Source organism: Cavia porcellus, unplaced genomic scaffold (assembly GCF_034190915.1).
Source record: "Cavia porcellus strain 051 isolate PalLab524CR breed Dunkin Hartley unplaced genomic scaffold, mCavPor4.1 scaffold_9, whole genome shotgun sequence".
NCBI lineage: Eukaryota > Metazoa > Chordata > Mammalia > Rodentia > Caviidae > Cavia > Cavia porcellus.
Genome location: NW_026947492.1, coordinates 71,163,864 through 71,235,952, shown reverse-complemented (window position 1 = coordinate 71,235,952; position 72,089 = coordinate 71,163,864). Strand labels below are relative to the sequence as shown.

At 36.5% G+C, this 72,089-nt stretch overlaps 2 protein-coding genes and 2 pseudogenes across 3 annotated transcripts; 2 read left to right on the top strand and 2 right to left on the bottom strand.

The window, feature by feature from the left end:
* Positions 1-4,284, top strand: part of LOC100717529 (ATP-dependent RNA helicase DDX50-like) — an 8,138-nt pseudogene extending 3,854 nt beyond the window's left edge.
* Positions 4,285-12,709: 8,425 nt separating this feature from the next.
* Positions 12,710-55,024, bottom strand: LOC100729032 (interferon-induced very large GTPase 1-like). Of its 2 annotated transcripts, none has more exons than XM_063256640.1 (2): positions 54,771-55,024; positions 12,710-22,782 (listed from the first exon to the last, which is right to left on the bottom strand). In XM_063256640.1, exon 2 carries the CDS (start codon positions 22,778-22,780, stop codon positions 15,518-15,520), a length of 7,263 nt encoding a protein of 2,420 aa, XP_063112710.1. In that variant the 5' UTR covers positions 22,781-22,782; positions 54,771-55,024; the 3' UTR covers positions 12,710-15,517. The 2 variants fall into 2 exon arrangements, with proteins under 2 accessions (XP_063112710.1, XP_063112711.1); XM_063256641.1 differs by having other exon boundaries at positions 54,775-55,024.
* Positions 28,150-31,552, top strand: LOC100729309 (nucleolar RNA helicase 2-like; annotated as a pseudogene).
* Positions 55,025-57,939: 2,915 nt separating the features above from the next.
* LOC100731991 (small ribosomal subunit protein eS26-like) lies at positions 57,940-58,333 on the bottom strand. Its single transcript, XM_003465242.5, has one exon. It carries the CDS (start codon positions 58,328-58,330, stop codon positions 57,983-57,985), a length of 348 nt encoding a protein of 115 aa, XP_003465290.1. The 5' UTR covers positions 58,331-58,333; the 3' UTR covers positions 57,940-57,982.
* Positions 58,334-72,089: the final 13,756 nt, after the last annotated feature.

The window sequence follows — 72,089 nt, the reverse complement described above, 5'->3', positions numbered from 1 at the left end:
ACCTATTTCTGGGTAAAACCAGGAGGAGCTATTTCCCTAAGAAGTATCCTTATGGGACCAAAACACATCTAGACTAAGGGAGGCTTTCCAATATTTCATTTTATGAAAACATCTCAATGTTGAGTTGTGGACTTTAAAACCTTTAGTTTAAACTTATAAAGTTCTAGGCAATGATCTTGCTGAAACTTTTCACTATGCTTTGTATATTTTGATGAACTCTGCCAGCTAATTAAATGCTCCTGCAGCAGCTGCCCCTCTTAAAAGCAGATGACAAGTTTCCCCAGCATCTCTTTGGTGAATCCCCATTAAAGCCAAAGGCCAGTGGAATGTTGACCAGACAGAACGTTGAATTGCTTTCTGGATACTGACCTCTGGTTATCTGTGCTAACAGGAATGGAGAATAACTGAGGGTTCCAGGCCAGCATGGAAATTGGGTGGACACCCAGAGTTCTCAGTGGAAATTGGCTCATGACCACAGAAAGTCCCCGCCTATCTACCTATTTATATCTCTCAGCTAGTAAACTAAAAGTGTTTCCTAAACTTTTTAGGCAGTTAGACTACTTCTTTCAGAAATTAGGCTCAGGCAGTCTGCGACAATTGTTACATTTCAAAGAAACAGGTAAGGAACTCATGCCTTACATGTGCTGAGTAAGAGAAAGAAAAAACAGAGAGAGAGAGAAAGAGATTTTAGTTACTCTTTTCTGTGTGCATAACAAACTGATGCACCTTTACTGACAGGTGCAACGTAATTTATGGATGATATATATGTTTATCTTATGAGCTTCAAATAAAGCATAGCCACATCCCACTGCTAGGAATGATAGCCTAGGTAATTACACAAAAGACACAAATGCCATGGTGACCATCTGAGGGTTCAAGGCAGAGTTCTTCAAGTTTATTTGTTGACTTTCTCTGTTTCTGAAAGAATCTCCTTCACAGAACAGACAGGAAAGTGTTTTCCCTCACTTTCTACAATAAACAAAAAGCAATAGCTTATTATAAAGTTATGCTTCCTTGTTTAAGCATTTCTGTCAAAACTAGGCTTATAGAAACAAAGTCCACAAGCTACCTGGGAAAATAAGATAAGGTGACAACTAAAGGGTGGATACGCTGGCTTAATTTTGTCTTCTATTCTCTCCAGATTGCATCTATGCCCTGGAGTAGAATCAACCTGAGAGATGCATTGAGGAAATTATCAAACAGGAATCAGAAAGGGACATTTAATCATTTCCTTTTGGCATAAATAGACAGCTCAGTGTCAAAGTCTAATATAGTACAGGGCTAAAGACATAGCTCAGCAAAAGGTTGTGAGTTTGAATCTTGGTTCTGAAAAAAGTCTTATACCTTTACATGGTGATTTTTACATTACAGACATGAGCAACTTAATGCCAAAACTCCTTAATCTTTTGGAACACACTCTTAAGCACTGGAAGATATTTGACCCTTCGATGTAAAAAAAAGAGCTATTTTTTGTATGTATGGTCTACCTATTCCTTAGAGCCCAAGTGGAATACTGAGACTTAAAGCTGTATACCTACACAAGATAAAAATTCCTGATGTCTATTGAGAACTATCAGATAGAATGTCTGCAGAGTAGCCCTAACTGCTGATCAACAACTATGACCACCTTTAGCCTTTAGGAGCCAGATTGGTCATTGTCCATTACACCCTCACACCAGTTTGGGTTACTTCTTCAGAGAGGGGATTGTCACAGGCAACTGAGTTACACAGAAATATTACAGACAGTCAGACAGGGCTGGGCCCTTGAAGAAACCAGTGCAGAAGGCCAGGTATCTTGCAACTGTGGGGGAGAAAGACACTTCCCACTGTGGGCCTGGCCTCAAAACACAAGATCAAATACACACACTTTCTTAAGATTGATATTCTAAGACTCTATCACCGTGAGGAAACCAAGAGTCACAATTACAAGCCCCTCCAGGAAAAATCACTTTTTTATATGGTTGCTGTGTGACTAATTTCCCCATTTGTTCCCAATTTAATCGATTTTCCCAGTGAAATTAATCTTACTGGTTGACATTGTTTTTTCCCACCTTGTACATTCTCATGTTTTCCTCACCTCAGCCCTGCCTCACTTTATGGTTTTGCTCTAATAAGCTCTGAGAAAAGACACAGTCAGGATCCTTTCTGCCTGTCTGTTTATCTCTCTCTCTCAATCAGAAGCTTTCTTTCTCTCAATAAATATATTCTGCTCTTTTTTTTTTTTTTTTGTCTTTTTCCTTTTTATCGGTACTGGGGATCAAACCCACAACTGCCTGCTTGCAAGGCAGGCGCTTATGCCATTGAGCTAAATCCCCAGCCCCTAATATATTCTGCTCTTAAAAAAATAGCAATGAGGCCCAACCTCTCTCCTTGCCATTAAGGAACTTCTACTTGGGCAGCAAATGCTGTGAAACCCCAAAAGTCTCTAGAATGTGAGAGCTATTTTAATTTCCCCAAACTCTTAAGATAGGATTAGCGATGGGCTAGTCACTGAGTCTTTAGAATACAAGACATGGCATGACAGTTATAGTAGCAGAGTGATAGAAGGAAGTCAAGACACAGTCTTGACTCAATGAGGAAAGAGAAACAAGCAACAATGGTGTTATAGATATCCTGATGCTCCCAAACCCAAAAAATGTAAAATCAAAGAGGAACTAAAGGGAGATAATGAAGAAAGATTCAATAGAATTTTACATGAACTTTCCACATCCCATGAATCAAGAAGTAAAGATGCATCAAATGGAGATATTGATTAATATGAAAATACACCTTAATGAGGGTCATCCTTAGAAAATTATATTTATAAGTGGAGTGATAATAAACTAGAGGAGATTCTAACATGTGAACAGAAAGAGAGCCTTCTCCAATTTCTCTATTTCTGAAGAGGTTATAAAGCTTCTGAAAGCTCAAAGGGTAAAATACATCTTTTATATTCAAGTGAAGAACCTTGGTCCCTTACATGAAGGAAAAGTTTTGATTGCTCAAGCATGGACAGGAGCAAGAAAGACATTATCTTTTGCCATATCCTTGATTTGAAAGGCTCCAAAGAAATCAAGAAACAATTTTAAAGTATCACTCACCAAAGATATTTGTTTCAATCTAACAAGGGAACAGGCAATCCAAGTAGCCAAATACTTCAAATATATAGCTTGGAACCTCAGTGTAGCATGTTTTTATGGTGCAACATCATATTAAACCAAATAAATCATATTCAAGTGGCATTGACATTTTGAATGGGAGCCCTGGTCATCTCAAAGATTATCTGCAGAGCAGCCCCTGGATCTTTCTAAACTGTGCCATGTTGTACTTGATGAAGTGGATCAAACAGTGTATTTAGGGTTTTTTAATTTTAAAAAGAAAAACAGAAAAAAAGATAGAAATGATACAGAATTTCAAAAACTAGTAGGAAATTAACACTAGTTAATGTATTGCATATTGTTTTCTTCGAAGTAGTTGTTCAAGTTACAAGATGTAGGCATAAAATGATTCAAACAATGACTGAACGAAGTGTTCTTTTGAATTACTAAAAAAGATTAGTAGCATAGTTATGTATCTTACATATGTATACATTCTATATATATCCTATGTACTGCATTTTCATTTTCAAAATCAAGTTTAGAATATTTTCCATGAATCCTAAAAAACTCATGCTGAAAACTATCCTCAAACTTTACTTTTTCTGAAAGTTGCCCAGAGAAGGTGCACAAAGTCACAAAAATAATATATGAATTCCAGATATAAGCAGTTAGAACTTGTTGGAAAAAATGACTCAAAAGGCTACAACTATTGTGGAACGTTTGGTTTTCCAATGCTACTGCTCTCAAAAACCTACAGTTACCAAAGACATCCTCTAAGTCTACAGTGGGTCTCAGGGAGAGATACTTTTTGGTTTGTGAGACCAAAAAGAGTGTTAGTAAAATCACCATGAATCCACAAATAAAACAGAATGCCCAGTGGTTACATGAGGATTGCACAGTCACAAGCAGAAATTACACCGAAAGCCTTCAGAGAGAGTAGTTTTAAAGTTTCAGTGGCCACCAATGTGGCTGTCGATGGTTTGAACATTCCTAAGGTTCATATGCTGATTCAGAGTTCTGCTCCCTGTGATGCTGAGTCCTATGTTCATTGCTCAGGACACACAGGAAGAGCTGGCCAAACAAAGATTTGTATATGCTTTTATCAACCAAAAGAAACAGGTCACCTAAGATATGTGGAACAAAAAGCAGGAATTCTTCTAACTGTGTAGATATTCCTCCTACAGTAGATTTAATTAAATCTAAAAGCATGGATGCCATCAGGTTTCTGGCTTCTGTTCTTAAGTTGCTGTTGATTTTTTCTGACCATCAGCTTGGGGACTGATAGAAGAGAATGGGGCAGTGGATGCTTTGGCTGTAACATTAGCCCACATTTCTGGTGTACTGAGCTTTAAACCACATCGTTTGATTACCTCTGATAAGCTGGAATTTTCATTTTTCCAAGCTTACAGGAAAACTGAAAGCCATAAAAGGCTTATGAGCATGATTCTGGTGAGACCAGGAGAAATACAGGATGTCAGCTGTGCTTTGGAAGAAATCAACAGAAACCTAAGTAGTAATTCAATATCCACAATTACAGAAGTGTCTCCTAAAAGAAATTATGGGTGTTTGCTTTGATGTTCCCACAATTAAGTCAGAGATTTTATAGACAGAGTGGCATGATTCAGACTGAAAACCCTCAGTGGCAGACAAATTAGCTGAAATTGAGGAGTATAGTGGTAGAACCACATCTTCTAATTCCAGACAGAGGAATGGCTGGTGAAGTGGCAGGCCTGGTTAGTCAGGCAGATCAGCTGGTCAATGTGGTGGCCAGTCAGCTAGACACAGTTGACAGGGTAGGCCCTCAGGAAGTTAACAAAATGGTAGACGATGGAGTGGAGCAGAAATCAATCAAGAAGTAAGGGCAAGAAGTAAGGAATTTGAATTAATCTACGAGTGTGAGCTTTCATATTTCTTCCTAGTTATGTACACTATCCACCAAATATTAGGGCCATCATAGTTGAAGTATCTGTATGCTGTTTGCAAAGAAGATGGTTGTATTTTTAAAAGTATTTCACAAGAATGGTTGTAAGCAAATTTAGTTACGCAGTTATAAATTTGAATAAGAACATTGCCTTTAAAAAATAAGGAATCCAGGAAACAACAATCCAACACCTGAGAGATGATAAGAAGTAAAATGATACAAGAATGATAGGTGCCAACCAAAAAGAAGGAGTCAACATAAATGACGTAAAGAGACTATTTGCAGAACTAATAGCACAAAAATTTCCAATCATGGAAAATAATCTAATGTACAGATAAGTGAGAATCATCGAACTCCAAATAACCATCACCAGAGTGAATCTATACCCACACATATAATAACTAAGATCCCAGAAATTCAGCACAAGAAGAGAATATTCAAAACTTTCAAAGAAACAGATCATCTATAAAGAAAAGCCCATCATAATCACAGCAAACTTGCAAACACAAACACACAAGTCAAAGAGAACTTGGTGTGAAATATTTCAAATCCTGAAAGAAAACAAATTCCAACCCGGACTGAAGTTCTATTCTTGTATCTGGTAATGTGACCAGCTGCAAAACTGTGTTTCAAGATTGATGGAGAAGTAAGATACTTCTATGACAAAGAACAACTGAAGAAATCGATGACCACCAAACCAACCCTACAAGCATACTGAAAGGTACTCTAGGAAAATAAAAATGACCACAATTCTAAGAAAAACAACAGAAGGCAACCACCTGGCATGACAATCATTTAAACAGAAAGAAAATGTAGGAAACCAAAGGAAAATAACATGACATAGATAAGTGAATACATATTATAACCATTGATGTAAATGGCTTCAATTCACCAATCAAAAGAATCAGACTGGCAGAATGGATTAAGAAACAAAATTCAACAATATATTTCACACAAGAAATACATTTAACTCAAAGGGAAATTCATTGAGTAAAAGCCAGAGGATAGGAAACAATACTTCATGTGACAGGAACTCAGACAAAAGCAAAAGTAGCTATTTTCTTTAAAAATAACGTGAACTGGCTGGTCCGAAGGTAGTGAGTTATCTCAATTGATTGTTTACAGTCAGTACAGATTGAACTCCTTGTTCTACTCTTTCCCCCCTTCTCACTACTGCACTTGACTAGTCTTAAAAAAATAAAATAAAATAAAAATACCGTGAACTTCAAATCAAGAATAATCAAAAGTGATAAATAAGGTCACTACATACTTGCCATGAGAAAAAGTGAACCCTTGTCCACTCTTGCTGAGAGCGTAGACTGGTGCAACCACTGTGGAAATCACTATGGAGGTTCCTCAAAAAAATAGAATGGGATGTCTAATTTGACCCAGCAATTCTCCTGCTGGGTATATTTCCAGAAGAATTAAAAGCATTGTATGTGCACCCATACTTATAACAACACAAACTGTAATAGATATACCTTGGAAATAACACAAATGCCCATATACTGAAAAATGGGTAAAAAGATTTGTTCTTTTATACAGTGGAGTACTACTTATCCATAAAGAAGCACACGCTGGAGATTTCTATAGCTAAATGGATACAACTTGAGACCACACTCCTAAGTGAAATACAGTAGGCACACAAGTGCAAACATCATATTGTCTCCATATTGTGAGAAGTCTAAAGGGTAAATAAGATTCAAATTGTACAATAGATAAATAGGAAAAAACTGTTCAGAAACAAAGAAAAATGTTCCCATGAAACAGGGACAGACTCCATGGGCAATATAAAGAGAATCAAGAAACCACACCACACCCTCCTGTGAGCCAACTGGTGCACTGGCTTGGAGACAAGAAGAGGAACTGCCCCAATCCCCACCCCTCCACTCATCCACCTCCCCACACCCCAGTAAACAATGTACTAAATCAGAGAAAGTTAGGCTGAGGTGATAGCAATTGAAGGTAAAAATATAGCTTTACAATTGCACCATTTGAATGCCTTTGTAAGCCTAAAGCTAGTGGTCTGAACATGTATCTGGAGACTAACTATATGCAGTAAAGTAATTGTGGAAGATTTCCTCCTGTCTTGTTTTTGAAATGTAGTGCTTTGTTCCATTTTACTGTTTTGTTCTATTTTTGTATCTGGTAACCTGAGCAACAATTTTGAAGATAATAATATGTATTGTAATAAACATTGTTAATTTCCTATCATCTTAGTTTGAAAACATATATAGTGATTTTTGTTTTGTTGTTGTGATTTTAGTTTTTTTTTTTATTTCTTTGCTTCTTGAATTTTGCTTTTTCTTTTTTCTCTTTAAAATAAGAGAAAGGAAACTAGGATGAGGTAAAGATGTACACAAGGAAAAAGAACATAGAGTAGTTATGAATACTACTAATATAGTTGTAGTTACAACATATAGTAGTTATACTACTAATATAGTTATAGTAGTTATAACATAGTTATAGTAGTTATACTACTAATTTCTTTCAGTTAATTGAAAGGAAAGGTTTGTGCTAAGATAGTTTGGACAATCCAATTCCTATGTCTTATACTCTGAGTAGCTAATTTAAATATAACAATATGTTGCCTATCACCATACACTAAAGTCAAAATGTATCATGGATCTAAATATTAAAAAAGAAACACTAAATCTAGCAGAGGACAAGGTAGGTAGAAACCTTGGAAACATAGGGGTAAGCAGAAATTCATGAATAAAATGCAAACCTCATGGGAAGTAATTCAAAGAGTCAATAACTGGGATCTCATATTACTAGAAGGTTTTTGCCGTTCGAAAGAAATCAACAAAGTGAAAAGAAAATCCCCAGAACAGGAAAGAATTTTAGCCAGCAACCCTTCAGACAAAGGACTTATATCCAGAACATATAAAGAATCGAAAAACATCAAGCCCCCCAGATTCAAAGACCTTCTCCAAAAATGGGCATCTGATATCAACATATAGTTCTCAGATGAAGATATACGAATGGCAAATAATAAATACATGAAGAAATGTTCACCATCAGTGGTCGTTCAAGAAATGCAAATTAAAACAGCACTGGGATTTCATTTCACCCTGGAAAGAATGGCGGTCATCAAGAAATCAACTGACAACAAATGTTGGTGAGGATGCAGGGAAAAAGGAACACTTCTCCACTGTTGGTGGGAGGGCAGACTGGTGCAACAACTGTGGAAATCAGTATGGAGACTCCTCGAAATCTAGGATTGGAAGTTCCTTTCAATCCAGCTATTCCCCTCCTGGTTATTTTCCCAGAAAAACTGAAAAGGTCACGTCACAGTGATATATGTGCACCCATGTTCATAGCAGCACGATTTGTGATAGCTACGTCTTAGAAACACCTAAAATGCCCATAAACTGCAGAGTGGATGAAAAAGATATGACATTTTTATACAATGGAATACTACTCAGCCATAAAAAGGACGGCCTGTGGCCTTTATAGGTAAATAGAGGCAACTTGAGAAAAGGCTTATTAGTGAAAGAAATAATACTCACATTAGTAAATATCACATTGTCTCTCTAATGTGAAAAATAATAAAGCTGACAGAGTTAAGATTCAAAATGTATAATAGATATTTTAAAAGTGAAAGAGAAGGAAAGTGCTCTTAAGGATATAACAGTATGCATAGTGTGCAACATACATGACCATATTATTAAATTTCTGTTAGATTATTGAACAGATGAGTTTGTACTGTCAATGTTTGAGTGTCTAGCCATTTTTTATGCTTTGATTTTATAACTTTAACAACTATTTTAAGATAATAATATATAATATATCAACTAGTGATTTTATGATGTTAATTTTTTTGAGTTCTGTATTATTGAACCATTTTTTTCTTTTTTATATTTTATTTTTTCTTTCTTTATTTCTTTAAATAAATAAAACAGTATGCAATGTATTAACCTTTGTTGCCCTATTATTATCTTGTGTTGAAATTTTTATTTTTTTCCTCTTTTTAAAAAAAGGAAATTGGAAATATAGTCCTTGATCTTGGATAGGAAAATTCAACATTGGAAAAATGACCATACTCCTAAAACTGTTAGACGTATTTAATGCAATCCTGATCAAAATACCAATAGCATACCTCCCAGAAATAGAGAAAACAATTCTAAAATCATTTGGAACCCAAAAAGACCATGAATAGAAAAAACAATTTTGGGCACCGAAGGCAATGCAAAGAACATCACAATCCTTAACCTGAAATTTTACTATAAAGATATTGTGATTAAAAAATAGTACAGCTGTGGACAGAAAAAAAGGAGGAAAAAGCCAAAGCTGAACAGACTGGATAATGCAGAAACAACTTCAAAAACACACAGCAACATTATCTTTGACAATGGGGCCAAACACCTACACTGAAACAGAGAGCTTCTTAGTAAATGGTGTTGGAAAAACTGATTTTCCACATGTCAAAGACTAAAACTAGAACCATATCCCTAATCATATACTGAACTAGAAACAAAATGAATAAGAGATCTAAATATTAAAACAGAAATACTAAATTTTCTAGGAAATTTGAAGACATAGGTATAAGCAAAAACTCATGAATAGAATATTGGTCACACAGGAAATGTCACAAAATATCAACAACTGGGATTTCCTCTTATTGAAAAGCTTTTTCACAGTAAAAGACACCAACAACAGAGTGACAACACAATACACAGATTGGCAAAAACTTTTTTTAAAAATTTTATTTAAAGAGAAAAAAGATAAAAACAGGAAAAGGATACAAGTAATACAGAATTTCATAAAAATAAACAGTAAGAAATCACTAGTTAATAGATTACATATTGTCATCTTAGAAATAGTTGTTCAAGTTACAAAATTAAAGCATACAAAGTGGACATTCAAACAGTTCTGTTCAATGATCCAACAAAAACTCAAAATGTATAATTGTTATTGTAAAAAAGAGAGGAAAAGAAAGTGCTCTAAAGGATATTACTGCATGGATATTCAAGTGGCAAAAACTTTTGCCTGGTGTTCCTCAGATGAAGGACTAATATCTAGAATCTATGGAGAACTCAAAATTATCAGATTTCCCAAACTACTGACCCAACCCAAAAATAGCATCTAAAATGAATTGACACTTCTCGGGTGAAGAAGTAGAAATGACAAATAGATATATAAAAAATGTTCAACATCACTAGTTACTCTGGAGATGCAAATTAAGACAGCATTGAGATTCCATCTCACTCCAGAGAGAACGGTGAATACTAAGAAATCAGTTAATAACAAACACTGGTGGGGCTGTGGAGGAAAAGGCAACCTTCTCCACTATTGGAGAGAGTGTAAACTGGGGAAAATCAGTGTGGGGTTACTCAAAAAACTAAAACTGCAAGCCCAACTTGACCCAGATATTGTCCTTCTTTGTATCTTCCCAAAAGAGTTAAAAGCATGTTGTAATAGCCATGTGTAGTCGCCAATTCTAGGAAACAGCCCAAATACCCATCAATCAATAAATGGATAAAAAGGATGAGTTTTTTTATATAAATGAGTGCTACTGAGACATAATAACAAACTGGAGACTTTTCTAGGTAATTAGAAGCACCTTGAGAACATCTTCTTAAGTAAAGTAAATCAGACACACGTTTGCTCAGTCTGGTATGAGAATCCAAATATGTAAATAAAGACAAAATTGTATAACAGACACTGGGAAATGGAAGAGAATGTTCAAACGGGAAGGGGATCAAGGGAGGAGTGGAGGAGAAGAGGGAAAGGAAGAAAGGAAAAAGAGAAAACAGCTTCACTGTACCACTCTCCACTGCATAATTCTTCATGTTTCGAATTCATTTCACCAGCACTGTTGTTACAGTCCACATTTCTGAGAAGGAGACTTCTGAGTGCTCAGTAACCCAACATATGCCTTTAGATGCACATGTCTTCCAAACAGTTTGTGGAGGTTTTTCTTGCTTGTTTGTAATACACTCTAATTCCACAGCAAAGATATTTTCATTTTTTCTAAATATCATTTTGTTATCAGAGAAATTCCTTTCCTGTCTTTCTCCTGCCAACTTATTTCTTCCTCTCATTTCCTCTCTTCTTTGCTTCTCCTGGTTTTATACATCACTTTAATTTCTCTTATCATTTAGTTTAATTTCAGAACCAAAGAGACAGGAAAACATGTTGGTAGGGAGGAGGCTTGATGCTGGGACCAGAATCCACTCAGCATCGTGTGACATCACCTGCATGGAAGAGAAACCCTCACTCTGCTCAGGCTAAATGTAACATTTTAAGCAGGTTTGTAAAAAAAAGAAAAAATGTCATGAGCATAGGATTAGGGAGAGCTGATGTAACAATAGTCCATGATGATAGTTTAAAAGACTCTCAGCAAGTCACATGGTTCGGATGAGGAAACCTCACTTGATTTTTTGTCTTCAATCAAGAAAACAAATAATGAAGCAGTGCATTAGAACACATCTCAGGTGCGGTGCTTATCTTTGTTGTATTTGACTCAGTTGATTTCACAGGGGCCAATATTATAATTCAGTGGGTTAAGGATGGATACATGAAATCACCAAAGTAAGTTTCTTCCTCAGGAAGACAGGTAATTTTGCTAACATTGGACAGCAAAAAAGAGTCTAAATGTATTAATACTGGCAATGAGGAAATTAAGACAGGTTTTGGGAAGGAGGAAGAGAGCAGAGATTTTCAGAAGCGGATTGGCATTGCACTGAGAGAAAAGTGTTGGATTGTGGCAAGGAAACACTTTAATAGTTCTTAGACAAAATAAAATAATTAATGAAGAGTCAAGTATTGGAAAAATGTCTAAAATTCAATAATTTCCATCGAGTTTTGTTACTGTTGCTTTCTTACCATTGATCTTCCAGAAATGTGAACAATTTTTTCCACTTATTGCTGTATAAATTTAATCAATTCTTTCAGTAAAATTGGGAAGAGTATTGATAATGAACAAATCAAATAGCTCTATCTATAGATAAACTGTCTCTCTTTTTGGGATATTCAGGTGGTTAAAACAAAACATTGGGGAGATCATGAGCTAGAGTGAAGAGGAAAAGGACAGCCCTTGGTAGAATTAGGTGAGACTGTGATACCAGATTTGGCACGTGGAAATCCTTGAAATCCCTTTGTGACCCACATCTCCCCTTTCCCTTTTCATCTTCTCGGACTCTCATAACCACAGTGGTAGTCAGACTGCCATATGATTTGGTGTTACAGAATTCTTCATTCCCTTGGTCACGTCGCTATAGGCCTCTGGCTCTTTTCTCTCTCTGTGTAACTGACTAGACTCTCTGTGATATGATTTCCAATATCCAATTCTCTGTTCCCCACTTCAGGGACTCTGAGAGACCCAATCTGCTGACCAGATGAAGCCTAACTGTGAAAACCTTGTAACTCTGACCCCTGATTTCTTATCTGTTCCTAGGGTCTCCTCATCATTTTTTATCTGTTCCAGGTCTCCTCATCTTGATGATCTCATACTGCCTTACTCCATTTGCCCTACTCCACTCTTTCTCAGGCTTCCTTCCCCAGTGGAACCCACCTACAGCACTGTGTTTCCCTCTAAGTCTGATCCTGACTGATGGCAGCAGTACTTGCAGTACAATTATCTCAGAAATCTCCTTTCCTACTTATTCATCTTCTATCACAATTACCTTTTCTATTTTTGCACGTATGAACCCATGAAAATAGCCCCTGAATTTCATTTAATAATCACACTTCGTACCAACTTGAGGAATTTGTCAAACAATTTTAATTTTTAAAAATAAAACAAAATTCCATTACAAGACAGAAAAGAAATAGAATTTAAAAAGTTCTTTTGATTTCATTGTGGCTTGAAAATCAAAAATAATAGGATCTATGATATTTCTTAGTTTAGAGATTTTAAGAATTCATTTAAAATGTAAAAAGCATTCAGCAAATATTAACTGAACATTTGGACTTTCTAAAGGGTGCATTGATGTGGGAGATGAGAATTGTGCTGTGCACAGATTCTATTTCCATCACCATTTCAATTACATCATGTTAGGAAATGTTCTCATGACTCTTACCAGGGTCATTTTTCACGAACAAAGGGAAGCAATACTGCACAATAACACTCTCTGTGATTTTTCTGTCTCAGGTTTCTGAATATAGGGGTCATCTGACCTGAAGCAGACCATGCTTGAAAACCTTGGAGGGGACAAAGGGGACACAACCAGCACTCCCATATTCTATTTCCGAGGATTCAAAATGTTTGGCAGTCCTTTCCTGGGATGTCTGTCCTCACTGCCTGTAGAGACATAGACTTTGCAGCTGTAAGTGGAATCCAGTGAACACCTTTACATCCAACATGTAGACATTTCTTCACCTTTATATCCAACATGTGAACATTTTCTTCTTCCCATCGTGTTTCCTTCAGATCAACAGCTTTGAAAACTGAGCATTAGGGATGGATTTACAGAGCAAAGATTTCCTTTCCTCTCAAGTCCTTTGTTGGTTTCAAAGTTTACAACATTTTTATTCTGACCATGACAGTAAAGTCCAAGTGATTAAAGAGCTACAAAAGTGTCTAAGTTTGAAATAAGCATTTCATTACTTTTATATGTAAAAAAAATTGCTTATGAAAGTACAACCCAATAAATTTTCAATATTATGGGGTTTTTAAGAACAGTATATTTAATTTTTAAAGGAATTTTTATATATTTGTTAATGCCTTAAAGAAACTTGGTGTTGTTCACAGACTTGATTAAAATTGTGCTTTTGCCCTGCATCATAAATTGTATTCAGAAGAAAATCCTTTTCAGAGTTGTACATAGCACCAGGCTTTGAATTTCAAGATTTGTGAATGTGAGTATGTGTGTCTGTATGTGCATAGTGTGAATAGGGAAATACTCAGATACCAGGGAAGGAGATAATGTTGGTTAAATGAAAAAAAAATAGTTATTTATTTCTATATGTCTCCTTTGCTTACTAATGTTTCCTGAGTTGATAAAGTCCTTTTTTTATTTTAAAAAGAACAAAACCAAACCAAACAGATCACAACAAAACAACATAAGCAACACAGGATTTCAGAAGAAGACAACAGGAAATCAACAGTGGCCACCATAATTTCTCTTGTTTTCTTCAAAATAGTTGTCCGTATCTTCACACACAGTGAATTCAAACAAAAAAATAGTATAAAACTTATCAAATCAAAAGAATGAAAGCATCATAGGCCTTCAAAACCAGACAATAGGAAAATAAACAATGGCCAACATAATATCTCTTGTTCTCTTCAAAACAGCTGTTCATACTATTGCACATATTGAAATCAAATAATAGAAAATTGACTAAAAGCAAACTAAACAAAGAATAAAAGCATTATTAAACTTTAAAACAAGATAATAGGAAATCAGTAATGGCTACCACAATGTCTTGTTTTCTTCAAAGTAGCTGTTCATTGCATTACAAATGATAAAATCAATTCTTGAAACTCTTTACGACAAGTTCTAGGCATGTGTAAGCCTACAAATGCTCATCTATACCTTCTGGATAAGAGAGAGAAAGCAAAACAAAACACCAGAAAAATAAGAAACAAAATAGCAACAGTAACAATAACACACAGCCCAAAACAATAACAATATGGGCTTTCAAACAAAGTGGTAGGAATATAATTAAAGTTGTTATTTTGCATAGTTACCTTCAAAAGAGTTACTCAGACTATCAGATGTATACATGCAAAATGAATATTAACTGTTTTGTTTTAGATAAAGTCTTTAATTTGGTAAATTCTGTGATTTATTCTTGCATAAATAACAATACACTTAAATATTGCTATGCTTAAGTATCATAAAATTTCCAGGAATGGTTTTATAATTAAGGTTTGATAATGTTTTCTCAAACTTGAAATAGTGAAATTCCCTTAAAAACCTGAGAGTCAATTTTTAGCTTCCATCAAGAATATGTATATTTGTTCACTTATCTTTATAGTTACTTTACAAAAACATTTGTGACAGCCTTAAATGAATTTAGATTTCCTGTTAATCCAGACGTGTGGTGCAGGCCCATAATTCCAGCACTCAGCAGGCTGAGGCAGGAAGATGGTCAGAAGTTCGAAACCATCCTGGGCTATGAAGTGAGCTTAATGCCAGCCTGTACTGCATAGCAATGCCCTGTCTCAAAAAGACAAAAATAGAAATAAAAATAAAAAATAATTTTCTATTAAAGTGAATTTCCTAGAATATCATATATTTTACAAAATATTTAGGGCAGTATTTTTAAGAATGAAACCAGTGATTAAACTAATTTTATCAAAAGGTCATATATTTTAGTAATTTGATTTTAAACCAGAGTTGCTGATACAGAGAGAAAAAGACTTTCTTCTATAGGAGAACAGATTCAACTTCTAGAAGGTTAAATGACTCACTCTCATATATTTCATCTTAAAAAGGGCAGTTGAAAGTTCCAGCTGTGAGGAAGATATGTTTTAGTGTGGTATCAGAATATGGTCGTTTTGTTCAGATACCAGACACATCTTCTGTGTTGAGTCTTATTTATTTACTTTTTATTTTTGCTACCTGAGTTATTGTCTCAAGTCACTAAGTACATCTTCCTTTGTGATTTTGGCCCATGAATCAGGGATTTCACCTAGATTTTTAAATTTTAGTTGGTATTTTTCTTCTAAATTATATCTGAAATGACAGATAAACCATTTCCAATATGGTTGCAAGGATGAATCCGGGGTGATGCTCCAAGTGGCATAGTCCCCTCCTGCCTGCCGATAGGTCTTGTATGGGATTCTCCGGTTGTCATCTAAAATAAACACAACATCACTTGCCACTGCAGTAGAACAGAAGTCAATGGAAAACTCATCTGTTTTATACCATCTCGTTCCTGTGACAGCCTTAGAACGGTGGAATGGAACACTGTGGTCTCCTTCGTGTGTAGCAATGGTGTTGGTACAGATGGATTTACAGAAGGGACATTGTTTCCAGCACCCACAAAGTTGATCAGAGAGGACTTTTTCAATTACAGGAAACATTTCATCTATAGGTATACTTAAAAACTTTTCTTCTGCCTTTTTTATTGCACCGTCTAATGCTTCTCTCATGACTTCTTTGAGAAAATCAATATCTTTTAGCTCCTGGTGTTCAATGCCTCTCAAGTCTGCTCGTGGAAAGATCAACTTGTTCCCCAGATGATCACAGAAGAAATCCAACCACTCAGATACAGAGCTGCTTTTATCTTTGGCCTGTGTTGTGGAGTCTTGAATAGCACAGAGGATGGCACTTTTGATGTTGTCTAAACTTATTTTTAAAAAAGTCTTTAATTTTTCATAGCCCTTTTCAGAAAAATATCTTTCAATCTGCTTTACAATGTAAATCCTGAAAAAGGACTTTGGATCATGAATGTATTGCCAGTAATTATCAAAATTTTCTTCCTCTGCCAGAGACATGAGAATATGTTTTTCCAGCTTAGCCCTGTTTCCATTGAATGCAGGGCAGGTAGCTTGCATGTCCCCAGCAATTGTAGTAGCCATGTTTTCCCATATGGTGGTAGATACAGCAGGAATGAGCTTGTTCCACAGAAAGTCTACAAATGACTTGACAGAGGTTGCTCCTTGGCAGGAGATCTTGAAACTTGTGAAGAAATCATCTTTTTTACTTTCCAGATAGATTACAGGATCATTTGCTCTCTTGAAAGCCCTATGCATTTCGTTAAAACTTTTTGATGCTCTTTTGAATAAATGCAAAGATAAATCTATGCTGTATCTGCTTGTAAATGAGAACCTTTCATTTGTAGGTGCAGATTTCACTTCCTCTTCTATTATTGTCAGAATTTCATGAAAATCATTTACATTGTAATCACGACTTTGCTTCCAAATATTGTCAATAGTTTCATCAACTCTTGTAGAAATGCGTTTAGTAGTCACACTAATTAACTCTCTGTCTGCTACCTCTAAATCATGTTTAAAAACGAAATACCACCTACCTCTTTTGATATGTTTCTCATAATTTATTTCAAATTTCTTTCCAGAATTTGTTTGTATCATGTCCACTATGTTTTTCTCCTTTTTGAAATGTTCCAAAAGAACATTCTCAGAATCTACCTCAATCTGAGGCTCTACCGCTGGAGGAAGATTTGAGGATATATCATGGACCCATTTACTCCAAAGTTCATTAAATTTCATCCTTAACTCCTCCTCACTCAATTCTTTACCTTTTACAGTTAAAGCCAACTCTCGACTCCTTTGCAATATTTCATTTTCATAATCCATCTTTTTCTTATCCAGCCTTTCCTGACATCTTTTAAGATCAATACGTCTATTGGCTTCTTTTCTGGCTTCCGAAATAAGTGTTTCTTTAAGAATTTGTAACTTATTTTCAAAATTTCCTTTCCATTGAATCAGAATTTCACTCTCTGGGTCTTCCTTAAAATACTTCTCAAGGTCTTCCTTAATGGTGGCATATTTTTCTGTAACTGGACCTTCAAGTGAGCTTCTCTCCAATGTCTGGATTTTTCCATTCTGAATCTGATTGTTCAGCTGATTCTGCAAGTGCAGCACGTGACTCCTCAGCTTCCAGGACCACTGGTTGTACATGGTTTCCAGTTTGCTCATGGCCATGACCTCTTGGGTATTTCTGAAACTGAAAATGAAGTTCTCACTGACCAGGGCTCTCCACAAATCTTCAATTCGGGATTTCATACCTGATATTCTTATGATATTTTTCCTTGATTCCTGTTTAGCCATCAAAAGAATTGTGCTTTTCAGTTCTTGGATGTTGTGACTATAGAGAGGATTAGGAGGGGCCATTGGGGGGTTGCCATCCCAAAGGTGAGCAAAGTAGCGGACATGAGTATTGACATCAAACTTAATGACATCATTGAAGCAGGACACATTGGAGCACTGCTCTTGCTCAGCAGCAATCGCTGCCATTTCATCTAGTTTCTGCTGTAGCCGCCTCCTTCCTTCCATGGTTTGCTCTTTTGCTGTAACTTCCCCTACATTCTGATGGACAAAGAGGCAACTTGGTGAGATTTTCACTTGTTTCATCCTCAGAAAGGCTTGGACAGCTATTTGTAGGATATCTTGCATCTCTGAAGGGTTCTCTCCAAATATATTGATCAGAGTCAAGTTTCCAAGTCCAATGACAAAGGTTGCCAACTCATTGTCCCTATTCTGGGATTTGTTGTTGAGTTCTGGGGCCTTGAGTCCTTCTGTGTCTACAACCAACAGAAAATCAAATCCAAGTTCTTGTGCAAAGATCTCTTCCACCTTCAGGAGCTGCATGTAGGCCCCCCTGGTACATCTGCCTGCACTGACCCTGAACTGTAGCCCAAAAAGTGAATTCAGCAGGGTGGACTTCCCTGAACTCTGCAGGCCCAGAACAGAAAGAACAAACAGTCTCTTGCCTGGAAGTTTCTCAGAGACCTTGTCAAACACAGCTGACACCCATTTTAGAGGCACATAGGATGCATCTCCATCCATCAGCTCAATGGGCAAGCCAGATAGCATCAGGTCTGCAGCAATTTGGGGAAGGGAGAGAAAAACAGCATCTCTTTGGGAAGAAATTTCTTCCAGAGCTTCATAAAGCTGCGCAACTTCTCTGAGAAGCTGTTCAATTCCTAAGGTACAGTCACTGATCTCTGTGGAGATGGCTTCCACTTCATTTTGCCACTGATCTAAAGAATTACACTTCACTGCTTTTTGCTTTTCTGTTTGAAGCTTTGACCACAAATGTCTTTGTTTGTCATGCAGATTTTCCAAGTGTCCTGCAGTAAAACTCTCCAAAAAGTCACTGAGCCACTGCAAAATGTAGAGTATGACATGAGTTTCTGCATGTTTTTGCAAAATTTGCAGAAAAGTTCGCATAAGGTCATTGAGAGATTTTTCCAACTGTTGTCGCCTTATTGTTTGTTTTTCTTTCTCAAGCTCACTCTTGTGTTGTTCAATGCTCTTGTTCCCTTTCTCTCTTAGATGATAGAGTTCTTTGTCCTTTTTACACCAAAGATGCCACAGTTGTCCCTGAAGGGGTAGTAAATTTCTCTTTATGTCAGATAAGTTCACTTCTCTCAGGAGGGCCATTATAATCTCTGCCTTTTCTTTGCCTTCTTTGCAGTCCCCATGGTCTTCATCAATCAGGAATCCTTGTTTGCGAGCAATGGGAGAACAGTCTTCCAGGCTGCGAGCAGTGTCAGAGAGCTCTAGTAAACGTCTGATTGCAATAGTGATCTCTTCTGTTAAGTCTGCCTCGTTTGTATTCCTGATACCAATTCTTACTCTTCTGCCAGAATTATCGACCATGTTTTTTTCTTTGTCATCCAGCAAGCAGATCAAAAATTGTGATGACTGCCACAGGTCACGGACAATTTTCTTGTTTTCTTCATTGTTATCTGAGGCTGACATGAGGATCACAATGAGAGAAGAGACCTCCTTCAGGAAAGCAAGCTGCCGTGGGTGGTTTTTTGCATCTCCATGAAGATTGGTGAAGGTCACACAGTTGTCAAATCTGTCCTCATCTTCTTCCCCAGGACAGTACCAGCAAACTTCCACCACACCCTCCATCAAAAGACAGTCTTTGCTGCTGCCTTTGGAGTGTCGGTGAAAAAACACATCATGTTTTCGTTTACTGAGAAGACAGTTCATGATTTGAGATTTGGAAGCAGAGAGGCCATTTCCAACTCTAATGAAGGATACAATAGAAGCACTTACATGACACATTTGCTGATTGTTAAAACTCTGCTTCTTTCCTTTAAGTGATTTGCTGTTATGCTGCCAAGTCCTCCTAATTTGTTTGAGACACCAAAGAGAGAATTCAATTTGTGAAGTACAAGGGTTAGGCACCAAAAGGGGGAGGGCAAATTGACAAATAGAAAGTTTCCCCAGAATATATTGTCTGGCAAAGTCATCTGCACAGTGAAAAATTGCCATCTGGATATCCATTGGATGAATGTGAGGCCTGTGCTTAGTGATGACAGGACTGTTGCCATCATTAAAAAAATCTTCATATGGATCGGAAGTTTCATGTTTCTGTTCAAATGTGCTTGGATAAATCTGATGTTCTAAGTTTTCTTTTTCTCTGCAGGCCAGATATCTCAATCCATAATCAAGCATCAGTAGCTTCTGTAGGAAATAGAAAGGAAGCTCCTGTTCAGAGCTGAGATAGGTTTTGTAGACAGAAGTCTTATAGATCTGATGAAAGTTAGCTCTGACCATCCTTTTGGGGAAGTCATGTTCTAGGCCTAGTCGCTGGAGTAAATTTTGGAAGGCTCCATTTTGTATCACCTCCTGTTTAGTATCGTCCTTATCATGTGATTTATATGTCTTTTTATTGCCATCAAGCAGACTTTGCAATTGTTTTTTGATCTTGTCTATTTGTAAAGATGAACTAATGTCTTTATCATTCCCATGAAGGATCAATCTCAATTCTTCTTCCAGGTCGTCCCAGTTGTGACTTGCTTCATGTTTCTTGAGGACATGTGCAACTTCTTTGGACAGGGATTGGCCCATATGTTCTCTGATCAATGCCATGCGCTGTGTTTTTTCTTCTGGAGAAACAGCTGTGATTTCAACTGATGCTGTCAGACAAGTAAGCACTAGGAATGCCTGAGACCTGGAGATGCTAATATTTTTAAGCTCTTGGTATTTACTATGAGCAGTCTGCATTTTCTCCAGTAGAAAGTTTAACTCATCACAACCCAGAAGATACTGAAAAATATTGTGAACCATGTGATAGCCTGAACCAGCTGCAATACAAAGTAACAAGAGCTGTGTGTCTGTGTGCTTTACCTTCCTAAGGTGGTTCACAAAGCATGTAAGAGCAAGGGTGACTTTGGTAGTGACTTTTCTTTGAGCGTTTTGCATTGTTTCTGGGGAATCAAATGTGACCTTCACTTCCATGAGGTCATTGAGATTTGTTTGTAAGATTTTAATTAATTCTGAAAATTGGGAGATGTTGACTTCCTCTTGCTTTGACTCTGACTGGTAGATCCACTGCATGATGGAGCGAGCCTGAGGAAAGCTTGTCACTTTGTACACATGAGGATCCAGAAGTGTGCGGAGCTGAGATTTAATACATTGAGTTTCACAAATGGAAGATGTCTTGCAAAAATTGACAGTATCTTCCAAGAAATTCTGCAGATCTGAATTTGTGAGGCATACATTAATCCAAATGTCATAACTTGTTATTTTTTCACACAACCTTTGCATGAGATTCATCAGGTTTTTAAGCTGTTCTTCAGGATCTGATACTTCCCAGTATTTTACATCCTGCAGGAAAACTCTAGCTTCCTCCTCAGCACTCAGTAATTCCTCTCCATATTGGATCTGGGCACTGAGGCCAGTCAGAGCAGTGTAATTATCTTTTACACATTTGGCCACTTTTAGAGCATCCTTAAAATCACTTCTGTGGTTGGACAGAATGATGTCCCAAACTGGCACCAGCTGAAGGCCCCTGTCAATGACACACCAGGTTTGATTGTTGGACACAAGACCAGCTTTCCACTGGGCAAGGCCATCTGCCTCTGGTGGGCCACCAATCTGGGCCACAGACAATTTGACATTGGTTTGATGGTTGTGAAGAGTTTTGCTCTGAGAGGCTTTCACTGAATGTGATTCTGATAGAGTCATGCTTGCAGCAACTTGCACTCCAAAGCCAGAGTAGCTGCCCCTTATGAAAGTATCCAGGGCCTCTGATGCCCGCTGCTTGACCTCTTCTAGTTGCTCCTTTTGGAAACCCTCTGAAATTGCCTTCCAACAGTAGATTCCTCCAAGGTGCACAGGCCCTTTGTTAGCATGAGAACCAAACCTGTGGAAGAAGTTTTCAGTCATTTGCTTCAGCAGTGGTGGTGCACTATTATCCAATAGGTCTTCAATGCATTTCAGTTCCTGGAGAGCAGCCTTAGAGAGCTGCAGTTGATCAGTGGGGAAGTGACAGCAGGCCAGGGGGATGTAGGTGAACTTGGTTGAACAAAAATATGAGTGCTCAGAATGTAATTGATGTGTTTCCTTGGATTCTGAATGTTGGTTTTTATCTGTGCCACCTTCTAAACTAAAACCCCATCCTCTAACTTTGGATGAGGCAGTTACACTGAATCCCAGCTTGTCCATTGTCTGAGTGAACAAGGATTCTGCTTCAGAGGATGTAAATTCTTTTGTTTCTATCTTTGTGCCTTGCTGAGGTCCCAAGAGTGAGAATTCCTTGGGGACACTAATTAGATCTTCTCTATTGTATACCAGGTCACTTTGTTGCCTGGTTTGGTACATTCCCTGCAGGGCAAGGCCTCCAGATGCCCATCTCACCAAATCTCTATCTGAGAGAGTTTTCCTATGAGACAAAGACTGTTCTATGAGACTGAGGTGTCTCTGAATGTTTTCTATGACTTCCTTGAAGGGCTTTTCAGGCAATGGCCAGTACTCTTCAGGGATCTCCACTGTTTGCCTCAGCTCTGCTTCTTTCCTCTTTACTGGCTCTTCCTGTCTCTGCCTTCCTTCAAAAAACATGTTCTTTAGCTCCTGAAGTGCTTGTTCTGCTTGCTTTTGCCTTTTTTTTATCGTCTCCATTGGTGACTCCTGTAGCTCTTGGTGAATATTTGAGTGTGACAGCTCAAACAGCTTCTCCAGGGCTTTCTTTTCCCATGGATGCTTCACCAGGGATTTCAAGACCTTGAGATCTTTTCCTTCTAAATATTGTAAGGCCAGTGCACAGGTCACACCCAGGTGTTCCTGAAATTTGGGCAACCAAAACTTAGTGTCCAGTCCAACATTTTTTAGTAGCTCTTGGAGATCTTGTTTCCTTTTTTCTCTGTTCAGCAATTCATCAGTGTCATAGTCTGCAATAGCCATGGCTGTGTGAAGAAAACATCAGTTACTAGAAGTTACTAGACTGCTTTCTGATATTATAAGTCTCATCCAGACCTTTATATCTTCTCCCTTAGATTTTCCAAATTACTTGTTTTGTTGTTTCTCTTGTGTATGTGTATGTGGTGTATGTACAAAACATCATTTTTTGTGTTTTATAGATTGCTTTTTGGCACATGATGAGTATCAAATTAGTATCTTGACTTTTGAACTAGCTCTTAGAATCTATTTTATGAAAAGCTTTAAATTATGGAATGAAATCTGAAAATGTACATGTGTGTCACAGCTTTTAAAACAAGGTGACACCACTCTTCCTTTGTCTTTCCTCTACTCTTTTCTCTGAGACCTACATCAAGTGGTTCCATTTTCACCTCTCTGCCACTCTTGTTAGTAGTACATGTTTGCTGTACATATGATTACATTCAACATAGGGAATTGCTACCTGTAAACAACACATATTAATTATTTCTTCTTCACTTTCAATTCTATTTCTTACCTCTCAAACTTTTCATAGGTCATTTAGTATTTGTCATCCCCTATCAGTTTTCCTTTAATTTTTGCTTTCACATATTTATTATATTGCTATGATAGGCATCTCATCTGCAATGGTTTGAATGTTTCTTATAGCATTCACATTGCACTTCAGTTGCCATAAAACATTATTAGGTATTGTAATATTTCAGAGATAATTAAGCTACAGGGGCTGCTCTCATCATTGGCATTAACACTATTATAAAAGTGTTAATTCAGATCCTTTCTGCCTCTTCACATGCCTGGTTTCTGTATGTGGTGATGTAGCAATAAGTCTGTCATTGAATGCCTGTCCTTTGATCTTTGACTTCCCATTCTCCAGAAGTGGAAAGCAATAAAATATGGTCACTGTAAGTTATACATTTTCAGTATTCTGCTATAGCAACCCAATATGAATTGTCATGAAATGTGGTACAGAGAAACAAGGTATTAGACTAGCAAAAAGCCAAAACAATGGAAGCATGAATGTAACTGTGTAATGGATTGATACTGGAAGAATCTGGAGGAAAACAATGTAGTAAGAACATACAGTACCAGAAAGAGAGCATGAATGGCAAGTCTGTTGAAAGCAAACATAGAAAGTGAGGAACTATAGGGCAAGTTCGAAACTATTTAGAGTTAATAATATGGTCATGATAAGAATATTGGTTAAAATAAAGATGGTTAGGGAATTCTGTGAATTCTCTGAAATAAATGAAGTGTTGGAAACCAAGGCTATCTTTGTTATAAAGAGGCAAAGTATTTAAATCAGTAGTATCTTGCCTGAGGAGTATGCAAAAGGCAAAATCTCGGGGTGATAAACTAATATATTTAACTGATGAAATCTCAATGTAGAAAAGCACTCAAGGAGCTGCATTCTTTCTCTCTACTGCGTAACCTAATACAATGACAGAAAGAAATAATTTAAAAGTGAAATTTATAATTAAAAACAGGGCATAATTTAATGATTCCAAAACATACTACCCTGGTTACAGAGTATATGAATAAAAATGCAGTATTAAACAATAAACAAACATGTGATCAAAAGAGAATTTGATAGACATTAGTATGATAAAAGGAAGACAAATGCTATTCATTAAGACAGGGGGGGGGGAATAATCCCAATGTTTTTCAGAAGAGTTTCAGGCTGCCACTTACATTATGACCCAGAATACTGGGCTCTTGAAGGCACAGCAGTTTCAAGAAAGCAGTTCAAAAGACTTAGAGAACTCCAGAACTTGCTACTTCCTGCTGCCTCAGCTGCCTCATTTTGGCATAACGCTTCCATATTGTCCTAGCTATGCCTCCAGTTAGTTATTCGTGTGTTTGGTGCTGATCACCACTGCGGAAGACACAAGTCAAACCTTGTTCTCATCCACAGGATGCTCATTCTCCAGACATGCACCAAGTGAGATTTTGAGTTATGGCTGCTTCCTCCTGGATTTCTCAGGATGCTGTAGAGAAGTACCACAGGGACACAGCTACCATACAAGAGGCTCTTCATCCATTTTAATTAATCTTTATGTGAGACCACCCTCCAAGTCCCTCACTGTACAATGCCAGCAGAGGGAGCTTTAGACAGGAGACTACAGCTGGTAGGATAAGCCATGTGGCCCGAACCCAGCAAATCCATAGGGACAGGGTTGCTTGAAGTCTTGGGGACACTAACCTTATCCCAGTATGTCAAAGATTTGGGGCATGAATTTGGAAGAGATCATTTCACAAACTGGATTTAGTGTTGATTAATAACACTATCCAATAGGACTTACTTTGCACCCTTTGAAATGGAAAATCATCACCTATCTCACTATTGCATTTTTTTAAAGGAAATTAAGACATTGGATTTCACAGACTCACAGCTGAAGAATTTGCCACAGAATACACTGTAACTTACGTTTCTCTCATTTCTGATTTGGACTACAGTCTGGACTTTTGTATTTTGAGTTGATTCTGGAATACATTAAGCATTTTTGCATTCTTCTGAGATAAAGAAATACAAATGGAAAATAAATATATGAAGCAAGGTTCAATACCATTGGTCATCCAAGAAATGAAATACTGAATCTACTGGGAGACAAGTAGACAAAAATCTTGAAGACACAGATACAGACAGAGACTTCATGAATGAAACAAAAATTGAAGGGACAGTACGCCAAAGATTCAATAACTGAGATCTTATCTTACTAGAAAACTTTTTCACATTGAAAGAAATCACCAATCAAGTGAAAATACAACCCACAAAGTGGAAAAATTTTTACACAATAGTCCCACAGACAAAGGACTTCTGTGTAGGACATATAAAGAATTGAAAAAAAAAATGTGAACCCCCCAAATTTAAAAATCTAATCTTTAATGGTCATCTGAGATGAATATGCACTTCTCAGATAAAGAAATACAGATAGCAAACAATTATATGAAAAAAAGTTCAACATGATGCAAATTAAAAAACACTGAGATTCCATCTCACCCCAGGAATGATGGTCAATTTCAAGAAATCAAGCAATAACAAATGGTTGAGAGAGTGAGGAAAAAGGTACTCTTCTTCATTATTTATGGGCATGCAGGCTGATGCAACAATTGTGGAAATCAGTCCAGAGCTAAACATGTCCATCCTTATTTATAGCAGCACAATTTGTAATAACTAAATCTTTGAAAAAACCCAAATGTCCATCAAATGAGAAATAGATAAAAAAAGATGTGATATTTTTGTGTAATAAAGTATTACTGAGCTATAAAGAAGGACAAATACAAGGCTTTTGTTGGTAAATGAATTTATTTCACCATATGTAAAATAAATGAAACATGCATGTGTAAGCATCATTTTGTCTCCTTTGTGTAAAAAGCTAAATAAGATACAAAATCTGCAATAGATATTGGAAAAGGGAAACCTCTCACAAAGAAAGAATAACTGGGATGAAAGAAAGGAGAAATCAAGGGAAGGAAGAGAAAAAATATACACACATATATACAAAAGATAGCTCACATAATTATACTACTAAATAATTTTAGTTCATGAAAGGGTTCAACTGATTCTTACATTGATTGATTAATTTTTCATGCCTATGTCTTGTAGTCTGAGCAAATACTTAGAAGACAGTATGCAATACATTAACCAATGCTAATTTCTTATTATCCTGTTTTGAAACTCTGAATTATTGTTTTTGTTTTGGTTTGTTTGCTGTCTTCAAAATAAGAGTTTTGGAGCAATTGGGATAGAATGAGCACATTTGTTTACGTATTAGAATGGGAACTTTTAGCATCCTGGGGTACGTTTTACTTTAAATGTTTATCTCCTCCAGAGCTCATGTTGGAATTCAAATGCCATTGTGGTAGCTTTAAAAGATACGATCCTTAAAAAATTAAGAAAATAAAAAGGTAAGACCTTTGAGAAATGATTAATTCATGAAGACTATGCCTTCACTGTGTAATAAATGCCATCATCAAAGAGTGAAATTAATCCATTTTGCATTTCTCTCCTTTCCTCTCAGCTATGTGATAACTTAGTAATATGGTCATTGTCAGGTATCAGAGTCTTTATTTTGGTCTTCCCCACTTCTAATTCTGTGAGTTAAAAGTTTCTTTTTCTTATAAATGATCAACTATTGATTATTCTGTTGTAGCTATCCAAATAAGATCTGAAACACCATTTTATATTAATTTTGTATTGTCCTTTGTATCCTCATGGTGCCATTAATATTTGAATCTAAAACTTAAAGTGAATAAAATCAAGGATTCATGCTGCAAATCTTAATGTAACCTCTGAGTACAGCAATAAGAAAATCAAGAGTTCTACCAACAGAGGTAAATGAAAGGTTAAAATCTGACTGTGTCACTATCAAACTATTACAGTCTGTGTTACTTTAACAGAATACCCATGGATAAGCAATATGCAAACAATAGAAATCTATTTCTGGAAGCAGGGATCCAAGCCTAAGACCTAAACAAGTTCAGTGTTCTGTGAGTGCTTTACTCAGTCTCTGTTTGTTGCATTCTCACATGGTGGAAGGCACAAGCCTTCCATTCTCCCAAAGGCAAAAAAGGATCTAACTTTTTCCGTGTAAGCTTTCTATAAAGCACTGATCCATTTCATTAAGGATGAACCCACATTACTTAATAACTTTCCAGAAAGCTTGAGCTATTCCTACCACAGCAAATGAATATTGGAAGATATTTGTACCATAGAAGAAATGCATCAAAATTTGTAAGTTACAGTGAAAGCAATGGTCAGTGGGAAAATTAAAGCATTAAACACATGAATTAGAGAAGAAGAATGATCAGAAAACACTTGTTTAAGGTGCCATTTTAAAAATTGAAGAGAAGTCTAAAGAAGAAACAGGAAAGAGATAATAAAAATTAAACTAGAAACCAAAAATATGGAAGACAGAAAATGAGCAGAAAAATAGTCAGTGAAACAAAAATTGTTTCCTTTGAAAATATTTTCTAAAAACGTGGAGAATATAACACAGGTTAGAGGGGGAAAAAAGTGAAGATACAAATTCTAATATTAGACTAGTGATGAGACCATAGCTGCTGAATCCAGACATTAAAATGATAGGAAAGAACATTAGAAACAAGTCAAGGCCTGCAAGTTTGATAACTACATGAAATGGACCAATTCCTTGGAAGACACAATCTATTGAAGCTTAGAGAAGAAATGAGGCTGTTTGCATATTTCATTTATGGAGCACACAGTATGTAAGAAACCCTAAATTCAACCCCCAATGAGCACGTTTATATGTACACACACACACACACACACACACACAAAAAGAAAATAGGAATGAATTAGAGCCTTTCCAGCTCTTCCTTCACATATGGTTGCCCTAGGCAGCATGTGCTGAGTGATGCCTGGCAAACTCCATAGTAACACTGATTTGGAATCAAACATGTCCATGGAAAAGAAATGGAATGAGAAAAAAAGATACAAAAGAGAAGCCAAAATCTAACAGGACTGAGGAGTTGCCAGAAGGAACAGAAGAAACTCTTTCTTTCAAAGCTAAAAGTGTCAAGAAGAAAGCAAGGTCTTCTGAAGTTGATGTGAATCTTTCTGAATCTAAAAAGGTCAAAAATCAAGAGAAAGACAAGAAGATGAAGTTATTTCCACTAAAACTTAAAGTGCACAAAAAGCAAAAGGAGCCCACTGAAGAGAAAGTTGTCTCTCCTAAAGTTAAAAAAGCAATAAAATTTGAGGATCTTTCTGAAGAAAATACAGATGCTTCTAGTCCAAAATGATGAAGATGGAAAAGAAGTGAATGAAGAAAGTGGAAAGAAAAGCCCCAAGCTTAAAAATGGGTTCTCTCATCCTGAAGCTCATTCTAATGTTGTTGCCAGTGAAGAAAGTAACAGTGAGCCAGAGCTGGAAATACCTGTGAAACAAAAAGAAGGCATTTTCTCTAGTTTTTTTCATATCTGAGGAGACTCAACTTTTCAGAGCATGTAGCGTGATCTTCCTGTTTCCTATACATGTAGAGACCTTTCACCATGTCTATATTGGAAAAGATTTAATTGCACAGGCACACACAGACACAGGGAAAACATTCTCCTTTGCCATTCCTTTGATAGAGAAATTTCAGGGGCAGCTGCAAGACAGGAAGAGGGACCTCTCCCCCACCCCAGGAATTTGTTCTTGTACCTAACAAGGGAGTTGACAAATGAAGTAAGAAGAGACTTTGGTGACTTCTCAAAAATTGGTGGTGGCTTTTTTTATGATGAAATGCCATAGGGAGGTCATATTGAACAAATGCAGAATGGGGTTGGTATCTTGGTTGGGACTCCTGGTTGTATCAAAGACCACTTACAGAATGGCAAGTTAGCTCTCTCCAAATCTAAGCATATAATTCTAGGTGAAATGGACCAGATTTAGATATGGGTTTTGTTGATCAAATGGAAGCGTTTAAGTGTGACATACAAGGAAGATTCTGAAGACAATCCTCAGACATTGTTTTTTTCTGCAACTTGCCCAAGTTCCGTATCTAATGTTGCCAAGAAATATCTGAAATCAGCATATGAACAGGTATACCTAATTGGTAAATGTTGTACTCTAAGAAAATAGCTTCGTTATATGTGTATTATAGCAAACCTGTATAGGAGCTTACTAAATGTGTTTGTTTTTTCCTTTTTCCCTAACTGATATGTTAAGTGACCTAATTGATATGTTGAGCAACACTCTCCCCTGTAAAGAATTGCAAGAATCTCAACTAATTGATATGTTAACCATTGTTGCCCTCTACAAACTACGGAAGCTGTGCTAAAACAAGCTAACAAGGGTTGTTAATCACTGCTAGGCGCCTCTATTCTCCGCTAAAGAGCTAAGGAAAACTAGAATGGCAATTAATTTACATTTGTTTAAAGTAATCTGCTTGTGTGCAGAGAGATTTGCATGTGAGTTTAACCCTTTACCCTGACCCTGACACATTACTGCCGTTTTCTGTTCTGTATGGCACCTTATTGCCTCCCTCTCCCCTCACCTATCTATCTAGGCCATAAAGAATTTGGGTTTCTGGTGACCTCCCCCCGACCCGGTGATGATCTGTCCTAAAATGAGCCTGCCCCAATTTTAAGAACTGCTTAGCTTAAAGAAATTACCGGGTAATACTATGGCCCAAACCCCAATCGGTGCTTTCCTTTTGTTCTGTATGTATCAAATGAGTTAGATATCAGGTCTTTGTAAAACTTAAGTTCCAGCGTCTCATAACTCGTGACCCCTTCACACTCACTAGCGGAGACAAGCTGTCCTGAGATAATTAACTCTCCACTTTCTTCTCCAAATATTGCTGCAGACGTGCCACTCTGAGATAATGTCAGTCTGAAGGATGGGAGTAATTTAAAAAACACCAGGAACTCCCTAGATTGTCAGAGCTAAGTGGACAGCAATACAGTTTCCAGACTCGGGTCAACAAGTTTGATGGCTCTACAGGTTTCTTTGTTTCTCTCCCCCCGCCCTTTCCTTGAGCCCCTTTTTAAAGTCCTCCCTTCAGCTTCTGGGGGACAGTCTCCAAATTGGCTCCCGGAGACTGGTCGCCAGGCCTGAAAATAAAGCCTTTGCCACCTAAATTTTTGGTCTCTTGCCTCCTTGGATTTTATACCAGGGCCCAAGTTATAACAGTAAAAAGACTCAAAAAACAGCAATAACCATGGAGCATCTGGCCATCAAGTGTTATTGGACTCAGAGGGCAGCAGTAATTGGAGATGTGATCCAAGTGTACAGTGGTCACGAAGGGTGCACTATCTTCTCCTGTGAAACCAACAAAGAAGACCAGGAACTGTCACAGAATGTGTGAATAAAGCAGAATGTTCAATCATTATTTAGATACATTCTACAGAAACAAAAAGAAATCACCCAAAAAAGTTTCCACAGAAGCAAAGGGAAATCACCCTAAGAGGTTTTAGAAACGGTGATTTTGGAGGTATGGTGATAACCAATGTTTCTGTGTGTGGTTTAGATATCCCTGAGGTTGATTTGGTTGTACAAAGCTGTCTGTCAAAGATGTAGAGTCCTACATTCATTGTTCTGGGTAAACAGGCAGGGCTGGCAAGACAGGAGTTAGCATTTGCTTCTATCAATACAAGGAAGTATATCAGTACGAGTGGACCTGAAAGGAGGAATTAAATTTAAACAAATAGGGATCCCATCTCCAACAGAAATAATAAAAGCTCTTAGCAAAGATGCTATCAGGCTTTTTGATTCTGTGCATCCCACTGCAATTGGCCACTTCAAATATTCAAGGAAGCTGGAAGCTGTGGTAGCAGCACTGGCCCACATTTCAGGTGTTATATTAGTACTGACCAGTGCTCTTTGATCAACTCAGTGACAGGTTTTGTGATCATGATTACATGGTGCTCAGTTGAAATGCCAAATGCCAGTTATGCTTGGAAAAAATTTAAGGCGCAACTGGAAAAAATTTGAAAAAGAAGGAAATGGTCTTTCTCAAAGGGAAGCTGAGTGTTTTTTTCATGTCCATGCACACACAGAAGTATAGGAGAAATAGCATGACTCGAGATACTGGCAGCTTGCTGTAGCCACAGAGCAGCTGGAGCCTGAAGGACCACAGGAATGATTTCAAGGATGCAGGGGTCAGGAAGTTCACCATGGCTTCAGGGGAAAGTGAGATGGAAGAAGAGGCTTCAAGGGCCAGCATGGAGGAAACAGAACCTTCCAGTGGACAGAGATCAGGAGGTGGAAATAAAATTAACAGAACCCAAAACACAAGCCAAAAGCAGAGTTTTAGCAAAGCATTTGGTCAGTGATGAGAAGTAGAGCATTTATACTGCAGAAACAGAACTATGTTTAGCAACATGAACTGAATGCTGTTTTTCACACAATTAATAGCACATTGTATTCCTTTTTGATCATTTGGCCAGTCCTTAACCCTTGCAGAAGATCAGGGTTCATCTAAGCTATTTCATTTGATCACTGTCATCTGAAACCATTGTTATTGTTTTTATCAGGTTTTCAATTAAAAAGGAAACTGAATGCATTACATCTGTATTCTAATATATTGTCTAGATTATAAGATATATTGTCTGCCTATACTGTACTTTTTTATACTAATCTTTTTTAGAAAGTTTTATAATATAGAACTAGGGATTGAACCCAGAGCTACATCCCCACCCACAGAGTATTACCTTATAGAAGTGCCCTTCCTTAAAGTAAATGCCTAAGGGAAGCAGCTACCTCTGGAGGACCCCTTTATCCCTTGAAAGCTAAGGCTTTTATCTTAATTGACATTTCCTTGGCCTCCTGCCAAGCAATTACTTGTGTGGTCCTGCAACATGTCTTCTGCGAATTGATGCAGAGCACTGTATTGAAATGAGACAGTAAACTTAGTTGAGATTTAATACTTTTTGCTCCAGAGTTGGAGGATGAAATATATTCAGTACAGATTACCTACATTTGTGTGCATTTTCACATGCTTTTTAGCTCCTCATATTGTGATTCATGCTTCAGTAAATTCTTCATAGATAGTGTATATAGAAATACATTCTAATGGAAAGACAGTGACTCTCAGGGATTTCAAATGTATAAGATGATTCCATTGCTTTCTGTTCAGGAATAAGGAGGCTGAATGTGTAGTCTCAATGGCTGTGCTACACTTCTTCCTACTGGAAGATGAGAAGGAATTAAAGGAAGTGAGGGTGGAGTCTTGTATCGCTGAAGAGCATGTTAGCACCTTAATGTAATGTGCGTATATCTAGAAGTCAATGTCTAGTGGGCAGCAGTGGGTCTTTTTTTAAAGTATATGGTCGAGAGGAGGAGCTGCGCGGATCCGGAGCGCCTGCAGAAGCCCCTTCCTTTGTCTGGAGGAGGAGGGATCCCAGGTTCCTGAGGCACCTCGGTCTGTGCCCAGCCGCGCCTAGCCATCGGTGTGCAGAGGAGGAGCTGCGCGGATCCGGAGGGCCTGCAGAAGCCCCTTCCTTTGTCTGGAGGAGGAGGGATCCCAGGTTCCTGAGGCACCTCGGTCTGTGCCCAGCCGCGCCTAGCCATCGGTGTGCAGAGGAGGAGCTGCGCGGATCCGGAGCGCCTGCAGAAGCCCCTTCCTTTGTCTGGAGGAGGAGGGATCCCAGGTTCCTGAGGCACCTCAGCCTGTGCCCAGCCGCACCTAGCCATCGGTGTGCAGAGGAGGAGCTGCGCGGATCCGGAGCGCCTGCAGAAGCCCCTTCCTTTTTCTGGAGGAGGAGGGATCCCAGGTTCCTGAGGCACCTTGGCCTGTGCCCAGCCGCGCATAGCCATCAGTGTGCAGAGGAGGAGCTGCGCGGATCTGGAGTGCCTGCAGAAGCCCCTTCCTTTGTCTGGAGGAGGAGGGATCCCAGGTTCCTGAGGCACCTCGGCCTGTGCCCAGCCGCGCATAGTCATCGGCGTGCAGAGGAGGAGTTGGGCGGATCCAGAGTGCCTGCAGAAGCCCCTTCCTTTGTCTGGAGGAGTGAATATTTCTGCAAGCAGGGAGGGATCCCAGATTCCTGAGGCACCTCGGCCTGTGCCCAGCCGCGCCTAGCCATCTGCGTGCAGAGGAGGAGCTGGGTGGATCCGGAGTAGCTGCAGGAGGCCCTTCCTTTGTCTGGAGGACTGTGGATATCTTTGCAAGCAGGGAGGGATCAGAGGCTCCTGAGGCACTGCAGCCTGTGGTGAGTAGCCTAACCCGGCTGCGATCCAAGAGCTGTGGATCTACCAAGGGGCAGGTGGGCGCACAGTGTCCCTGAGGCCCAGCTTGTCTGGAACCGTGGAGTTCTGAACAAGCAGAGGAGGGCCATTGGTTCTGCAGGCCCAATGGCCTGGGGTAGAGTGGTGCCAGAGTCTCAGTAGCTCCAAACATAGAAGGGGATTTTCAACAGATCCTGAGGAGGCTTTCAAATAACACTTGAAACACAGAAATATAGGAAAATGACAAAACGAAAGACCAAATTACAACCTCAAACCTCCAGCCCATCTCAGGAAACCCTAGGAGGAATGTATTTAGAAGAAAATATATCCCATCCTCCTCATATATCAGACACAATAGCTACTGAAGTTGACAAGCAACTCCAGGAAGCTTTAAAGAAATTCAAACTCGAAATAATATCCCAGATAAAAGAAGAAATGATAAAAGAAATGAAAGAGATTCTAAATATATCTAAAGAAAACACAGATAAAAAAATTGGGGGAACTAAACAAAAAGATAGAATCCCTAGATGAGCAATATAAGAAACAAACAGAATACATAATGCAGATGCACAGAGATATACAGGAAATAAAAAACTCCACTGAAAGTTGTAAAAACCGCCTTAATGAAAGTGAAGATAGAATTTCAGACCTTGAAGACAGGATTGCAGCTAGTGAACAGGAAAGGAAAGATCTTTTAAAAATAACAAGGAATCAGGAAACAACAATTCAACAACTGCAAGATGATGAAAAGAAGAATAACATAAGAATGATAGGGATTAATGAAAAAGAAGGAGACAACATAAAGGATATCAAGAGGATATTTAGAGAAGCAATAGCTGAAAACTTCCCAAGCATGAAATCAGAAACTGACATCAGGATCAGTGAAGCATATAGAACTCCAAATAGTCATAACGAAAATAAAACTACACCCAGACATATAATAATCACCATCCCAGAAATCCAACACAAGAATAGATTATTAAAAGCTGTCAGAGAGAAAAGACAGATCACTTATAAAGGAAAACCTATCAGAATCACAGCAGACTTCTCATCACAAACAATAAACTCAAGGGGCTGGGGATTTAGCTCAGCGGCATAAGCGCCTGCCTTGCAAGCAGGCAGTCGTGAGTTCGATCCCTGGTACCGATAAAAACGAAAAAGACAAAAAAAAAAAAAAAAAAAAAAAAACAATAAAGTCAAGAAGAGCATGGAGTGAAGTATTCCAGATCCTAAAGCGAAATGATTTCCAACCTAGACTGATATACCCTGCAAAACTATCATTTAAAATAGATGGTGAAATACGATACTTCCATGACAAAGAACAGCTGAAGAACTTCATGAACACCAAACCAACCCTGCAAAAAATATTGAAAGACAGTTTAGATACACAAAGGAAAAAACCACTAAGCAAAGCAAATAATTAAACAGAACAGAAAGATAAAGATGCAACAGCAGAGAGATAGGATTCCTACAATTAACCAACATTTAACAGTAATAACCATTAATGTAAATGGTCTCAATGCACCAATCAAAAGAAACAGACTAGCAGAATGGATCAAGAAAAAAAATCCAACCATATGCTGTCTACAGGAAACCCATCTAACCCAGAAGGATACTCACAGACTGAAAGTCAAAGGATGGAAAACAATTCTTCATGCAGCAGGAATCCAAAAAAAGGCAGGAGTAGCCATTCTGTTTGCAGACAACGTGAACTTTAAACCAACAATGACCATAAAGGATAAAGAAGGTCACTACATACTCGTAAGGGGAAAACTCCAAGAGGAAGAGATAACTATCTTAAATATATACACACCAAACTCCAGAGCGCCCAGTTATATAAAACAATTATTAACAGAAATGAAAACTCAAATTATCAGTAACACAATTGTAACAGGAGGATTAATACGCCATTGACACCAAGGGACAGATCGACCAGACAGAAAATGAGTAAAGAAATAACAGAAATGAATCATACCTGTGAACAAATGGGTTTGATAGACATATACAGAATGTTCCACCCAAAAACATCAGAATACACATTCTTCTCAGCAGTACATGGATCATTTTCTAAAATAGACCATATATTAGCTCATAGAACATATTTAAACAAGTGCAAAAGAGCTGAAATCATCCCTTGCATGTTATCGGATCACAGTGCTCTGAAATTAGAAATTAATGATAAAACAAACTGCAAAAATCCCACAAACATATGGAAACTGAATAACACACTCTTGAGTAATCAGTGGGTCACAGAAGAAATTAAAGAAGAAATCAAACAATACCTAAAAGAAAATGAAAATGCAGATGCAACTTACCGGAATCTGTGGGATGCAATGAAAGCCGTCCTGAGAGGAAAATTTATGCACTGAGTTCCCACATCAGGAAAACAGAACGAATACAAATAAATAACTTGATGCTACACCTCAAACAGCTAGAAAAAGAAGAGCAAGTCAAGCCCAAAGCCAAAAGAAGAGAGGAAATTATAAAAATCAGAGCAGAAATCAATGCAATAGAGACTAAGAAAACAATCCAAAGGATCAACAAATCAAAGAGTTGGTTCTTTGAAAGAATAAATAAAATCGATAAGCCCCTAGCCAACCTTATTTAAAAAAGGGAAGAAAAAGCTCAAATTCATGCAATAAGAAATGAAAAGGAGAAGTCACTACAGACCCAATAGAAATACAGAAGATCATCAACACCTATTTCGAAAACCTCTACTCTCAAAAGTTTGATAACACAAAAGAAATAGACAGATTCTTAGAAGCATATGAGGTGCCAAAGCTAGATCAAGAGGATGCAAAATTGCTGAATAACCCAATCTCGGTTACTGAAATTGAAAATGTAATTAAGTCCTTACCCACCAAGAAGAGCCCAGGCCCAGATGGATTCACTGCAGAATTCTACAAGAAATACAAAGAAGACCTAATGCCGACACTCCTCAAACTATTCAATGAAATTGAAAGGGAAGCAATCCTTCCTAAGTCATTCCTGGAAGCAAATATCACTCTAGTACCAAAACCTGAGAAAGACCCAACTAAAAAAGAGAACTATAGACCGATCTCCCTAATGAACACAGATGCAAAAATCCTCAATAAAATATTGGCAAATAGGATCCAGCAAATCATCAAGAAGATTATACACCATGACCAAGTGGGATTCATCCCAGGAATGCAAGGATGGTTCAACATACGCAAATCAATAAATGTAATCCACCATATCAATAAAGCCAAAAATAAGAATCACATGATCATTTCTATAGATGCAGAAAAAACCTTCGATAAGGTCCAACATTTATTCATGATAAAAACTCTACAGAAAATTGGAATAGATGGTCTTTACCTCAATATAATAAAGGCCATTTATGACAAACCAACAGCCAGCATCATACTAAATGGCCAAAAATTGAAAGCCTTTACTTTAAAATCAGGCACAAGACAAGGATGTCCTTTATCACCACTCCTATTTAATATAGTACTGGAAGTACTAGCCAGAGCAATTAGGCAAGAAAGAGAAATAAAAGGGGTAAAGACAGGAAAAGAAGAAGTTAAGTTGTCATTGTTTGCAGATGACATGATACTCTACATAGAAGACCCCCTAAGCTCCATTGAAAGACTCTTAGATACAATAAATAAATTCAGTAATGTGGCTGGATACAAAATCAATACTCAGAAATCAATAGCATTCCTATACACAAACAACAAAACCACAGAGAGGGAAATAAGGGAAACTGGACTATTCACATTAGCAAGCAAAAAAATGAAATATTTAGGAATTACTCTTACGAAAGTAGTGAAAGACTTATACAGTGAAAACTATAATACACTGAAAAAGGAAATTGAAGATGATCTCAGAAAATGGAAAGACATCCCTTCCTCATGGATAGGAAGAACAAACATTGTGAAGATGGCGATTCTCCCAAAACTCTTATACAGATTCAATGCAATCCCAATAGAAATACCATCAGCATACCTTATAGATCTAGAGAAATCACTCCTAAATTTCATCTGGAACCAGAAGAGACCTAGAATCGCAAAAGCAATTCTAAGCAGCAAAGACAAAGCAGGAGGCATCACAATCCCTGACTTGAAATTATACTACAAAGCAACAGTAGTAAAATCAACATGGTATTGGAATCAAAACAGAGCTGAAGATCAATGGAATAGATTAGAAGATACAACCACAACTACAAACACACTCAACCACCTTATCTTTGATAAAGGAGCCAAGCAGGTTCACTGGAAGAACGACAGTCTCTTTAATAAATGGTGCTGGAAAAACTGGCTCTCCATTTGCCGAAAACTAAAGCTAGACCCATGTCTATCACCATGTACTAAATTAAAATCTAAATGGGTCAAAGATCTGAATATTAAAACAGAAACGCTAAATCTATTGGAAGACAAATTGGGTAGAAACCTTGGAGACATAGGAGTAGGTAGAGAATTCATGAATAGGACTCAAACTGCACGGGAAATACTTCCCAGAATCAATAACTGGGACCACTTCTTATTAAAAAGTTTTTGCATGTCAAAGGAAATCTCCAGCATAGTGAAAAGAAAACCCACAAACTGGGAAAAGATTTTAGTGAACTCTCTCTCAGAAAAGGGACTCTTGTCTAAAACATATAAAGAATTAAAAAAACTCAGACCTCCAAAATTCAAAGATCCAATCCAAAAATGGGCATCTGAGATGAATACGCAATTCTCAGATGAGAAATGCAAATGGCAAATAAATACATAAAAAAATGCTCATCATCATTGGTCATTAAAGAAATGCAAATTAAAACCACACTGAGATACCATCTCACTCCTGAAAGAATGGCCAGGATCAAGAAAACCAACAACAACAAATGCTGGAGAGGCTGTGGGGAAAAAGGAACTGTCCTGCACTGTTGGTGGGAGTGTAGACTGGTACAGCCTTTGTGGAGGTCTGTCTGGAGATTTCTCAAAAAGTTGGAATTGAAAGTCCCATTTATTCCAGCTATTCCACTTCTAGGCATATTCCCAGAAGAACTGAAAGCATCATACCACAGGGATATATGTGCTGCTATGTTTATAGCAGCACAATTTGTAATCACCAGATCTTGGAAACAACCCAAGTGTCCATCAACTGAGGAATGGATAAAAAAGTTGTGGTATTTCTATATAATGGAGTATTATTCAGCTATAAAGAAGGATCACATTGAGATATTTATCAAAAAATGGGTGCAGCTTGAGACCATACTCATAAGTGAAATAAATCAGTCTCGCATGTGTGAATACCGAATAGTTTCCCTAATGTAAGTAATGATTCAAATATATAAAAATATGTGGTAATCATGATTCCCCATTAGGTGGCCTTGAAGCCTTTTAAAGTTTTCACTTATTAATTGGAAAGGCTTTATTCTGGGCTTCTTGATATGGAAATATTTGAAGCTATAGTATATGAAGTTTTATTCAAATATTTCAAGGAAAAAGACAGACACTATGGTAACTACTATTAAGTCGGGTTATTTGGTGGTGAAGCACTAGATTGCTGAAACAGTCATGCTTTGACCTGTATTGTTATATTGTTATGTCCTGTTTTATCTCAATCTCTCCCTTATTCTTTAAAAAAATTATTTAGTTATCTCTTATGCTTGTTTTAATTAAGGGAAAAATTTAAAAAATTAGCAGGATGTATAATAGTAACTCTTTTTGATTTCCTATTAACTTGTTTTGAAGTCCTGTAATACTCCCATGACCTTGTTTTGACTGATTAGACTCTGTTCCATTCTGTATGAAAGTATCAAGTTTGAGGGTATAGGCAACTAATTTGAAGGCAATAAGATTTACAAAGATGCCCATTCTGGTTTGACTATTGTCTCCTTTGGAAGTCCTGTAATTTTCACAATGCCTAAGTTTTATTGGTCTTGTTCTCTACTGTTTTTTCAACTTTATAATATCTAATGAGATAGACAATTCTTTTTAAGGAAACATGATACATTATTGATAACCATTGTTGATAACCTTGTACTCTGTTTTACATCATGTGCTATGTCTATCCTTGGTTTTGACTGACAGCTTTGTTTTGCCATATTTGACTTTATTCTCTCACCCCCCAAAAAGTAGTAAGAACTAAGGAGTAATAAAATCCAAAATGTGTAAGTTTTGTTGTAAAAAAGAGAGCGGGAAAAAAAAGAGCTCTAACGGATATAACATCAAGTGTGTTTAGGAGTGTTAAAAAGCTGACTATATTAATGTTTTTGGATCATTGAACACAGCTGTTTAGGAATGCTGGGCATGTTCTAATAACAACCAAAACACTGCAAAATACAGACAGGAACAGACACCTTATAAAGATATGGTAACTGGACAATCAGGTATAAAGAGTAAGATGGAAGCATTAATAGCAATTTTATCTTGTACAATTTGATTTTAAGAAAAAGGTGGATGTGTCAGTAAATGAAGCTAATGTTTCTTCTGGATCCCAGAACTCAAATCATATTTATAAATGTGTAACTTAGCTTCTCTTTGTTTTAAATGGGCTTATTGGATTAAACTGGAAAACATTGTCATTTCTTACTATTTCCTCAGGGAAAATATTTTTCAGTTTATGTGTTCTAAATGGACTTGAATTAGAATTTTTTATATTGAGTCTATGTGGTGGTGTCTCTATATAGTGTATAAGTTTTTACTGTAAAATAATGTATAAAATAGTGAATGTATTAATATAATAATGTAAAAAGGTTAATTATGAAACACTAATTTATGCCATAATAAAGATATTAGCACTTTTAAAAAAGGTTCTAAACCTCACTTAATAAAAGAATTACAATCAACAGTAACCATAAAAAACCTTGAGTATGAAATAGTTACCACATTATAATTTCAAAATGTCCAATTTTCTACATTACACTAAAATCATGGGAAGAAATCAGAAGTATAGACCATTCCTAAAAATTTAACTTCTTTTGGGAAAATGTCATTCCACTTAAATAGTCAAAGATATTGAATCACATGGCTTAGGGTTAGGGTTAGGGTTAGGGTTAGGGTTAGGGTTAGGGTTACCCTAACCCTATGTCTATCCTTGGTTTTGACTGACAGCTTTGTTTTGACATATTTGACTTTATTCTCTCCCCCCCCCAAAAAAAAGTAGTAAGAACTAAGTAGTAATAAAACCCAAAATGTGTAAATTTTGTTGTAAAAAAGAGAGGGAAAAAAAGAGCTCTAAAGGATACAACAGCAAGTGTGTTTAGAAGTGTTAAATAGCTGACCATATTAATGTTTTTGGTTGGATCATTGAATACAACTGTTTGCAATCTCACTGTTTGAATGTCCACTTTGTATGCTTTGATACTGTGATTTGAGCAACTATCTCTAAGATGATAATATGTAATCTATTAACTGGTGATTTCTTACTGTTTTTTTTTTTTTTTTGTAGTTCTGTATTACTTGTACCCTTAAACCACTTTGTTCTGTTTTGTGCTTTTCTCTTTTTCCTTTTAAATAAAATTTTAAAAAAAAGGAATATGTAGTCTGCAGAGGTCCCACCATTGTATCTTTGTGCACAATCTTTTAATCTTTTAATATTTATAGGGATGCACAAATGACACAACAGGAGTCTCAGATTGCATTTTGGACTTGGACTTTGAGGATTTATAAAAGAATTAACAAAGTGGGATTATTCATTTATAATGAATGCATTTTGCCCCATGATCTGAACATAAACCTCTAGAAGTCCAGGGCTGAGTGCTATGCTCAGATTAGCATTTGATTGTTCCCTAAAGGCTTGTTTGATTGAAAGCTTGATCTCAGAGTAGCAGTCTTGAGTAGGGCTGTGCAACCCTCTAGTAGTGGAGTCTAGTGGGAAATTCTAATATCACTAGAGCACATGTCCTGGAAAGCAACTATTACATTTCATTTTTTCACAAGATCTTAGTTAGTTTTCTTAAGAACATTGTTATTAAACAGAAATCTCTCTCTCTCTCTCTCTCTCTCTCTCTCTCTCTCTCTCTCTCTCTCTCTCTCTCTCTCTCTGTCTGTCTCTCTCACTCTCTCCCTTCCTCCCTCACCCTCTCTTTCTTCTCTCTCTCCCCATTCCTTCTTTCCTTTCCTCCTTCCACCTCCTCTTTATAGTCTGTTTAGATTTTCTTTCTTCTCTTTTCCTGAATTTTTACCAGTTTTCTGGAACAGTGAAACTGTGAAATTCATCTTTGTGTTCTTCACAAATCATGACATCTCTGCATTTTAGATTTTTGCCCATTAAATCCCAGCCAATTTCCATTTGTGTGTTAAACTAAGTCTGTGGCAGCTGTCTACCCCCACTTCTCACCTTCTTCTTCACTTACTTGTCTCCTTGTGGCCACCCCCCTGTCTTCAGGTTGCTCCAGAGAGACCTAAACATTGAGCAGCTTCTTTCCCTAAGACTGGCAGGTTTCTGACTCACAGCCTCACCTCAGGTTCTGTGACAGTAGGACTGAATTTATCCTCAGAGCAGAGCACTTCCCTCCTCTTCCAGCTCTGAGAGGTTCTGTCTTATTCCTGTTTGTACTCTTAGCTCCTGACAAAATGAAACACATGAATGTTCAACAAATGTGTGATGACTGAATATGGTAATTAGTCCATCTGTCTGAGCTGCCTTCCTCAGGTGAATGTGAAGAGCTGCTTCTGTGAATTGCCACGAGAAGCATGAATAACAAGATATAAAAGCATACAGTGTCTAACTGAAAACTTGTCTTCTAATGTTGAGTAAGACCATAAATATCTTACTAATGAGCAAGGATTTTGAAGTCAAAGATATGTTTGAGCCAAGAATCTAGTTTGGGAGATCAAAATACTCAAGTAAATAGATTTTTTGGCATAGTTTAAACTGAATATTCAGAGATTTTATCTACTCATGATACATAGTATTAAAACAAAATTTATATGTCTGCATTATTAAATAATAGATGGAAGTGGAAGGTTGCCTATCACATGTTCCCCTGTTTAACCAGGAAAAGCTTTCACAGGAACAAGAGTTTGGGGGTCTGAATGTGACTCAGGCAGAGATTATTACAGGCAGCTATCATCTGGAAAACTTCATCTGCATTCCAAGACAACAGTCAATCATGACACCTCTCCCAACTCAACCTTCCAGAATCCACACCAACTTCCTCCCCTCAGAATTCTAAGTCCTGTGTCTCTTTTGGATGACATCTTTATAAATTCCAGCCATCTTGCCCCTCTTTGAATTACATTATATCTCTCTGTGTGTGTGTATACACATATATCCATGTGTTTCATATTTATAAATTTGTATGATTTTTCCCTGTTTATGTATGGATGGTAGCTTTCATAGAACAATATTATCAAACCTTCAGAGAACCAAAGGTAATTTGGAAATTTCCATAAACTACTTATATGTACACTGAGTAGGAGTAAGCAATGTCAGCAGCTCAATGATGGGTAAATTTGTCCCTGTCAGTACTACTAGCCACCTCAGTAACACTCACGGAGATGAAATGAGATAATGTATGTAGTGCAGTGTACTTTGTCTTGCCCTGAAATCGATATTCAAATGTAAATTAATATCTCTCTTTCTGTCACCATGGAATTGAACTGAAGATTCAATCTGTGAGTGTAAGAGACATCAGGGAGGATCTCTGTAACTGCTAAATTCTAAGTGTGCAATACTAACCCCTGAGACTTTTGCTATAACTGTTATCAGTGTAAGCACTGGTTGACCCTCAGAGAATGGTATCCCCAAAATATGGTAATATTTTTATTATGCTGATATATTTGCAGCAAACCAGAGTCTTTCCCTCTTGGGAATTCCCATTATGCGTTATGCATAAGGTATTCACCATTAACTGACTGCAAAAGTTAAACACTCAGCCTTCCATTTGAGGGATGAAATCTCATTCTGTACCTTAGAGAAAAGCACTGAGTAAATGTACTTACACCTGGAGGGTTTCCCTTCCAAATTCAGTTCTGTGGGCCCATTGGAACTACAAAGACACTTTGCTTATGACCATTCATTCACATAATAAAATTTGCAATCCTTCAAAAGTTGACCTATGCTACTCTCTTTTTCCTTTCTAAAAAATACAATGTATGCATTTCTGAATAGCAGTGCAGAGGTGGATAATCACATTTTATGTTTTAATCCATGCTGTATTTTCTCACTTTGCATGATAAAGGATAGTGCAACTTTTCTAACACCCAATCCTGTCAGTTTATTCTGCTAACTATTGAGAAAAGAGAAAGGAAATGTCCTTTTCTGCTATAGAGTTCTTCGTAGACACATTTTTGCACTCTTGTGCTGATCATTACCTATACATTTTCTAAGGCTGTGGTATAAGTACCCAATAAATAGAACCTTTGTCCATAGTACTGAGATTTAATCACAACAAGAGCACATGATCGGTACACAGTAAGAGTCCATAGAAGTTTTATTAATGTATAAAATTAGTAAAATCCTTCTTTCTACCAAACAACTGCCTCTATAAGTCAGGTCCACCTCCAATCTGAAATCAGACACGTTGATATCATTTCACAATAACATCTCAACTCTGAGAAATGTTTACTTTTCACACAAGTGAGATGGATGTTTGTTGCATAAGTATTGTGTTTTGGAACTCAGCTTATTCTTAATAAGCCTGTTTGAGTGTTACCACTACCACCAGCAATGACCCAAACCAGTCATTTTCCTAGCCTATGTATCATGTGAAACATTCTAGCATTTTTATGACTTACTGAAGGAAAAAAATATTCATCTATGCCTCTGTATTTAGGAATATGCCAATACGTTCATTGTCCGTTAGTTAAAGAGTGGAAATTAGCTAAGATCAATGGTTCTCTCTTTCCTAGGATTGTTTTCCTATTGTTTTCTTTAAGTAGGATCAAATCAGCTAAGCAAATGTCTCTGTATGGGACCACATTAATCTCTTTTGAAAAACATTGTGTGATAAATGGCAAAAAAGGAAAAAAGGAAAGAAAGAAAGAGAAAGAAAGGAAGAGAAAAAGCAAGAAAGAATCCAGAGAAAGACAAAGAGTCATTGGTTCCTATTTTTGTTATTCTCTCTCTACTCTTCAGAGTAGTTGCAGGCTGCACTTAGCAGGCCCTTGCTTGCCAGCAGAGGGATAAAGAGTGTCTGCCTTTCTACTGTGCAGCTTAGAATTTCAGCCTCATACTTAAAATCTACTCACTTTGAAAACACAAATTTTTGAGTAATTTATTAGTGGCATTGTCTTAGTACCTGACAAGTACATGAGAATTTGGGCAGATTTGTCAAGTCACAAATAGGAAATCATCACTAGGTCCCCTCAAGTCCAGAAGTTCCATGAAAAGTGGACTCAGATTCTCCTTTCACTCTTTTGTTTGTCCTTCATATGTGTTTGTAATACACAATGTCTACATTCATTATATGGAATTGGCATCTGTACGTAATACATATTCAATGCTTTTGAAAATTATTTTTGTTCCCTTTTTCTCTCTTTCGCCCATCTCCTTTTTTATTTAGTGGAAAAAAAAGCAAAACAGAAAAATGGGTAGAAATATTACAGAATTTCAAAAAAAACAATAAAAATCACTAGTTGATAAATTACATATTGTCATCTTAGAAATAGTTCAAGTTACAAAATCAAAGCATAATAAATGGATAAACATTCAAACATTGACACTGTGATTCTGTTCAATAAACCAACAAAAACTTAGCAGTCTGATTATCTATCTTGGACACTTAAACATACCTACAGTCATATCCTCTAGACCATTTTCCTTCCTTTTCATTATTACATTATGTATTATACATTTTGGATCTTATTACTCTTTCAGTTTTTATTACTTTTTATGCTAGAGAGACAATATGATATTTACAAATAGGAGTCTGATTTATTTCACTTCTGAGGATAGTCCCAACTTGTCTCCATTTACCTATAAAAAGCCTCAAGATCATTCTTTTTATAGCTGAGATATATTCCATTGTATGAAAATATCATTTTTTCATCCACTCTGCAGTTGACTCACGCATCTCTTGATCCTCTTCCTTTTTTGGCACATGTTTGCAATATATACTGTTCTCATTCTTTGTGTGAAGTTATTACACATATATAACTTATCATAATTCCTTTCCTTCTGAGCATGAGATCTAGAGTCACTGCAATTTTTACTTTACCACTTGTCACTGCACTAATGTTCCTAAAGCAAGCCAACTTTGCTTTTAGTTTTATGCCTCATATCTCGATTTCCCCACAGAGCTTCAAACCCACATTGGTGGGGCTTGTTAGAATGGTTGGATTTAGGGTGTGCTAATATGGAACAAGGCTGTGTGATAACTAAATTAGCCCACCTATTGTATTTTCTTTGATTTCATTAGTCAAAGCAAGTATTCTTGAGACACATCAGAACCAGATAACAAATCTTAATTCCAGCCATGACTAATTTACATTCAAAGAAAATAATCCTCTACTGTAAATTCCATCCCAGTCCCTGTGTCACAACACTGAATCTGGTTGTATGAAACACAAAATGATCCTTCATTGAATGATCATTCAATGAAACATGAAATGAAACTCAAGGCAGCTTCCACAACCAAACCAAGGGACAAATCTTTTGGATCTTCCTAGATACTATGATATTTCTTATAGACAGTGACAAAAATTACTTGAAAATATAGGAGTAATACCCATCAATACAGATCTGGAAGTTTTTAAGTGTTGAAAATCTATAATAGGGTAGGATGTAGGGTCATTACCATAGCAGGGATCCCTCAGAGGATTTAAACATGGCCCTGGTGAAAGAGTGGCCAGGAAATGGTAGATGTGGGCTTCTAGGGAATCTGCTAGGAATGTAGCAGCCAGTATGGCTTTTCTGGCCATCAGTGCATTCAACTGTACTCTAATACCACTGATAAGGAGTGAAAGCTTTAATCATGAGAATTTCTTCTTGAGTTTGGTCTTGAACATGAGGAGAAGCTGATTAAGCACCCATTTTTTATAAGACCAGATAAAACTTGAAGGAACAAACTATGTGTAGGTTTCTAAACTGGACTGCTGCCCATCTAGGAGAATAAAACCTTATTCACAGGACAATGGTGTTCAATAGAAAATCAGCAGCTGCCCCAGGCAGCTCAACCTGCAGAGCTGGTTCTGTGAAAAACCACAAGGAGTATGCTCTGTCTTCCAGCACCCATAGGCCCCTTGCTGTACCCAACACCACCCTGGCTATCAGCCCTAGACCTCCTACTCAGAGACCCCATCTTTTGTTTGCCTCTCCGCAATGCCCCATCCCATAGCTTAACTCCCCTATAAAACACACTCTTGCCCTTGGTTGGGAACAATGGCTTATCACCCTTAGTCAGGCCATCATGTCTGTAAAAAGTTCTCCCATGTTCCTTAAACTCTGATTATCTCCATGGTCTCAACTGTGCCTCAGTTTACCCTACCTCTGTGCACTAAACCCAATCAATGTTAATTTGAATTTTCAAGAGTAATACTGTGTAAACTATTGCTATTTGCTATTCCCATGGAATACAAATTGGAATCTAAGATTTTATGCTACCTAAATTAATAAGGGAACAAATAAAACTATTAGTACAATAACTGTCCCTATGTAATGTAAAAATTAGAAAAAGTTTGGAACTAAATTCCAGGTGGTTCAATACAAGAATAGCATCAAGGATGAGGATAATGTGTGTGTGTTGTCACTGAGTGAATATTTGCCAAATTGATAGAAAAATATATATGAATGTATCAGATAACAGTAGAGGGTGGTCATGCACACAAAATGGAATGATTAATTTTTAGATTCTAAATAAATGGTTAATACAGTAAATTTCAGTTAGTACTCAAATATCATGAAAGTATCTAAACAAAATAGAACATCATGAATATATAAAGGAAAATGGTGGAAGTAAGCCAAGAATTCCATTTCTAAGTTTATAGAGATATTCACATTCATTCCTCAGTATCCTTCCATAGAATGTCTCTGGCAGCATTAGTCATACAAATCACAACCTGCAAATAACTCAAATGTCCTTCCACAACAAAATGGGTGAATAAATGGTGACATTGTTATGCAATAGAATACTACACAACCATCACAGACATGTAGAACTACATTGATTAACCTCACAATATTATTCAGTGAGAAAGATGCTAAATACAAAAGGATGCAATTGTATTCTTCTTCATACAAAGAGATAAAGTTGATAATAATTTATTTTCTTATTTCTAGGATCTCTAGTTGCAAGAAGAATCATCTTTGGTTCTTCTCTTGTTGCTCTATAATTGGAAACACATATTTATAATTTTATATCTAATATATACACACTTATATCATCTGAAACAATGAGTTCCGAGAAATAAAGAAAAAAAATCGAGTCTAATGGACATTTTGGATGTCCAACCCAGAAACATAGTGTTGATTATAAGTCCTCTAAAACTTTTGCATCAAAAATAGTGCTGTGATCCATTTCATTTTGGAAAAGTCACTTGGTAATTCTAGAGGATAGTGAGGCCTTTTTGGTCAGAATTTTCTCATCTCCTATTACATTCACCTTCATAATCAAAAGGATATTTAACATTTAACCTTGTTTCTCCCTGTAGTCCCACAGGATAACGTGTCTCCAAACTCTTCAAAATACTAATCTCTCTGCCTTCTGTCCTTTTATTATTTTTTTCCTTACTTTTCCTTTCTTTCCTTCCCCCCTCCTCCTCCTCCCTTGTTCCTCTTGCTATTTGAACATTTTTCTCCTATTGCATAATACCTATTACTCCTTTTGGTGCTTGTTTACACTTTTGGGTTCTTAAATCAGAAAAAAATTCAGTATTCACATATATGTGTCCAATTTGTTACACTTAAGAGTATGTCCTCAGGCCGTATTCAAATTCCTAGAAGTGTCTTCAGCATATGCTTCAACTCTGCCTTCTAAATCCTTTTCCTACCTATCTCATTTTGGGACCCGTTTTCTATGTCTTGTGTCTATTGTTCATCATTTTAACTTCCTGCTTTCTTCATGTTAGATACTTTAGGTTTCCTTATTCTATTTAAATGAAATTTGGATCCTGGCTACATTTTTAGAATCTCTATGTTTCCCTTATTACAAGATTTTCAAAGAAACAATTTAAAGGAGCATATGTGTCTTAATAAATAATTATTGATAAAATAATTGCTTACATCTCATGTACCTAGTATCTATATTACTTCTTCCTGTATTGTTTCTCTAGCAAATAAATTTCTCTGCAAGCCTGATTAGTTCAAATCACCAAATCTAGCAGGTTCTCTATCATCCTTTCAAATTAAGTGGTCTCTATGTTGAAAACCTCTTTTTTGAACCCCTATTTATAGTTGTATGTGCCTTTCAGCAAATCTGCTCATAGACATAACATAGAACATAGATTTAGCAAAGAGATGCTAAAAATTCAAGAATTTATTCCAAAAACATTTTTGAACACTTTTAGTTTGCTGGGAAATATTCAAAGTGGTTTGAGTTGATTGATGAATAAGACACATTAGATTCATGTCCTTAGTTTGAAATTTCATAAAAAAAGCATACTCTCAACTTGTAGACACACACACAAGCTAAATAATTCCAAAACACTTCACATGCTATGAAAATAACAAGCAATTAAAACAAAAATAGTTTGTGGCCATTTTAGATTTTTGGGTAAATAAGTATAGCTCTGTGCATTGTGGATATGATAAATGTAGGCTGTTTCAAGCTCTTGCATATTTTTTCTTTTTTTAGTTCATATGAACTTTTAGTTAGCCTCTTAGTCTAGGCCTATGAAATTCTTACTATTCTTTTCCATGAGGAGCTGCCTGGTAGATTTGTTGAACTATGTAGAACAGTTTATTCAACTAGAGAGTCATCATAAATACTTCCCAATATTGTCAAGGAATATTTTTGATGAGAGACTTCTCCAGTTAAGATGTCCTGTGAAGTGAAGTTTTCTTCTTAAAACCCTGCTTCCTCTAGGATTTTTTCCATAACTGTCTTCCTTGTGACAAACATGGCTGCTCAGTACAAGAAACAACTCTATGTTTTTTCACTATTTTGGTTCATTCTGCACATTGCTCACTAAAAATCATTTACTCTTTTTTCTCCAAAATTTTAAAATCTCTTCATCTGTTTATTACACTGTCAAAATTACTTCACCCTAAAATTGAAGATCCTTTATAATCTAGTAATAATCTCCTCCCATAATTATTTTTGCAATCAAAATAAAAACGCTTTTCTCTTGGAAGCTACATTGCATCATTTTCCATTCTCTTCAAACTTGTTTATTTCCTGTGTGACATTTCAAGACCCCTTCTTATTCCCTGTTTTCTTGCTCTCCATCTATAGACTCAGTTCATTTTTTTTTTTTGTTTATTTGTGAATGCTTTATTAACTATGCAGGTCATGGGAGATGCTTTCTTTTCTCTGTCTGTAATAATAATACCAGCTGCTCACATGGGTCTTGGTAACAATGTTTTTAACTGACCTCTTTGGATTCCTGGAAAATGCTATGACTAAAAATTTCCTCCACTTTCTTCTGTTTTGAAAAATGGCCTTACTTTTCCACAAAAATCAAGACAAGACAAGGATGTCCAGTATCACAACTTCTATTTAACATAGTACTTGAAACATTAGCCAGAGCAATCAGGTAAGAGAAACAAACAAGAGGGATACACATAGGAAAGAAAGAATTCACGTTATCATTATCTGCAGATTGCATGACCCAAAGAACTCCTTCAAAACTTCTGTAAAATTAGTACCAATATCAGCAATATAGCACATTCAAGATAAACACACAGAGATCATTCGCATTTGTGAATACCAACAATGAATAGGATAAGGCCCTTATGAATATAATACCATTCACAGTAGCTTCAAGAAAAGTGAAATACCTTACAGATATCCTAGCAAGGAAGAAAAAGCTCTCTACAAAGAAAACCAAATTACTCTGAAGGAGGATATAGAAGAGGACATCAAAACACAGACAGATATCCTCTGCTCCTGGATAGGCAGATCCAATATTATCAAAAATGGTCATATTTTCAAAACCATTATACAGATTCAATTCAGTCCCAATTAAAATTCCAACAGCACACTTTACAGAATTAGAGAAAGAAGTCCTAAAATTGTATGTGACTAGAAGAGAGGCAAAGTAGCAAAAGTAATTTTGGGTAAAAAGACAAAAGAGGAGGCCTTTCAATACCTGACTTCTAACTATAATACACATTAATAGTGATAAAGTACCAGGGTTCTGGAATAGGGTTCTGGAATAGAAACAGATTTGTGCAATAGTGGAACAGAGTATATTAAAACATCTCCACCTGATATTGAAAAAGGTGCTAAACATGTTCACTTGAAGAAGGGTAGCTTCTTTAATAAATGGGGTTGTAACAACTGGCTTTCCCCATGCCAAAGATTGAAACTAAACCCATGCCTATCACCATGCACAAAACTAAACTCTAAATGGATTAATGATCTAAATGTTAAAGCAGAAGCACTGAATCTACTGGGAGATAAGGTAAGTAAAAGTCTTGGAGACCCCGGTGTAGGCAAAGAATCCATTAACAAAAAGCAAACTACATGGGAAACCCTTCAAAGAATCAACAACTGGGATTCACATTATTGAAAGTTTCTGCACTTCAAAAGAAATCACCCACAGAGTGAAAAGAAAACCAACAGAATGGGAAAGGATTTTAGCCAGCAATCCCTCAGGCAAAGGACTTATATCTAGAAAATATAAAGAATTGAAAAACATCAAGCCCCCCAAGTTCAAAGACCTTCTCCAAAAATGGGCATCTGAGATGAACACATAGTTCTCAAATGAAGACATACAAATAGCAAATAAATACATGAAGAAATGTTCACCACCACTGGTCATTCAAGGACTACAAATTAAAACAACTATGATATTTCATCTCACTGCAGAAAGAATAGCTGCCATAAAGAAAACTACTGATAACAAATGTTGGCAAGGCTGCGGGGAAAAAGGAACACTGCTCCACTGTTGGTGAGAGTGTAGACTTGTGTAGCCACTATGGAATTCACCATGGAGATTTCTCAGAAGACTAGGATTGGAAGTTCCATTCAACCAGCTAGTCCCCTCCTGGGTATTGTCCGAGAAAACCTGTAAAGCTCATGCCACAGTGATAAATGTGCACTCATGTTCATAGCAGCACAATTTGTAGTAGCTAAATCTTGGAAACAACCAAAATGCCCATTAACTGCTGAGTGGATGAAAATGATGTGTTATTTTTATACAATGGACTATTACTCAGTTATAAAAAGGGTGATTTTGAGGCCTTCATAGGTAAATGGAGGCTACTTGAGACTATCCTCTTAAGTGAAATAAATATGAATCATATTTATAAACATCACATTGTGTCTCTAGTGTAGAAAGTAATAAGAACTGTAGGAGTAATAAAACTCAAAATGTGTAATTGCTATTGTAAAAAAGAGAGGAAATGAAAGTGCTCTAAAGAATACAACTGCATGTATGTTTAAGTGTGTAAGATAGATGATCATATTACTGTTTTTGTTGGATGGTTAAGCAGAACTGTTTGCAGTCTCACTGTTTGAATGTCCACTTTATATGCTTTAATTTTGTAGCTTGAAAAACTATTTCTAAGATGACTGTATGTAATTTACCATCTAGTGATTATTTAGTGGTTTTTTTTTTTGAAATTTTGTATTATTACTAGCTTTTTTTTTTCTGTTTTGCTTTTTTCCTTATAAATAAAATAAATTAAATAAATAAATAAAACATCTCCTGGCACATCTGGCTGTTTGATATTTGGTTTCAAGGCCAAAAGCCTATGCTAGAGAAGACCTAGGCTACTTGGTAGTGTTTGAAAAGCTGTATAACAGTGAAGAGTTAAAACATTTAGGAAACCCCCTCTTGCCTTGTCACACAGTCAGAACAACCAGATGTTCTGGCCTGATAGGGAACTTGTGGTCCAACGTTCCCAAAAATAAGAACACCGTGAACTATCGACCCTGCCAGACAGGATATGAGTTTTCAAAAACATCAAGCCACCTACAGCGGATAGCTCATCCACCAATAAGCAAATGACAGGACCCCTATTAACCAATGCCATCTGCTTCTGTAACTGATGCTTGCTTTGTGGTTTTTGGCTTTATATACCCTGCACTCCCCTACCCGGGAACTCTCCCCACTGGAGTGTAGTCAGAGAGAGTCCCACGCATGTGCAGATAATAAAACCCCTTGATTTTTCATGAGAGCTGGTTCCTTGGAGTCTTCTTCGCAACGGTGATCTTACAACAGCAGAAGGCTGACACTGGGCCCTTATCTCTCAGTATATTCTAAATTAAAATTGAAATAGTAAAATTCTAAACATTGTATCAGAAGCCTTACCCTACTGGAAGATAAAATAAGTAAAACATTTGAAGACAGGTTTAGGAAAGGCATTTCTAAACAGAACCTCAGTTGCACAAGATATTAAAGCAAAAATCACCAAGTGAGATTCTGTCAGACTAAAATTTTTGTACATCAAGAGAATCAATTAGTAGGGTGAAGACATAACTATAGTGTGAAAAAAATGTTGCCAGTTAGTCCTCAACAGAAGACTAATATCAAGAATATATAAAGAACTCGAAAATTAAACCACCTAAAATTAAAGACCAAGTCAAGAAATGGCCAAGAGAAATGAACAAACACTTCACAGAGGAAGAAAGACAAACTGTTAACCAATATATGAAAACTTGTTCAACACTGCTGGCCATTATGAAAATGCAAACTAAAACATCACCAAGATTCTATTTGACTCTGGAAAGGATGGAAATCATTAAGAAATCAAACAATAACAAATGTTGTAGTGCTTGTGGTGAAAAATGAACCCTCCTTCATGGTTGGTGGAAATTAAAGCTAGTACAAATGTTGTGGAGACCACAAAACTAACATTAGAATTTCCACATCATCGACCCAGTGATTACTTTTCTAGGTATCTTACACAAGAAGCTTAGGATATCATACTACAGCAATACAAGTATACCAATGTTTATTGCAGCACAATTAATAATAGATAAATCCTGGAAGTGGCCTCTATATCCACCAGTGGATGATTAGAAAAAGAAAATGAGGTTTTGATATATATTGGAATACATGTGTGCTATGAAAATGATGAATTAGAGATATTTGTATGAAAATAGATAGACCTAGTAAATAAAATTTTGAGAGAAATAAACTAGACAAGCTAGTTAAATAACATTTTGTACCTCCCATTTCTGTGAGACAAAGTACAAATAAAGAATAATAAATGATGGCTAGAAGAGAACAAGAAATGGATCTCTTACAGTAAGAAAGACGTCCAAGGAAACAAGGGTGAAGGGTGATGAGAGAGGGGAGAGGAAAGAAGCAGAATAAAGATATGCCACGGAGAGGAATCTAATTACCTCAGTGAACATAAGCATTACATGTCACCACATATTATTAGCATAACATGTTAATATTAACAAAAATTAAGATTCAAATAGAAAAATTAGAGGAGGGAGAGGTGGAGAAGGGAAGAATGATTTTACAAAGAAGAAATAAACCGTATTATATACATGAACCCACTCCCAATTGACTATAAACTGCATGTACTGCAAACATTCACAAATAAATTTTTTAAAGTTATAAAAAAAAGAGAAAGGACTCAGTGCAAAGAACCTCATGTGATTTAACTAAGATATGTGCTTCCTCTTTGTCTTCTCAGAAAGTTATGACAGATCAGACACAGAGAGTGTAATTCTCACTCTTTGATTAACAAATGATAGACAAATGTTCCTCCCTGTTAACCAAATATCAGTTAGGCTTTAAATTTTCCTCCATTCTCTTAAAATCTTACTTACCATCTTCTTACCCCACGTAAAACTACTCCTTACTGACCTATCCTAATAAACTGTTCACCTTAGGAAAACATTTGCTGATTGTCCCAGTATCCCCATTTCTGTCTCCTCCTAGCCTGGTTGATTTTCATTGTCATTTAAAAAACAAACAACAACAACAACAGAAAAACACCTTTCTGCCTTAGCTTACAGATACCTGTGACACTGTTGGTTGCATTGTTTTCTCTGTTTCAATGGTTCCCCTTGTTACAATAATTCTTTTACATAAAATTTGGCTTGACCTAATCATGGATATCTTTTTATTTGATAATATAGGTCATCAAATTATTTTCTGGCAATTTAAATTAAACACACTTTCTTGCCATATTTGTAGCTATTTTTTATTTAAAAAGATAACTACAAATTCATTTTGTGTTCTTAATATGTCTCAATCCCTGAGTCTCTGACTGCTTCTTATGAATATTTCCATTGATTTCTGCTTCTACTTTCCTCCCCACATTTGTTGCTATAGATTTCTGTCTACTCAATTTCCCATCTTCACCTACTTGCCTCCTTGAGTCTCTTGTCCTCAGTTTGCTCCAGAAAGATCGCATGGGGAGCTGCTTCTTTCGCCAGGGTTGTCAGGATGTTGACTCACAGCTTCAACTGAGACTCTGACTGTTTATATAAGCAAGGGCTTCAATTTATTTTCATTGAAGGAAGTGAAAAGCTTTCACTTTCCTTCTAAGTATTTTTTTTAAAAATATTTTATTCAAGTTTACTAAATTAAGTCTTGTATCATAATCTGTATATACTGGCTTCATGATAAGAATCATAGAGATTTTCCCTACACTGTTTTCTACCATGTCAAGCCTATTACTGGACTTCATTTTTAAGACCTGGATTTCTCTCTCCCTCCTCCAAGCAAGAAACACACTTGGAAGATGAAAGCTGCACAGTCAGTTGTTTACTTCCTCCCTTCTTCAAAGCAACTTTTTGCATTTTTCCATAAAAATAGGCATTATGGCCCTTTCCTGTAACCCTTTTTTGTACTTTTCTCTATACACAATTTTTCAACCTACTTTGTCAGTGGGGAAGAATTCATTGAAAAACGTATTTAGCAGCAAACTTGCCTAAATTGTTTTCTTTTTTTCTTTTAGTTGTTTCATTGTCATATAATAATTATTTTAGTACAAAAGATCAACATGTGGCACAGATCAGTTTGGGTGGGGCTCCCCTCCAATGACCCACCAAAGCACCTAGAGTAGGGGCACAAATGTCCTGGTGCAGACACACATACCAGCAGTTGGTAAGTTAAGAAAACCAGCATTGTGGTTCCTCACACAGATATGCAGAACAGAAATGGGCCAGAGGGCCACAATCCTTTTCATTTTTTTATTTTTAATCAATGGGCTCAGAGAGAACTCAAGGAATAGATCACTACTCCTAACCCCCATCCAGAGGCAAAAATCACCCCTATACCCAGCACAAATCCTACTGTAAACTTGGGTGGAGTACAGAGCACACTTCTGGAACTTAACTGGGACCTAAAACAAAACTGGGAACAACAGAGGAATTTTACTACAATGACATTTCTATGTTTGTTTGACTGGTTTTCTGTTTAGTTGGGGTGTTTTTTGATTTACTTTAATTTAGTTTGATCTTTTGTTTTCTTATGGTTTTGTTTTCAATTTTTCTCTTTTTATTTTCTTTTCTCTTTCATCAATGACTTAGATTTATTACTTTCTTTTTTTTTCTTCTACTCATCTTCTTTCTCTTTCATCAACTACTTTGCTTGATTTTATGATACTTTCATATGAATAAATGCTATTTCCTCTCTTTCTGGCCCACTTCAATGTCCCTCTACTTTCTCCTAAATTCTTTCCCCCTGTGTCTTCCATTTCCCACAGCTTAGGTGATCATCCTTTGCCCTCCAGTCTACACTTAGTACACTGGACCTCATTCATCTCTCCATCTGGTACCCCATCACTCTTAATACCAACTGCTGCTCGCAAGAGAGTAAAGTCACTCCTCTAAAGGGAAAATAATTACATAAAAGTTCCTTGTGTATTCTGTATTCTGCTGTAAAACTGTAGAATTTGCCGAAAAGGTTCACTGGAAGAAGATAGTCTCTTTAATAAGTGGAGCTGGAAAAACTGGCTTTCCCCATGCCAAAAACTAGACCCATGTCTTCGATCATGCAATAAACTAAATTTAAAATGGATGAAAAATTTAAATATCAGAACTGAAACACTAAATCTGCTTGAAGAAAACATAGGTAGAAATCTTGAAGACATGGGGTAGACAGAGAGTTCATGAACAAAACTAAGCAGCACAGAAAATACTTTAAAGAATCAACAACTGGTATCTCTGGTATTATTAAAAAGATTTTGTACATCTAAAGGAATTACCAACAGAGTAGAAGAAAATCCATAGCATGGGAAAAAAATTTAGCCAACTGTCCCTCAGACAAAAGATTTATATCTAGGATACGTAAAGTATTGAAAAAAATCAAGTGCCCCAAATTCAATGACCCAATCAAAAATGGCCATCTGAGATGAATATTCACTTCCCAGTTGAAGAAATACAGATAGCAAATACATATATTAAGAGAAGTTTAACATCACTGATCATGCAAGAAATACAAATGAAAACAATACTGAGATTCCACCTCACTCCAGAAAGAATGGCTGTTATAAAGAAATCACCCTATAACAAATGCTGGTGGGGCTGTGAAAAGAAGAAATCCTTCTCCACTGTAGGTGGGAGTGTAGACTTGGCAATCAGTGTGAAGATTCCTCAAAAGACTAGAATTAGAGGTCTCATTCATTTCAGCTATTCTCCTTCTGGATATTTTCCCAGAAGAACTGAAAACACCATACCACAGAAATATATTTGCACCGAGGTATATAGCAACACAATTTTTAACAGCTACATCTTAGAAACAACCCAGATGTCCATCATGCAAGGAAGAGATGAAAAAGATGTGGTATTTTCTGTCATTCTCTTGAACGGTTTTACATTGTCTTGATATGTTTGATGCTACAGTATACGAAGTTATACCCAAAGATTTTAAGGGGAGAGACACTATGGTGACTACAATTATGTCAAGATTATCTTGTGGTGAAACACTATTTTGCTCAAATGGCTATGTTCTGACCTGTGCTGTTCTGTTGTTATGCCCTCTTTTTTATCTCAATCTCCATTTTATTATCTATTTTCATTTTTATCCTTTTAATTAAGGAAAAAATAAATAAAAAATAGCAGGATATATTATAGTAACCCACTTTGATTTCCTATTAACTTGATTTGAAACTCTATATTGCTCTCACCATCTTGTTTTGACTGATTTTCCTCTAATCTGTTATGCTTGGTAGTACCAAGTTTGAAAGTATAGGCAACAACTATGAAGACAATAAGATTCATTGTGATGCCCATTCTGGTTGACTATTATCTTCTTTTAAAGTCCTCTAATGTCTCCAATGTTTTGGTTTTATTGGTCTTATCCTTTACTGTTTTGTTCAGTTTTATGATAACTGATGATATAGGCAATTCTTTTTAAGATAACAAGAGGCATTATGGTAACCATTGCTGATCACCTTGTATTTTGTTTTTACATTATGTATTATGTCCATCCTTTTGATTTGACTGACTCTGTCCTGGTATGTCACATTTGGTTTTTTGTTTGTTTGTTTGTTTGTTTGTTTTTATAGTATAACATGCACTTTATTATTTCTTTCCCAAGACAGTTTTCTTCAATCCATTAAGACCCAGTTCCTTACATGGGCTTTGGTGGAGGTCGTGGGGCAGCACCTGCAAGTCTAAATTGGGGTGGAGGTGTTCGGTCCTTCCAGGCTTCCCGGGATCGATTCCTGACCACTTTGGTGTGAATGGCACAACTCACACAGTAATGCAGCTTCAGATAGAGCTTGGGAAGGACATAACCATCGAAGACACTCACTTCACAAATGTCCCTGATGGCGGCGGCCTCTACAATGTTTCGAATAACAAAGTTCTTAATGGCCTTATCCTTGGGTATGCACCGGGCCCAGTTTGTGCAGCGAATAGGCTGCACATGACCACGACCCTTTTTAGCATGACCGTTGTTCCTTCTTTTTTTCGTCATCTTCGAAAGTAAGGCCCAAAAGAGCGTCACATTTGGTTTTACTTTCTTCAAAAAAAAAAAAAAAAGTAATAAGAACTGGGAGTAATAAAACCTAAAATGTGTAATTGTCATTATACAAAAGAAAGGAAAAGAAAGTTCTGTAAAAGATATAACTGCATATATATTTAAGTGTATAAGATAGATAACTATATTACTGAGTTTTGTTGGATCATTGAACAAAACTGTTTGCAGTCTCACTGTTTGAAAGTCCACTCTATATACTTTAATTTTGTAACTTCAACAACTATTTCTAAAATGACAATATGTAATTAACTAGTGATTTCCTACTGTTTATTTTTTCTGAAATTCTGTATAACTTGTACCCTTTTTCTGTTTTTTTCTTTTTTCTCCTTAAATAAAATTTTAAAAAAAGATGTATTTTTATACAATGTAGTATTACTCAGCTATCAAGAAGAATATACTTGAGGCTTTTATAGGTAAATGGATGCTACTTGAAACCATACTCACAAAAAAAATACATCACTCTCATGCGTAAATATCATATTGTCTCCCTCATGGAAAATTATGAAAGAGAAAATATGATCCAAAATGTATAATATATATTATCAAAGTGAAAGGGAAAGAAGCTGCTCAAAAGGAATGAACAACTGGGAAAAGGAGAAAAAAAGAAAGAAAAACATTATATGTATATAAATATATATGTGCATATACATACATGTATGTGCATATATGTATATAAAATACACAATTATACTATTAATCTATGTGTTCATAAAGAAAAAACAATTTGTGCTATCACTGTTCAGTGGTTTGACCATATTTTTCTGTCTCTATCTTGCAATCTGAACAACTTTGAAGATAACAGAGCACAGTATATTAATCACTATTAGTCTATTATTTTGTTTTGAAATTTTCTATCTTTTTAAAATGCTTTTTTGTTTTTAGAAAAAAACAAGATAAAATAAAATAAATGTAAACTCAAGAATGGTGATTCTTAGGTTGAATTCAAATAATAAAATTTAAGCATGAAAAACATAAAATTACAGATAAAAAGAGATTTATAAAAGATATGCTAGGCCAAAAAACAAATTATGAAAAAGTATTAATATCAGGTAAATCATTTTTCACGTAAATTTGCACTAGAGTTACAGTCAGTAGATTACAATACTCGATTCTATTTAATGGGAAATAATGACCATTCTTAATATATTACTTTCAAGAATAAAATAGCATTACATAATGTAAAGCAAAAACTAGAAACAACCACAGGAAATGGGCAAATCCATCATTAAAATTACATATTTTGCTTCATTTCTCTCTTACCTTAAATACTGATAAGTGTAGTTGACAAAATTTGGAAAATTAGGGCAGTACAACTAAGTTTAATGTAGATGAACATATATAGAGTTTTGTACTATTTAAAGAATGCATGCCCTTCTCAAACACACCTGCAGGAGTTTCAAAACTAATGAAGAACTAATGTAGATACCAGGAACAATCTGCAGCCTACCACATGAAAAGAACTTTGCCAATCTCCAATAGTTGAAAGCCAGCCTGGTTTACTTCACTGGAATTTCTATGCAAACATTTGCCCTTTTGTACTAAATGTGTTCTTAAAATTTACTACACATTTTCTGAATAAATACAAGGGAAAAAAAGGTATAGGTGACCATGGACAAAACTTAGAGGAAAACAGATTAATGGTAGTTCCTGAAGAGTTTCATAAAGATGGATATAAATATGGAAAAGATGAGATAGAGAAATCCTGAGGTAAAAATTGAAAAAACCAAATGAAAGATACAATAAAAGCTTCAACAAAAAAATAAGTGACTGAAGAAGAAGTAAAAGAACTTTAATGTAGATCAGTTGAATTTATGTAATCTGAGTGTGAAAAAAACATATGACAACTGTGGAATATCAGAAAATCCTAGGAGAGTATGCAGAATTGAAGCTCAAGAGGAAGAGGAAAGGAAAAAGATGCATACAGGGAGGGAGGAAAGGGAGAAGGGGAAGGAAGAAGGGAAGAAAGGAGAGAGGGGGGGATTATGTGTGTATTATGATTGATATGTGGCATGGTTGCTGCTTAGTATATTTAGAAGGTTAGTATTTAGGATGGTGGTATTGGGAATTGCTGAAGAATCTTTAAGGAGTGAAGTCTAATACAAAACCCAAGAGTCATTACGGTTGTACCTTCAAGATGGATTAAGACACCTCCTGTGACCCTGGTTAATATGCTGAAATTGGTGGTATAAAAGCAGCAAGCCTGGCTTCTCTCAATGTCTCTGCTTCCTAGTTGGAGACCGTGACTCTTTGCTTCCACAAACAATGCACCGCCTGCTTTTACAAGCACCTACTTTATGCTGCTTTGATTTTCATTCTTGAATATTATAAATTAATTCCTTTGCCTTTTGAAGTTAGAGGTTATATATATATATATATATATATATATAATTAGAGTAACAGAAAATAGGCTCATATACAAAAGTTGCTTTATTATTATAATCATACTTGAAGAGGAGCACTTGAAATTGGTTCATGGTCATAAATGAGAAGAGTTGCTAGAAAAGGACTAAAATGATGTGTGTGGAATATTAAGATCAATTCTAGTAAGGGCTCAGCTGATGAGAAAATAGTAAATTATCTTTATTTATACATGAAAATTCCAGTGGAAATTTTACTGGAGTTGATTCATGTAAAACCATGGCCAAAAAAGGTGGTAATACTGAGTTCATTCTCTATAAATTTGTGAAAATTGTAACTTAAGAATGAAGGTCTAGTTTATTTGGAGAAGGAGATTTCAAAACAGAATATTCACGCTTTAGGATGGGTGTTACTAATTGCTTTTCACCAGATTTTCAAGAAGATTTGGGACCAAAGGGAGCAGCATAAAAATATTAGAAAATTCATATCCTGATCAAGGAAGGAGTAAAAAAGGATAAACGTGGAAAAAAGGATCCCAGGCCTACAAATCAGGACAATAAAAACGACCACTCAAAGGAATCTCTGGGAATCTTTGTACCCAACTTCCTAGAGCCTATCCATCACATTTGTTGCAGAGACTTTCCAGGGTAGAATTTTGTTAAGAAAGGTCCCCAGGATACTCTGCAAATCCAAACCACTTTGTGATCTGCCTTTCTGGCAAAGAGCTCTGAATTTTCTGCAGCCATGGCTCATGTGGGCCTGAGTACAGCTCCTCCTGAAGGCAGAATGTGGCACAATCAACATAATGGTTTTGCAGATGTAGAAAATACAACAAATATAGTCATTATGTCTTTCACAGAAATCTTAACTGAAAGTCTGATAGGCCATGAAAATTTGCACTGCAAGAACTGAGTACACAAATTGCACCCTTGATGTGGTGAAACCTTGGAGTGGTAGAAGTTGAGCCAACATGAACCCCAAAGAGGTGGAATATGAAAGGGTTGAAACATCTGCTTGCGAAAACTGCAACGTCATTGTGAATCCTCAGGGAAAAATAACATGGTGAGAACTCTAAACCCATAGGAACACATCTGTCCATGGCACTTGGGTCATATATCTTGTTGCATTTTGTCCAGGATATACATATGGAGACACAGGACTGTGATTGCTCAGACCCCGGAATAAAATCCAAGGAAGCAAGAAATTAAAATTTAGGGAGCAAAGGCTTTATTTCCAGGCCTGGTGACACAGTATTCTCAGGATCAACCCAAAGACTGTGTGCCTCACAGCTGGGGGATTAGGTTTTTAAAGCTGAAAACCACAGCAATGTTGTAATCGCTGACACAGATAGCATCTGGGCTTCACAGAACTTCCTGTAATTTCCTTGAAGTTAAGCATTTCTTAAAGAACAGTACATTTTATTTTTTTAAATTTTATTTAAAAGGAAAAAGAGAAAAACACAAAACAAAACAAAGTGGTATAAGGGTACACTTAATACAGAACTACAAAAAAAAAAAAAACAGTAAGAAATCACCTGTTAATAGATTACATATTATGATCTTAGAAATAGTTGCTCAAATCACAGTATCAAAGTATACAAAGTGGACATTCAAACAGAGAGACTGCAAACAGCTGTGTTCAATGATCCAAAAACATTAATATAGTCAGCTATTTAACACTCCTAAACACACTTGCTGTTATATCCGTTAGAGCTCTTTTTTTTCCACTCTCTTTTTTACAACAAAACTTACACATTTTGGATTTTATTACTCCTTAGTTCTTACTACTTTTTGGGGGGTGAGAGAATAAAGTCAAATATGGCAAAACAAAGCTGTCAGTCAAAACCAAGGATAGACATAACACATGATATAAAACAGAGTACAAGGTTATCAACAATGGTTATCAATGATGTCTCTTGTTTCCTTAAAAAGAATTGTTTATCTCATTGGATATTATAAAGTTGGATAAAACAGTAGAGAACAAGACCAATAAAACCTAGGCATTGTAAACATTACAGGACTTCCAAAGGAGACAATAGTCAAACCAGAATGGGCATCTGAGTGAATCTTATTGCCTTCAAAGTAGTTGCCTATACCCTCAACCTTGATACTTTCATACAGAATGGAACAGAGTCTAATCAGTCAAAACAAGGTCGTGGGAGTATTACAGGACTTCAAAACAAGTTAATAGGAAATCAAAAAGAGTTACTATTATACATCCTGCTAATTTTTTTTTAATTTTCCCCTTAATTAAAACAAGCATAAGAGATAACTAAATAATTTTTTTAAAGAATAAGGGAGAGATTGAGATAAAACAGGACATAACAATATAACAATACAGGTCAAAGCATGACTGTTTCAGCAATCTAGTGCTTCACCACCAAATAACCCGACTTAATAGTAGTTACCATAGTGTCTGTCTTTTTCCTTGAAATATTTGAATAAAACTTCATATACTATAGCTTCAAATATTTCCATATCAAGAAGCCCAGAATAAAGCCTTTCCAATTAATAAGTGAAAACTTTAAAAGGCTTCAAGGCCACATAATGGGGAATCATGATTATCACATATTTTTATATATTTGAATCATTACTTACATTAGGGAAACTATTCGGTATTCACACATGCGAGACTGATTTATTTCACTTATGAGTATGGTCTCAAGCTGCGCCCATTTTTTGATAAATATCTCAATGTGATCCTTCTTTATAGCTAAATAATACTCCATTATATAGAAATACCACGACTTTTTTATCCATTCCTCAGTTGATGGACACTTGGGTTGTTTCCAAGATCTGGTGATTACAAATTGTGCTGCTATAAACATAGGTGCACATATATCCCTGTGGTATGATGCTTTCAGTTCTTCTGGGAATATGCCTAGAAGTGGAATAGCTGGAATAAATGGGACTTTCAATTCCAACTTTTTGAGAAATCTCCAGACAGACCTCCACAAAGGCTGTACCAGTCTACACTCCCACCAACAGTGCAGGACAGTTCCTTTTTCCCCACAGCCTCTCCAGCATTTGTTGTTGTTGGTTTTCTTGATCCTGGCCATTCTTTCAGGAGTGAGATGGTATCTCAGTGTGGTTTTAATTTGCATTTCTTTAATGACCAATGATGATGAACATTTTTTCATGTATTTCTCAGATGAAGAAATGCAAATGGCAAATAAATACATGAAAAAATGTTCATCATCATTGGTCATTAAAGAAATGCAAATTAAAACCACACTGAGATACCATCTCACTCCTGAAAGAATGGCCAAATTGCGTATTCATCTCAGATGCCCATTTTTGGATTGGATCTTTGAATTTTGGAGGTCTGAGTTTTTTTAGTTCTTTATATGTTTTAGACAAGAGTCCCTTCTCTGAGAGAGAGCTCACTAAAATCTTTTCCCAGTTTGTGGGTTTTCTTTTCACTATGCTGGAAATTTCTTTTGACATGCAGAAACTTTTTAATAAGAAGTAGTCCCAGTTATTGATTCTGGGAAGTATTTCCTGTGCGGTTTGAGTCCTGTTCATGAATTCTCTACCTACTCATATGTCTCCAAGGTTTCTACCCAATTTGTCTTACAATAGATTTAATGTTTCTGTTTTAATATTCAGATCTTGGACCCATTTAGATTTTAATTTAGTACATGGTGATAGACATTTGTTTTCAGCAAATGGAGAGCCAGTTTTTCCAGCACCATTTATTAAAGAGACTGTCGTTCTTCCAGTGAACCTGCTTGGCTCCTTCATCAAAGATAAGGTGGTTGAGTGTGTTTGTAGTTGTGGTTGTATCTTCTAATCTATTCCATTGATCTTCAGCTCTGTTTTGATTCCAATACCATGTTGATTTTACTACTGTTGCTTTGTAGTATAATTTCAAGTCAGGGATTGTGATGCCTCCTGCTTTGTCTTTGCTGCTTAGAATTGCCTTTGCGATTCTAGGTCTCTTCTGGTTCCAGATGAAATTTAGGAGTGATTTCTCTAGATCTATAAGGTATGTTGATGACTTTTCTATTGGGATTGCATTTTATCTGTATAACAGTTTTGGGAGAATGGCCATCTTCGCAATGTTTGTTCTTCCTATCCATGAGCAAGGGATGTCTTTCCATTTTCTGAGATCATCTTCAATTTCCTTTTTCAGTGTATTATAATTTTCACTGCATAAGTCTTTCACTGCTTTCGTAAGAGTAATTCCTAAATATGTCATTTTTTTGCTTGCTAATGTGAATAGTCCAGTTTCTCTTATTTCCCTCTCTGTGATTTTGTTGTTTGTGTATAGGAATGCTATTGATTTCTGAGTATTGATTTTGTATCCAGCCACATTACTGAATTTATTTATTGTAACTAAGAGTCTTTTAATGGAGTTTAGGGTGTCTTCTATGTACAGTATCCTGTCATCTGCAAACAATGATAATTTAACTTCTTCTTTTCCTATCTTTACCCTTTTATTTCTCTTTCTTGCCTAATTGCTCTGGCTAGTACTTCCAGTACTATATTAAATAGGAGTGGTGATAAAGGACATCCTTGTCTTGTGCCTGATTTTAAAGTAAAGGCTTTCAATTTTTGGCCATTTAGTATGATGCTGGCTGTTGGTTTGTCATAAAAGGAAGGAAGAGAGAAAGAAAGAAGGAAGGAAGGAAAGAAAGAAAGAAAGAAAGAAAGAAAGAAAGAAAGAAAGAAAAGGAAAATAACTCAGAGAATCCAGAGAAAGACAAATCTTCATCAGTTCCTGTTTTCATGGACTTCTCTCCCTACTTTCAGGATCCCCCTTGCTGCACTGAGCAGGTCTTTTCCTGCCAGAAGATGGGGAAAGAATATCTGCCTTTCTACTGTGAATCTTGAAATTTCCATTTCATATTTAAACCTGCTCACTTCAAAGAAAATTAGTTCCTGAGAAACTTATTAGTGTCATTATCTTAGTACCTGACAAGGACATGACATTAGGACTCAATTGTCAAGTGAAATCAAACCAGTTGTATTAGTTGCCTTCAAGTGGTGAAGTTCCATGAAAACTAGATTCAGATTACCTTTCCACTCTTGTTTGTTTTCAGTAGGTGTTTCTAGTACATACTGTCTATATTCATTGTGGAGAATGGTACATGTGCACAATTCATCTTGAATTCCTTTTGAACCAACTTTTTCTTCCTGCCTTCTACCTTCCATCCATCTCTTGATCTTCTTCCTTTTTTTTTGCAAATGTTTGCAATACATACTATTCTCAATTTTTGTGTAAAGTTATTACATGTACATAACCCATTTTAATCCCTTTTTTCTGACTGTCAGATCTAGAGTCACTGGAATCTCTGCTTTCACATGAGCAATTGTCACTGCACTAATGGTTGTAAACCGAGCCATTTTACAATCAGGCACTTAGGGTCATGGCTTTACCTAGATTTATACCCAGAGCTTCATTCACACATAGGTGGGGCTTTTTGGAGATGACTGGATCTAGAGTGTGCTAATGTATATCAGTGGTGTATGGTAGCTAAATTAGCACTCTGAGTGGCATTGCATAGTATTGGGTGTGAATAATGGGGAAATTTATTGTGTAAATGGAACAAAAAGGTCTAGAGAAAAGGCTGGATTATGCCACTGATTCCTGCTTGCCATGCCATGAACTGTTTCTCATCCTCAATTCCAACTTATGTTGGAGCCAGGTGATTATGCACTAAAATCTCAGCAAACTATGAACTAAAATAAGCCTTTCCTCCTATGGCTTGAGTGTATCAAGTATTCTTGTCCCCACAGTGACCAAATTGTTAAGATATTTAAGTGGACATGAATATTCAGTGATTTTATCTGTACAGAGCTACTTCCAGGTTTCTGAAAAACAATTTATTCAAAACATCCACGATGAACCATGTATCAGCAGTTATTTTATAACAAAGATGAGCCAAAAATATAGTCCAATAATGTCATCTGTAATATAAGTGATAAAAATTAGACAATTAAAATTGAAATGTGCTCTTTGATTTCATTACTGAATGAGATTATTGTTGAGAGCAATGGGATGCAGAGTATCAAAATTTAATATCATTTATGATTAACTTACACTGAATGAAACCTCTACTGTACATTCCATCTCAATTCTAATGTCAGGATACTAAACCGGGTTATATGAAAAAAAAAAAGATAAAACACAAGGATGCTTCTATAACCAAATCAAGGGAAGATTTGCTTGTATCTTCCTAGATATTGTGATATTTCTAATTGACAGCGAAAATGTTACATGAAAATACAAGATTACTGCCAGCTAATAGAGCCCTGCAAGTGTATGTGTTGAAAATCTTTAGTGGGATAGAAGACAGGGCCTCTGCCATAACAGAGTGCCCTGAGAGCTTTTCGATATGGCCCAGGTGACAGAATGGCATAGAAATAGAAGGTTTGAGCTTCTCAGGGAATCTCCCAGGATGTAGCAATCATTATGCACTTGTCTTGCCATCAGTATATTCAATTGTACTGTAATACCACTGACAAATAGAGCTTTGAATGCACTGATTAATCAGAAGAATTTCCTCTTGAGGTTATTTTTGAACTACAAGAGGAAGCTGACTAAGGTTTTATTTTCAGAAGGTCCAGATGAAACTTGAAGGAACAAACTGTGTGTGGTCTCTACAGCATTCCACTGTCTAGCTAAGAGAGAAAATTTCCCCAAGCAGAACTGCTATTCACACACGAAGAACAATATCATTTAAAAGGAAGCCTTGCACGTCCACCTGCAGAGCTGATTCCTCAAAAAGTCACACAAAGCATGCTGTGCCTGGCAGCACACACCCAGTCATGTACCTCATAGTGCTCTGTGACCTAGCTTATATCCTCTACCGAGACCAAATTTTTTGCATGCCTCTCAGTAATGCCCCTCTCTCCAACTTCAACTCCTCTATAAAACATAATCTCATACTTACTTGAAGTCAGTCCTCTTTTTGCCTTTATCAAGCCACAGAGTGCCTGCAAAGAATTCCTCACATAATGCTTAAAACCCTGCCTGCTCTGTGGTCTCAACTGTGCCTCAATTTACCATAATACACTAAAATCAGTGAATATGAATTTGATTGTTCAGGAGAAGAATTGATTGCATAAGCTATAGCACTATTTGTTGTTTTGTGGATTACAAATTGTAATCTATGATTTTAAGCCATGTAAATTAATATCACATCCAAAAAATTAGTAGAATAACTTGCTATATAACTAAAAAATTAAAAACAATTTCTAACTAAAATTTCAGGTAATTCAATATAAGAACAGCATCATGGATGAGGATCATGTATGTGTGATATCATTGAGTGAATATTTGCCAAATCAATACAAAAAATATATTTGGATGTCCTAAGTAACAGTGGAGAGTAGTCATGACACACAAAATAGGGTGACTGATTGCTACAGTCTAGCTAAATGGAAAACACAGTACAATGAAACTGAATTAGTGCCCAAACACCATGAAAGTATCCAAGAAAAATCCGACCCCATGCATAAGCACATAGGAAAATGGTGGAAACGAACCAAGAAGAATTCCATTTCTAGATTAATGGAGACATTCACATTGCTTCCTCAATGCACTTCCATCAGAATGTTTTTGGAAGCACTAGTCATACAAATTACAACCTGCGAATAGTTCACCTATCATTCCACAACAAAACGCATGAATAAATGGTGACATTTTTATTCAGCGGAATACTGAACAACCATCACAGATATATAGAACAACATTGATTAACCTCACAATATCACCTCAAGAGGAAGATGTTCAATATAAAATCATACCTTGCATTACTTTATGTATGAAGAGATACACACAAGGTGAAAATAACTTGTGCTCATATTTCCAGAGTCTTTGTTTCCAAAGAAAATCATATTTGATTGTTCTCTTGCCTTAAGGCTCCATAATGAGAATCACATATTTATAATTTTATGGCTGGTATACACAAACCTACTTATCTCACCTAAAACAGGTTAAAGAAATAAAGAAGAAAAGGTCTAAAGGACTTGTTTGGATGTACAACCCAGAAGCATAGAGTTGAGCATTAATCTTCTACAAATTTGACATCAAACATAGCACTGGTGTTCCTTTCACTTTGAGAACCTCACTTTGTAATTCTAGATGACAGAGCAGCCTTTTGGTCAGAATTTTCTTACCTTCAGTTACATTGACCTTGATATCCAACAGGAGGATTAAGATCTAACATTGTTTCCCCTCAGGTACCATGGAATAACCTGTCCTTAAGATCCTATTTAGCAGCAAACTTAAGGTAGTAAAAAAGATCATCAACATATGGTCTAGACCATCACAGGCAGAGAGTCCTTACTCAAATACCCACCAAGTGCCCAGATGCAGGGGCACACACAGCAGCAGCTGGTAAGTTTGGTAAAACATCATTGTGGTTTCACACAGAAACATGCAGAATAGAAGTGAGTGAGTGGGACTGAAGTCCTTTGTTTTTTGTTTTTGTTTTTTTCTTTTTTATAAAAAGGCTGAAGAGATGTTCTGCAATGGCACAAAAGTCCCATCTCCATTCAGAGGTTAAGATCAGCCTTATTCCCAACACAATTACCACAGTATACTTGACCAGAGTGCAGGACACACTTCTGCAGGCCAATTAGGACCTACAAAAAGAATGTGGACAGGAGGAATTTTAAACCACTTATTTTTCTGTGTTTCTGAGACTAATTTTCATTTTGCTCTCGGATAGGAATTTCTTTTTTTACTTTTGGAATATTTTAGTTTTGTTTTATCTTCTTTTGTTTTTAGGGGCTTTTTTTTTTTCATTTTCTTTTTTTGTTTTTCCCTCACACTTTTTTTCTTTTCTCTTTCTGAACTGAATTTATTATCTCCCTTGTTGTTTTCTTCTATCCAGCTTCATACTCTCTTTTATCAAGTATCTTCCTTGATTTTATGACATCTTCATGTGATGAAACATTGTCTCTTCTCTTTCCAATTTACTTCAAACTTCTGCTTTCCCTTCAATTCTCTTGCTACTGGGTCCTCCATCCAGTACTTAGCTTTCCAGCCTATGACTACTACACTGGAACTCACTCATCTCTCCATCCTGAACCTTATCACTCTAATACACATTGACCCTCACAACAGGCTAAAATCGCTGCTCCAAGGAAGATTCACCACATATAAATTCCTGGTATGTCTTAGATTCTGTTATATAGCTGTAGAATTTGCTCCCATGGTTAAAGATATCAGGTTAATAGTTACTACAGTTTCTCAGTAGCCAGACTCTGCTTGGGACTGTTGTTATTGTTAACTGTATTACTTTAACCAGGATGTCATACTTGTTCTAATCAGTTTTTCTCCTCTGTATGACCACACTGTGACTGCATGGTTTCTTTACCATCATCACAGTCCAATTCCAAAGGATTCAGTGTGCAGCACAATAGACAACTGTTATAACTCAGGCCCCGGTATAAAATCCAAGGAAGCAAGATACTAAAAATTTAGGTAGCAAAGGCTTTATTTGCAGGGCTGGCAATGAGTCTCCGGGAGCCAATTTGGAGACTGAGTCCCAGAGACTGAAGGGAGGACTTTAAAAAGAGGCTGGAGGAAAAGGGGGTAGGGTGGGGAGAAACAAAGAAACCTGCAGAGCCATCAAACTTGTTGACCCAAGTCTGGAAACTGTATTGCTGTCCACTTAGCTCTGACAATCTCGGGAGTTCCTGGTGTTTCTCAAATTACTCCCATCCTACAGACTGACATTATCTTGGAGTGGCACATCTGCAGCAATATTTGGAGAAGAAAGTGGAGAGTTAATTATCCTTGGACAGCACGTTTTTGCTAGTGGGTGCAAATGAGTCAAGAGTTACAAGAAGCTGAAACTTAAGTTTTACAAAAATCTGATATCTAACTCATTTGATGCATACAGAATGAAAGGAAGGCACCGATTGGGGTTTGGGCCATAGTATTTCTCGGTAATTTCTTTGAAGCTAAACAGTTCTTAAAATTGGGGCAGGCTCATTTTATGACAGATCATCACTGGGTCAGGAAGAGGTCACCAGAAACCCAAATTCTTTATGGCCTAGATAGATAGGTGAGGGGAGAGGGAGGCAATAAGGCACCATACAGAACAGAAAATGGCAGTTATGTGTCAAGGTCAGGTAAAGGGTTAAACTCATATGCAAATCTCTCTGCACACAAGCAAGTTACTTCAAACAAGTGTAAATTAGTGGGCCATCCTAGTTTTCTTTAGCTCTTTAGCGGAGAACAGAGGTGCCTAACAGTGATTAACAACCCTTGTTAGCTTGTTGTAGCACAACTTCTGTAGTTTGTAGAGGGCAAAAATGGTTAACATATCAATTAGGTGAGATTCTTGCAATTCTTTACAGAGAAGAGTATTACTCAACATATCAATTAGGTCACTTAACATATCAGTTAGGGAAAAAGGATAAAAAAACACACATTTAGTAAGCCATGTTGCAGGTTTGCTATAATACACATATAATGAAGCTATTTTCTTAGAGTACAACAACAATGATTTCTTGTCCTCAGTACTCTCAGAAGGTAGGTTCTTGGAATGCACATAAGGACCAAAAACCACATAAAACTAGAAGACATCACTGAGGAAAAGACATTTCCAAAGGAATCCTTAGTACTAGAGAGAAAGTTATCTATCATGAGAAACTGAAAGCATCAGCACAGAAAACAAAGTAAATTGAAAACTATAAAACAGAAAGTGACAAGACACAGAAGCAATATGCACTCTCAGTTACCGAGGACAAGTCCACAGAAAAATGTGATAGTGAAAATCAAAAGTGAAAGACTGGAACTTCCTGAAATGTTAACAATAGCAGTAAAAAAAAGGCAAGGGGCTATTAAAAATAATCTCTTAGTATAAAAAGAAATGAGGATCAAAATGAAAGACATTAAAACAGATACAGCTGAAAAGAAAGAGTTGATCAGAAAAAAAATATAAAGCATGAACATCCAACATAGGGAAGAAATGGAACTGATGAAAGAGATGCAAACAGAAATCTAGAAGATTTAAAACCCCATACAAAGTATATACAACAGATTGAATGAAGGCAAGGGTAGAATACCAGATCTAAAAGACCTGATTGAGGTAGTGAAAGCAAAACAAAAGATATCTTAAAAATAACAAAGACCATAAAAAATCAGTCCAACAGCTACAAGATGAAGACAAGAAGTACTACCTATGACTGAATAGAGTAAATTGGAAAGCTAGACACACAAGGAAAGGTGGAGAAACTTTAAAAAAAAAAGAAAGAAAAGAAAACGTAAAGTCCACTTCACAGAAATAATTTCTGAAAACTTCCCAAACATGACTAAAGAATTTGACATATGGAGCTGGAGCACAAGCAACTCTCTGATTAGCATAAGGTCAAGA

Excerpts from the sequence above, each read along its gene's own strand:
- LOC100729032 (XM_063256640.1), bottom strand. The coding sequence starts at position 22,780 with ATGGCTATTGCAGACTATGACACTGATGAATTGCTGAACAGAGAAAAA.
- LOC100731991 (XM_003465242.5), bottom strand. The coding sequence starts at position 58,330 with ATGACGAAAAAAAGAAGGAACAACGGTCATGCTAAAAAGGGTCGTGGT.